This window comes from Neoarius graeffei, chromosome 5, assembly GCF_027579695.1.
Source record: "Neoarius graeffei isolate fNeoGra1 chromosome 5, fNeoGra1.pri, whole genome shotgun sequence".
Taxonomy (NCBI): Eukaryota; Metazoa; Chordata; class Actinopteri; order Siluriformes; family Ariidae; genus Neoarius; species Neoarius graeffei.
Genome location: NC_083573.1, coordinates 18,226,917 through 18,299,005, shown reverse-complemented (window position 1 = coordinate 18,299,005; position 72,089 = coordinate 18,226,917). Strand labels below are relative to the sequence as shown.

At 44.0% G+C, this 72,089-nt stretch overlaps 1 protein-coding gene across 1 annotated transcript; it reads left to right on the top strand.

Annotated features, from left to right (window-relative positions):
- Window positions 1–32,767: 32,767 nt before the first annotated feature.
- On the top strand, window positions 32,768–43,331 carry LOC132886216 (carbonic anhydrase 2-like). Its single transcript, XM_060920786.1, has 4 exons — window positions 32,768–32,782; window positions 42,750–42,842; window positions 42,976–43,038; window positions 43,143–43,331. The coding sequence occupies exons 1-4, from the start codon at window positions 32,768–32,770 to the stop codon at window positions 43,329–43,331; spliced, it is 360 nt and encodes a 119-aa protein (XP_060776769.1).
- Window positions 43,332–72,089: the final 28,758 nt, after the last annotated feature.

Here is a 72,089-nt window from a genome sequence, read left to right as displayed (position 1 = left end):
CATTATCATCATGCACAGCAACAGCAAAACTAGTTTTAAAACCGCTAAGTTCCAACTGTTAACCATAGCGAGAGGCTGGGCTACGTGTGTGTGTGTAAAGTGTAAACCAGTGCATCCTGACTTTCTAACTATGCCTGTGTGTTGCGTGAGTGGCAGTCAGTCAACAACTCTTCGCAAAATTTCCTTATGAAACAATATGCTCGCTGAAATTATGGCAGGGAACGCCAGATTAAACATTAAAACTGCCTTCTGAGCACTGTATCTACAGGCTACCACTGAAAGATGGAGGCTACCAGAAAGGCATCTCTACTCCGTATGATTTAACTTTCATTACGACATTACTTTGAACAGACTATCAAAAAATTGCAAGGTGATATGATAAAGTAAGGCACAGTTTACTTACAGTCGTTTTTTTTTAATTTAAAAAAACGATGCAATCGTTTTCTGCCTTTTGGCACCCTTCATCATGCCGTGTTGGGGTCCTGAACTAGGAGGAGCTGTCCCCGATATGCCTGTCAAACTTGTTGTGGGTAACCATAGCAACCAAGCTCGAGCTCGCAACCTGTGCAGTCTGCGCAGTTGCAACTATGTATGTACTGCTGTGCACCAGGGCCGTGCAAAGACCTTTGGAGGGGCAGGGGCTCAACATTCAAAAAAGGGCACTTGGAACAAATTTTTCACACAAGTTAACTTTATTCAAAACTAAATTTCAATTGCAAATGAACATTCTGTGTGTGTGGCATGGTGGTGTAGTGGTTAGTGCTGTTGCCTCACAGCAAGAAGGTCCTGGGTTCGAGCCCCGGGGCCAGCGAGGGCCTTTCTGTGTGGAGTTTGCATGTTGTCCGCGTGGGTTTCCTCTGGGTGCTCCGGTTTCCCCCAAAGACATGCAGGTTAGGTTAACTGGCGACTCTAAATTGACCGTAGGTGTGAATGGTTGTCTGTGTCAGCCCTGTGATGACCTGGCGACTTGTCCAGGGTGTACCCCGCCTTTTGCCCGTAGTCAGCTGGGATAGGCTCCAGCTTGCCTGCGACCCTGTAGAAGGATAAAGCGGCTAGAGATAATGAGATGAGATGAGACATTCTGTGTGTGTGTGTGTGTGAGAGAGAGAGTGAGATCCATCTAAATGCTGCAGTATTCTTCAAAGCAGCAGTCTTCGGTTTGCCGTGTTCTTGAAAATGTCTATGACAACACTGTATTCAATATGGATATCTTTCTCAATTGCCAGCAGAAGAAGGTCTGACAGCCTTTCTTCATGACAAAGGCTGCGGAGTTTTGTCTTCACTAGCTTTAACTTTGAAAAGGAACGCTCTACCGTTGCAGTTGACACAGGTAGTTTTCTTTCTGACCCAACTGGACAGAGATCCACTGCCTTTTGCTGCCTCCCGCAGCTCCTTCTCTTTCTGCTTCTTTATCCTCTCTTTCCTTGGCATCTTTGCATAATGCAGGCTTTCACTTATTTAAAAAACGTTTCCCTATGTTTTAACTCAACTAACCTAAGCTACTATAACATAATAGTCTTGATAGAATATGTTGTGGACGTCGTCATTCAGCCTTAAGTTTTCGAAGCTGCTAGAATATGTTATTAACGCCGTCGTTCAAACTAAAGTTTCCGAATCTGCCACATTAATGAAATGGATGGAGCAAACGGTTTAAATATAGCCTAGGCGGCTTCATTAAATGATAAACAACCCTATGCATTTACTATTGTGTTCTAAGCTGCACAATATTGCATGTTCAGATAAGAAATGAAAGGAGACTTTCAGTGTGACCCACCATGCCGTTCCTCGCACTGTCTCCCACTGTCAGCCACCTGCATGTGCTTTCTGCACAGAGGTTCACTGAATGCATGACGTCACGGATTGATGCCCGCATTTACATAGAAAAACGTTATTTTATAAATCTATAATTTCATATATTATTGTCAAATTGTAGATAATATTGATGTTGGAGCTAACTTATCTTTTACAAATATTAAAAAAAAACAACAAAACAGTCCCTATGAAAAGGCACTTTGGACAGCAAACAGAAAAGGGGCAGGGGCTAGAGCACCTGTAGCACCGGTTCATTGCACGTGGGTGCTGTGCACCTCAATAAACCGAATGGTAATTAGTCTTTTGATTTTTCCGTGAGGTTTGCCTTATGCAAAGAAAGACAGCATAGATGTTTTTTCCTCCCTATAAGTGGGGGGGACCGAACGAGGTGAATTTAAATCTGGGTGGGACGAATCCCCCCCGTCCCCCCCTCTATCTGCGCCCGTGGTTTGCAGCCCGTCCTCAGCAGTGTATTTGTGTCTCATTTCTTCAGAATAAAAAGACTGGTGAACAACACAACATCTGCTACACGCATAAACCCCTTCTTCTATCCGGCGTGAAGCACTCACAGAAACAAACACACAACAAGAAGAAGATGGCTGCGACTACGCGAGGAAATCGTGCCTTCTGTGTGTACAAATTAGTTTTATTAGTGTGCATAGTTTTATATAACTTAATTTTCTTGTGTGTGAACATTTTGAAAAACATTTTTATATAATTTATATAACTTTTTATATTGTGTATGAACATTTTGAAAAGCAGTCTTATCCAATAAAAAAAAGAAACTCAAGAAATGGTTCAGTTACTTGTTTATTTAAAATAAAAGCTGTATGCAAAAGTGAATGCAATGCAGTGGTTCATACAAAACAGTCTGTTGAAGGGTCTTCTGACCCTTTTCCCCTCTGCCTCCATTATAGTCAGGTAACTGTTGCTTTGTGTGGAAGGCTGTACTTTCTGTTCATCAAAGCAGGTGTAAATTGTCTGTCTGGCAGGTCAGTCAGGTTAATGTGTAAACAATTTCAATTTCTGTTGTTACGAATGATGCGCGCGAGAGTGCTGCTTGTTCTAGTCATGTGGTTGTGATGTCATCGTAAACAAATTCGTTCTACTCATCCAGACGACTTCGCAATGGCGCCGTTGCCAGATTTTTTCACTCTGGAACCCGTTCTCAAAAGATTTCATTTTGGGGCACCCAAAATGCCGGTGCCGTGTGGACGCCAAGCCGAAACGATAAACAATTTTATCAGATTTACCTGAATCCGTTGCCGTGTGGACAGGGCCTCAGTGGACTGATTGTACTGCTCCTCTGTGTAATAGTGGCAATTGTCCTTAATGGTTGAAAAAAAGTTATTGTCCAGGTCTATGTCATATTCTGTATCCAATAGTTTATGATCTGTGAATTCATGTGGTTTCAGTTCCAGGTTATCATAATCAACAAGCATTTGCGTGAGCCGAGTAGTGTTCCGGGTAATGGATGAAAGAGTTATTTCGGTGTGTGTCATGGCTGGGTTTGGTGTAGTGTCACGTGGGTATTGACACAGTCCCGATAGCATCACTGGTATTTGTCCAAGTCCTTGATGTTCCATATGACCAGAACTCTTGCCTCCTCCTGCGTCCCGTTCAGCTTTATGAAAACTTTGCAGTTGATGATCCATGTGGACTGAATTTTGTTTTCCTTCTTCAGATGTCATGCTTTTCTGGTGATGTCAGCATTGCATTTTGTCAGGTGCTCGTTGACGTAGACGTTTGTCCCTTTCAGTTTTCTTCCTTGTTTCAGTAGTGTAGCTTTATGTTTCCGGCTGATGAATCTCATGATGATGGTCTGTTTGTCTCTGGTGTTCCTCCTTGGTAGCGGGTGGCAAGCCTCGATGTTATCGCAGTCCAGGTGAATTCCCCTGGACTGCATGAAAGCAGCTACCTGCTGCTCCGTGGAGCTCGCATCCAGCTCCCCGGGCTCCTCCCTGCTGATAGCGGTCACTGCCTGAGTGTATGACCGAGGTTTTACCTGGAGCCCGGTGACGACAACGTCGTTCATTCTGGAGTATTGCTCCAGGTCGGCCACTCGGCTTTCCAGGTCGGCAATCCACTTATCCTTCTCTGCATTCTGGATCCGCAGCATTTTCACCTCTTCCACCAAGTCCAATATTCTGCTGCAGTTCTGCTGCAGCCTGACGGCAGAAACTTCTTCAGTTATGAAGTCGAGTGACTTTTTTATGTCATCGACTTCCTCAGTAGTGGGGATCTTCTTTGGGCCCATATAGCCCGGTAGCAAGTTGCTGGGACAACCAGCTTTCGCCGTCAGCTGTTAGCACAGCCAGCTGTTTGCCTCACTGCCTTTCTGAATTTTCCCGCCAAAGGAAGAGGAAGACGGAAGTGATGCTCTCTGTTCCATCAGGATTGAATCTCCTTCCTTGGATATATCAGCGCAGAAGGAGTCAGCATGGACTTGTCCAAGGTTTCTGCGGTCACATCCTGGCCAACGCCCATATCCATAAAGGACCTTCAGCGTTTCTTAGGTTTTGCTAACTTTTATCGCTGCTTTATTAGGGGGTTTAGCACGATTGCTGCTCCCTTAACAGCTTTGCTCAAGGAGGGACCAAAGCACCTCCAGTGAAATCCTTTGGCAGAAGAAGCATTCAGTCATCTCAAGCATGCTTTTACATCTGTCCCTGTTTTACACCATCCTGACCCGACCAAACCATTAACTTTGAAGGTAGATGCATCTGACACATGGGTAGAAATGATTCTATCTCAGCGTTTTGGGGAGAAATACAAGTGTCATCCAGTAGCCGCCTTTTCGAAGAAACTCACCTCTCCAGAGAGGAACTATGATGTTGGAAACGGAAAGCTGCTCGCCATTAAACTAGCCCCCGAGGAGTGGCGACACTGGCTGGAGGGAGCTACTCACCCCTTCATAATTCTCACTGATCACAAAAACCTTGAATATCTCAAGAAAGCCAAGAGATTAAACCCACACCAAGCCAGATGGGCACTTTTCTTCATGCGCTTCAATTTCACAATTTCATTTCGCCCTGGCTCCAAGAACACTAAAGCAGACGCCCTGTCTCGAACCTTCAGCCCATCACATCAAGATTCTGTCACCCACCCCATTCTCCCATCCCAATGTTTTGTATTTTCTATTACCTGGGAGCTGGACAAAGAGATAAGAAAATCCCAAACACAGACTAACCTCATTAGTCTCCTGCCAGGCCTTCTTTACATACCTAAGCACCTTTTGAGGCTAACTCATCACTTGGGCCCACACATCTCCTGCCACGGGACATCCTGGCAGTCAACATACACATCAGATGCTGAGAAATAAGTACTGTTGGGAGAACATGCTCACTGAGATTAACCAGTTCATCGCCTCCTGTTCTGAATGTGCCCAAGCGAAAGTTCCCAGAGAACCCCTCCCACCAACAAACTGTGCCCCCTCCAGATTCCTCAAAGACCCTGGTCCCACATATCCATTGACTTCATCACAGACCTCCCTCCCTTACAAGGCAACACCACAATAATGGTAACCATTGACCGATCCTCTAAAGCCCTAAAGCTCATCCCATAATCTGGCATTCCCACGGCTGCCCAGATAGCCAAGCTACTCTTCCAGCAGATATTCAGGTACTATGGTATTCCTGAAGACATAGTCACTGACCGGGGTTCCCAGTTCATTTCATGTTTATGGACTTGCTTCATGGAAAGATTAGGGGTATCAGTGAGCCTCACATCTGGCTATCATCCACAGTCAAATGGTCAAGTAGAATGAATGAACCCTTTATTATCACTGTACCAGTGAAATTGACCATCAACCTGTCCTTACATACATACATACATACACACTGTACTCGAGTTGAGGGGGGATGGGGGGATGCCATCCCCCCTGGAATAAAAAATGGTCAAAATCATCCCCCCTCTAAAATGGGCATCCCCCTCCCTTCCCCTGAGCAATTTTATCAATAAATGTGGACATTACTTCTATTTAACATTTGAATTAGAAATGCCATTCCACGTAGCTTTGCTGACACTGAGCATACAATAAGCTACCGCGAGAGAGGGCACGCGCAAGCGAAGCATTTGAGGAGGTGACATTCAGTTGGGGTTCCGTTATTTTTTATTTCGTTCGGCGTCAGTGACAGCAGCGGATTGCAGCATCATGGCCAAGCGGAGTGGACAGCAAGACCTAAGCAAGTTTGGATTTAAGATTGCAAGAAAAAACATTTCAGGAGGTAAGTCAAGAGTTACGAATATCAGTCACACTTTCTGTGAGCTCACTATCATGCTGTAAAGTTACCGATATGTAGCCTAATTTGTGGGCAGCAGATAACAACACAGCTATCATAATGAATGTTAGTTTGGAGTCTAGCCAGCTATCGATAGCTTACTCAGGTTCATGTTAGCTTTGATTTATTGTATAAGGCCATTAATTTAATCAGCCTGGACGTTCATTTGTTATTCTTCAGGCAACAAAAAGTGTTATTCAAGACAGGAAGGCTAAAATAAACGACACTAGCAGTTTTGAAGGCTTCATTGCCTCATTAGAGAGCCGGTCACAACATGTAAGGCAGAGCAGGATTGGTGTAGGTCTCGACAAAGTGTCTGCTAAAATGCAGCTTTCTTTTTCTTCGTCATAAGCTCTTCTTCTGTCTCCTCAATGGGCCGTTTCCCCTTTCCAAAGAAACTTTCCAAAGATGCCTGCTTTTAACTCATTTTGCTAGCTTGTATCCAGTATGTATCAAAGTGCTGGTATGTATCGAAGCAAAGTATCAAAGTATCCAAGGCAGCTCCTTGGTAACCGTCAACGTTAAGGTGTCACGTGACCTAGATAACAGCGGGAATCAACATTACAGAAAGAATCTGGTTATTTTTCAAAGCTCAAATCCTCGTTCAGATAATAAATAAATCAGAAATAACATTATAATTATATTTAATTAAATTATCTTATCCACTGCTCTTTATTCCAGATGACAGTCAGCAGCAACTGCAACACAGTGCGACAGGAGCTGGAGGGGACTAGAAGTGTGAGACAATACAGGAGCAGGAGCAAGCAGGAGAACAAACAGCTGAAGAGCTGAAGATTTACAATTTACTGTTGCTTGTTTTAGCTTATTGATTACCTACCTACCTCTGTATTTAACTCAATGTTCCCAATGTTCAGCTTTGAATAAAAATTCTATTGACTTGATATGAAAAGATTCAGTTGTTCATTTACATTGCCTGCTGAGGTTTTAATAAATTATTTACCAAACGATTTAAAAGGGGCCTACCATGACTATGAAGTTACACTTCAAATTTGTCATCTGCATTTATGGAGAATGTGGTAAGTATGTCAGCCAGGAGACTGACTAAATATGACACATGACATCCACATTGTGCATGTTTTACAGTAAAATACCAGTGTATTATGTTTTTTACAACAATAAAAAGGGTACACAGTGTGTACTACACACTTTATCAGCACAAAATACTGTATGTCTGGTAAGTGAACAAGGTCCACAGGCCTACGTTGTGCGCAAACCCTCTTAAAAGCAAACCAGTTTCCCATCGACGGACCGACCGATGGGTCGACATGCGACTAAAAATTTCACCATCCCCCCTGGTTTGATTTTACAACTCGACCACTGCATACACATAAGAGGGGGAATGGACAGGACAGGAAGACAGGGAAAAAAAGAAATTACAGAGAACATGAGGAAAGGAGAGGAGAAAAAAGCAACCCCCACCCTATGCTCCTGCGAGGAGTACAGTGTGGGAACATTAAAAAAACCCCTCAGCATATAAGCACAAAAAACACAAGTACACTTTACAACATGAAAACACGGGACTTGAGGGGGGGAAGGGGGGAGATCAGGGGTGGGGGGTAAGGAAGGGGTAGGGAGGAGGGGAGGAGGTAGAGGTAACCCAGCGCAAGCAAGCAGCCGTCCGCTCCTGCAGCCATGAGGGTGCTGATCACTCACCCGCTTGTCACACTGGGGGTGAAAGTGGCGACCGTGGGAAGTGGGGGAAGGAATGCGAGGAATGTGAGAGTGTCTCACAGCAGTGACCTTCAGGGGGAGATATTGTCCCAGTAACGGCCTCGGCCAAGGCCGGTGCTGTCTCAGGGAGCTGAAAGTAGATAAGATTGGGATTGTTTGATCTTGGGGCGAGCAGACGCATTTTTTGCACGTCCACATCCAGAACGAGCCAACCAAGAAATCAGCTGTTTCCTGAGGCTCTTCTGTATGTGTAAACAGGGGGACTGGGCCCGATTCCTCCTGTGGGCCGAGTGTGCACAAAACTCCCTCAAACATTCTGCAACCCAACTAACACCTTTTCAGTGCATAGTCAGCTACCAACCACCCCTGTTCCCCTGGGACGACATGCCAAACCAAGTACAAGCTGTGGATGACTGGTTCTCATGCAATCAAGCAATCTGGGAGGAAGTACACCAACGTCTAGAGAAAGTCAACGCTAAGTATAAGGGATATGTGGACAAACACAGAGGCAACAATCCAGACGTCTCTCTGGGTGACAGAGTATGGGTTGCCACAAGGAACCTCAGAGAACCCAACACCTGTCAAACTTCAGCCACATTACGTTGGGCCATTCAAGGTACTGCGTTGCATCAATGAGGTCTTGTACCATTTAGAACTTCCCCCTCATAGCAGGATATCTCCCACATTCCATGTCTCCAACCTGAAACCTGCCATCCTGGACCCTCTCACCAAGAACACACCAGTCCAGGAGCACCCAACACTCAACATAGAGGGTGAACCCATTTACCAGGCAAATAGAATCCTCAATTCCAGACAAAGAGGTCAAATCAAATACCTGGTAGATTGGGAGTGGTATGGACTTGAAGAACAGAGCAGGGCAGCTGCTAAAGACATTCTAGACCCTCTACTCAAACAAGAATTCCATCCTCAACATCCTGACAAACCAGCACCGAGAGGAAGAGGTCGCCCAAGAAAGAATGTAACTCCCAGAGGGAGCCTCTCAGTGGGGGGGGGATTCTGTCAGTAAACCCGTTGAGAACAACCAAACTACAAACATGGACACTTTGAACTACAATTCCCATGAACCACAGCGCCACTTGTCAGTGACCTATTGATTACAGCTGCCACTCATTCCACTAATTACTTGTCACACTACTTAAGCTCCTCACTCACTCCGCTCCAATGGTAAGTATCATTATGCATTCTCCAGTTCATACCAAGCTTTGCATTCTCTGTCTGCCTCTCGTTATTCTGATCTCTGCTTTCTCTCTACGTTTACATTCTTTGTCTTGCCTCTACTACTCTGTTTGCCGATCGACTGACCCTCATTAATTTCCTGACTACGTTTCCTGTCTTACGATTTGGCTTTGTCTACAGTTTGCATCCCGCTCTCCTCTGCACATACATACGTAAGTGCCTGCAGTCTGACTGATGTCTTTGGACTGTGGGGGAAACTGGAACACCCAGAGGAAACCCATGCAGGGACGAGGAGAACATGCAAACTCCACACAGAAAGGCCCCAATCGACCATGAGGTTAGAACCTGGAACCTTCTTGCTGTGAGGCGGCAGTGCTCCCCAATGCACCACCCTACATTTTCATTTATTTTTCATTTAACTACATTAGATCTGCACATTAGACAGATTTTTATGGCATGTATGCAGCTAATTTTGGCAATGTACTACAATGTAATAAATAAACCATTTTACCAAGTACAGGCCGATTTAACCAAAATTCAGAAATGGGACTGTCATGACTAACAGTATGACCGCTTCATGTCACACCACATCACTTCACTCTGTCATTATTCTCCAATAACAACACACCCCATCGTGTTTACTTTTATTAATATCACCTATAATCATGGTACATCATGATCATCTCTTCGCATAATCTAATATCAAAGAACTTCAGCCATATGGTTATTAGCTTAATTGCAATCTCCCTGCATTGTGTTTGTGTCACAACTAATGACAGAAGAACTATGCAGACTAGATTGCACCGACATCATGAACTTGCTTGTTAGGACTGGGACTGTTTTGGCCTCTAGAGGCCGCTGTTATTTCCATCTTGTCATGTTTGTTTTGGCCTCTAGAGGCCGCCACTGTGTTTTTGTGTTTGTCTTCATTGCCTGTTTCCTGCCCCGCCCTGTTCCTTAATTAGTGTGTGTATAAATACCCCTCTGTTTGTTCCCTTGTCACGGAGTCTTTTTCCTATGTTATGCTGTTAGTGCTAGTTCCCTCTGTCCCATGTACCTTGCCTGTGTCTTTGTATTCTTGGTTTTTGCTTCTTTCTTTTGGACTTTGTGGATTTTGTTTTTGACCTTTTTGATCTTCTGAGCATTTGAGTTTTTGCCTTTTTTCTTATTTGGATTTTGGACTTTGAACCTTGGGATATTTTATTTTTGTTTATCTTCTGAGCTCTGGATTATTCTTTTTGTTTTTTCCCTTGGATTGTACATAGTGTAAATAAACTGTTTTTGATACTTTTCTACTTCCGCCTCACGCTAGAGGTCTGCGCGGGTCGGATTTTTCAGTCCCGCTCCCGCCTGTGCCCGCATTGTGCAGTCCCGCCCTCGCCCGCAAAGAATTATGATTTTCAGTCCCGCTCCCACCTGTGCCTGCCATATTTTGTCCCGCTCCCGCCCGCAAATCCCGCATGATGCAGATGTTCATGTTATTTCTCAGGAAAGTTCTTGTCTTGACACAGCGTGATGGTGCCCCGCCCACTACTTTGAGTGGGTTTGAGCATAAATATCTACAGCTCACGTTCATGTTTATTATTTACCTTGTTTCTGAATTCAGCATGTAGTGTCTCTAATAATAATAATTAGTGCTGTCAAGCAATTAAAATATTTAATCGCAAATCGCACATTTTTATCACATGAGAAACCATTGTAATTCTCTGATCATCATAAAAAAGTGAATGGGCTTGCTTTGTACCAATGGTGTTTTTTTTTTTTTTTTTTTAATTGCAAAGCAGAGCTAGTAAGAGAAGTGAATTGATTTACTGCTTGAGTTAGTCTACAACTCTAATCAGAGAGACAGGTTACACAGTGACGGTAGGCTTGACTCAATGCTATCCCAGAAATCCTTCCTGTAATATGCAAATTTGGCCGCCTCTGATTGGACAGCCAAATTTGCATATTACAGGAAGGATTTCTGGGATAGCATTGAGTCAAGCCTACCGTCACTGTGTAACCTGTCTCTCTGATTAGAGTTGTAGACTAACGCAAGCAGTAAATCACTTCACTCATGGTTTTCTTGCTAGCTGGGTGTGAACTGCGAGTCATTAGAGTGATCAAAGGATTTCCCATTAGGGTGATCAATGGCAAATTTAAGATGCCATTCCTCACTCAATCTGGTAATCTGACTCTCTCTGCAAATTTAGGCATCTTAAAATGTTTTTATTAATGCCAAATAAAATATCCAGCACAAATTATATATGATAGACATAAATTAATAATTTATAAATTTTATTTCAAACACGTTTTTAGTTAGTGGGACTGCAGCTTATCACCGCTCCCGCCCGCGCCACATATGTGCGCTCCCGCCCGCGCCGCATATGTGCACTCCCGCCCGCGCGCGCATATGTGCACTCCCGCTCCCGCCCGCGCGCACATATGTGCACTTCCGGTCCCGCCCGCGCCCGCAATGAGCTTTCAAAATTTGTCCCGCGCCGCACTGCTTTGCGGCGGATCCTGCGAGTCCCGCGGGACTCCCGCAGGAGTGCAGGGCTCTACCTCACGCCTCTGCACTTGAGTCATCCCCCTGGTGGCCTAGTGGGGGTTTGCTGGATTATCACACCAGCGAACCAGGTTCGAATCCCAGTAAAACCCTAACATTGCTAGCAGGAAGCCTGTGTTGATGCAGGCACTGATTGTTCCTCTTCAGTGAAAAGGACAGAAAATATACAGACAAAGTTTCGGCCAGTATACAGCAGAATGTTGGATTAAAGACAACATGACTGTTCAGCCATAATACAAGATGTTTTCCCCTGTAATGAGTATTGCAATGATGTATGCTTTTTGTTCAAGGGGATTTTTCTGATACAATTATATTTGTAATTAGGCAAAATAGTTTATTTTTATAAAGAGTAATTTGTTCATTCTAACACAGTCTGAAATGAGTAATTTATTAAAGGAAGGTGTACTTGAATTGAAGGATAAACCCATTAAGTCTATGGATAAAAGATGCAAAGACTTTGCTATTATTGACTGTAAAACATCATGTAGTGTGATGACACCTTAATTTGGGCGAATAGGGGTGTGTGGCACAGGTTCATTCATCAGTGCAGTCTCCTTTCAGAGCACAGGCATTGGAAGTTGTTTGATTGCTTGTAGCTCCCAGAGTCGGTTTTTTTCTGGTTTTTATTTCTCTGCATGTCGGGTGTTGAGATTGCACCAGTAGTTCATTAAGAGCTTGAAACACGTAAAGTGGTTCTATGGTTTATTTGTCTAGAGCAGGGATGGGCAACTTGCATGATAAAGAGGGCCACAATTTTTCATCACCACCATCAGAGGGCCACATGGCCGCGCACTTCAACTAATCAGATATGAGAGAAGTTACAAAAGAATTTTAAATAAGAACAAAATATTTGTATATTCTTATGTCTGTATGTTTATTGAACAAACATACATTTATTTAATATTTTCCACACTGAAATGCTTTTTTAACATAAATGAGCAATAGATCAATAAGAGCAATAAATGCTCTTGTCTTGTTAAACGACAAACACAAGTTTGTTTTAAAAGAAACAAAGTGCAAAGGGCTCACATTCAATGAGGCACAAAACTAAAAAAACAGCGGCCCAACATTAAGTGCATCTTAATGAGATACTTGTGGTTTTGCCTGCTAGCGCACAATAGACTGGATATCAATGTCAATCTTTGTGCATCCAATCCGCATCAAATGAAAGAGTATCATCCGTGAGTCTGTTCCTCTCTTTTGACTTAATGTGCTTCATTGTTGAAAAGCTGCTCTCACAAATGTAAGTGCTCCCAAACATGCTGGCCATTGACAGAGCAAAATCTCTGAGGGGTGGAAAACGTGCTTCTGGTAGCAGTCTCCAAAATGTAATTCCCCTCTCATTGCGCTTTGCTTGAAAATACGGATCTGACTGCAACTTGCAGAGTTTGAGCTGCAGTTCTGATGGTTGCTCGCTGACAGCAGCAGAGACGGGGTCCATGAATAGCGCAATTCGTGGTTTCATCACATGAAAATCTTGGAAACGATTGTCAAACTGCTCCTGCAATTTTTCGATGTCGGCCCTATACTTCTGAAGTAGTTTCTTGCACCTGGGGTTATCTTTTCGCATCTCCTCACAAGCAGGAAAGTATGCCAACTTTGGACGATGGGAAGAAAATCCTTCTATGAACAGGTCGAGTTTACGCTGGAATGCGGTTATGTGTGCATACAGATCGCAAACAGTTTGGTCTCTCCCCTGCAAGTGTGTGTTAAGGTGGTTGAGATGCGAGGTGATGTCTGTCAGAAAGGCCATGTCGCAAAGAAACTGTGTGTCTTTGAGTTTTCTGCAGTAGGCGCTTGTATCACCACTAACACTGTTCTCCAAGAACACTGGTAGTTCAGAGCGCAGCGCAAAAAAACGCTCCAGACACTTCCCTCGACTCATCCATCTGATCTCAGTGTGCATTTGTAAACCCCCATACGCGGCGTCCACTTCATCCAAAAAGGCAATGAACCTCCTGTGACAAAGGGACCTATTCCCCACTCTGATGAGATTTGTTACTTTGGTCACTAAATCCATAACGTGGCTAAAGTTCAGTGTCTTCGCGCAGAGGGCTTCCTGGAGAGATAAAATGCATGGCATGTTAAAAAATATTTTTGTCCTGCCATGTCAAACTCAGGCCTACATCTCACAGTTAATATGAGGCTACTCACCTGATTTATGATACAGTGCAGTATAGGGCAGTTTACCCCACTCTGTTGAAACCTCTGTGTCTTCCCTGCATCACGGGTGCACCATCTGTAACAACAGTTGACAGCTTTTCAAAGCCACCATATCCACTTGCAACACTGTCAACGGTGTTGAATATATCAGTGCCTTAGTCGTATCATGCAGAGAAACTAATTTTAATAGCTCCTCATGCACTTCAAATGAACTGTCAATAGTTCTTGTAAAAATCAGTAGCTGGCTAACATCCATCACATCTGTACTCTCATCCAAAGCCAAGGAGAAGTACTTGCAGTCATGCATGACTTTTCTCAGCTTAATTTCGACATGATCGTGAATGTCAAAAATTCTGCGTGTCACTATGCATCGGGACAAAGAGACCATTTCAAAGTGTTTAACCATGTTATCGTCACCAAAAGCTTTGGCCATTTCCATGGTGCACACCTTGACAATTTCCCCATCTGACAATGGCTTCTTTGCTTTGGCAAGCTCAAGTGAAACAGCATAAGAGGCTGTTTCCTGTGCATAAGCATAAGAGTGCTGATTCCTGTGTAGTTGTGGCTCTGGTGAAAAGTTGCTGTTGTTGGTTTACTTTTGATTTGAGGTCAGCTACGACAGCGGCCCTTGCAGCTTCAGTGTACTTCTCATATTTAACTTTGTGCAAGGTGTTGTAGTGGCGACTTAAGTTGAAATCTTTCATGACTGCTATGGTTTCTAAGCAAACCAGACACATGGGTTTGCCTTTGAATTCTATGAAGAGATAATCTGCTTCCCATCTTGACTGAAAGGTATGGTTTTCTTGATTGAGTTTTCTTTTTTTTGCACTGCTAGCCATGGCTCTCTTGTCTCTCTTCCTCACTGAAGGGGGTAAGGCCCAGGGCCCCAATATTGTTTGCACAGGAAGCGCCCTCTATCGGTCAACAGTGTAATTACAACAGTAAAAAAAAAAGGCCATGGTTAATTTTTTTTCCTGATAATTAATAATAATTAATAAATTATCTACGGGCTGCACTGAGTAAGGAGGCAGGCCACATGCGGGCCGCCAGTTGCCCATCCTGGGTCTAGAGAGTTTAAGGGCTTCTGACATGAAAAGTGGGCTGGTGATTTGTGCAGTCTGTAACACATTCCTATGCGAGGCAGATCAAGGAAGAGCTGGATGAACCCCAACTTTAGAAGAGATGATAAAAGCCATAGAACAACTGAAGTCAGGAAAGGTAGCAGGAATAGATGGTATCCCACCAGAGATTTGGGTACAAGGTGGGCCAGCACTCCATTCAAGACTCCACAGCTTCACCTGCTGCTGGGAAAGAGGGAGCTCCCCCAAGATCTTCAAGATGCAGTCATCATCACATTGTACAAGAACAAGGGAGAAAAATCAGACTGCTCCAACTACAGGGGAATAACTTTACTATTCATTGCTGGTAAGATTCTTGCAAGAATTATCCTTAACAGACTGGTCTCCACTGTCACAGAAGAACACCTCCCAGAGAGCCACTGCAGATTCAGAGCCAACAGAGAAATGACCGACATGGTTTTGTCCTCAGACAGCTCCAGGAGAAGTGTCGTGAGCAGAAAAAGGGCCTGTACGTGACCTTCATCGATCTGATCAAAGCATTCGATACTGTCAGCAGAAATGGACTCTGGCAGATCTTGGAAAAGCTAGGCTGCCCTTCAAAATTCATGAAAATTATCAAACAGCTTCATGAGGACCAGTCCGGACAAATTAGACTGAATGGAGAACTGTTGGGCCCTTCCCTATCATCAATGGCATCAAGCAGGGCTGCATTCTCACACCAATACTCTTTACTATCTTCAGCATGATGCTGCAGCAGGCCACTCAAGATTTCGACGAAGACGATGGCACCTACATCTGCTATTGCATGGATTGCAACCTATTCAACCTGCAGCGCCTGCTGGCCCACACCAAAATGATGGAGCAGCTGATCCGTGAACTGCTGTTTGCAGATTATGCTGCTCTCGTTGCCCACACCAAGCCAGCCATGCAACACATTGTGACCTGCTTCGCAGAGGCTGCCCAACAATTTGGAAGTCAGCCTCAAGAAGACAGAAGTTCTCCATCAGCCTGCACCCAACGAACTGTACCAACCACCACACATCAGCATCAACCTAACTGAGCTGAAAGCTGTCAATCAATTCACCTATCTTCGGTACACCATCACATCAGATGCCAAAATTGACAAAGAGATTGACAACAGGTTGGCAAAAGCAAACAGTGCCTTCGGCAGGCTCTACAAGAGAGTCAGGTCTAACAAAGACCTGAAAAAGAGACAAAGATATGAGTGTACAAAGCAGCTGTACTGACGACACTCCTGTATGGCTCTGAGACGTGGGTGACCTATCGACGGCATTTACGAGTCCTCGAGCGCTTCCATCAGAGCTGTCTCCACTCCATCCTCAACATCCACTGGAGCAACTTTGTCATGAATGTGGAGGTCCTCCAGCAGGCAGAAATCTCCAGTATCGAGGCCATGACCCTCAAAGCTCAGCTGTGTTGGGCTGGGCATGTGTCCAGGATGGAAGACCACTGCCTGCCTAAGATATCACTTTATGGCAAACTGTCCACTGGGCAATGCAACAGAGGAGCCCCACAGAAGAGGAACAAGGACCTCTTCAAGGTCTCTCTGACCATGTGCCAAATTGACATTCGCACCTGGTCCTCTCTTGCTGCTGACCGGGTGGGCTGGTGCAGTATCACCCATGGGGCAATCGCAGCCTTCGAGTGTGCTTGTACAACCAGCCTGGAAGAGAAGAGAAGCAGGAGGAAAAACAAGGTGCCCTCCACTCCAAACACTGATCAGTCATTCGTCTGCATCTGCTGCAGCCGAGCCTGCCTGTCCCAGACAAGCCTTGTCAGCCATCACTGTGTCTGCAGTTGTCATGGACAGATCTGACCCTGAATCTTCATTTGCGAAGCCAAGCCAAGAAGATGATGTTCGTATGCGAGGCAGGTCAAGACGCAGTGGATGGCTGTACTGTTTCCTGATTTATAAACTCAAAAACGCATCATACTTCTTGTGGTCACCTTTTTGGGTTGCTTTGCCGCCAGCTGCGTGCTTCTAGCTCCTCACTCCTTGTGCTTGGCTAATGCTGTTCATTTAACCATGCCACATCTGTGCCACTGCATGGGACACTTTCCCTTTGCATCATCTGGTGTGCTTGTAGTGTGGTTTGTGTCTGTTGTTGTGCATGTGTGTTGGCGGAGTGTACATCACATTTGTGTGGGTTGAATGGTGTTTAGTGGGTGTGTATGAATGGCATGCTACTAATTGTTTTTGTTTTGTTGTGTTTAATTTTCTATTCATTTAATTTTTTAAATTAAGCTTCTAATAGTACTGTAAACTCTGTATTGGCTTGGGGCAGGGGGCAAATGCAAGGGGTTTACTTTGTGCTCTTACACTTTTCTTTTGGTTTTGTTTGGGTTTGATTTGAGTTGTGATTTGATTGTGTTTGTGTGGTACCACAAAGATTTGAAGATGGTCTGTTTATGATTGAGGAAATTTGTTTTGTTGGTTTTCTGTTCTGGTGGGATGAAAATTGTGTTGAGGCCATTGCTGCATTGTCGCTTCCCAAGGCCTATTTATTAACGCCCTCATACTGGAGTCTTTGCTCTTTTAACTTATTTTTACCTTTTTATGATTACAGTCAAATCAATAAATTGTATGCATTTGAAGAAGCCTGCACCTCTGTCTCATCCATTTGATTGAATGGCCTGAAAAGGGGGGAGAATTCATAGCACTGTTTGAAGTAGGGTTATTCTGAGTTTTTTTTTTTTTGGGATACCACTGGTGGTGGTAGCCACCAACCAGGTCTGCCACAATAAACATGTTGTGTGCCTAAAGACTGTGTAGATGACCAGACAAAGATTTTGGTCTTTACTGCCTATATTAGATTAGATTGTTTGTTTCAAGATTCAAGAAAATTTTATTTTCCTGTGAGGGAACTTCTTTTGTGGTTAGGCAAACATACATACAGACTATCACCCTAATGTCCACAACGAATACTCAATAAAAGGAAAAAAAACTAGTAATGTGTGTGCATGTGGGAGAAGTCTTTTTGTGCATTCAACAGTCCAATGGATGCTGGCACAAAAGTAGATATGGGTTGCATAATTTTTAGGGGCAGGGACCGAAATCTCCTCCCAGAGAGTAAGAGAACAAAGTGGTTGTTCAGATTGTGAGAGGGGTCAGATGCAGCTAATTTACTTTTCCTGATGGTTTTTTTTCTCAAATATGTCTGAAAGGGTGGTCTGAGGTTGTCCAATGACCTTTGCACACATCTTGATTCTATTTAAAGGGCCCTTGTTCAACTCACTCAGGGAGCCAAACCATCCCAAGTCCATTCTACAAGCATTTTACAACTGCTTCATTCAATCCACCCTCACCTATGGCATATAGGTGAGGGTGGATTGAATGAAGCAGTTGTAAAATGCTTGTAGAATGGACTTATTGACCTGCAGCCATTGCAGCTTGCAAAGAAAGTACAGATGTTGATATTTCTTAAAGGTGCGATTGGTGTTGTTTTTAAATGTCAGCTGACGGTCAATGATGGAGCCAAGGTATTTATACTCCTCCGCTCTCAATTGTTTGGCCATCTACTTGAAGAGCAGGGGGGCTGGTGGCAGAGCACCTGAAATCTATGACCACCTCCTTGGTCTTGGAGAGGTTTAGATTCAGGTAATTCTCCTTACACCGGAGTGAGAAGTTATCCATCACAAACTGCAGTCATTGCACTGAGTTGGAGGTGTCCACAATGACTGTGTCATCAGAATACTTCAGATACATCGTATCTGGATTCACACTACTGCAGTCATTGGTGTATAGTGTGAACAGGATAGGGGAGATCACAGAACCTTGGAGGCTTCCTGTTGAGAGAGTTCGGATTGAGCTGCAGTGGCTGCTGTGGGACAATGTATATTTCGATTAGTGGAGAAGCCAACTAGTGTTTTAATATTCTTCCATGTCTCCCTGGTATTACCATTCTAAACGAGTTTCTCCACCTTTTCCTTATATACCCTTTTGGCCACCTGAATTTTTTTAAGTTTCATCTTGATCAGTTTTAATTCTATTTTGTTTCCTGCTTGAAAAGCCATTTTCTTTTAATTATTGCCTTAAGTTCTTTTGTAATCCAAGGTTTATTATTGGAGAATATTTTCACTGTATTTGAGGGTACAACGCTTGCTTCACAGAACTTGATGTATTCTGTGACCATATTTATAGCATCCTCTAGACTGTCAGCATCAGTGAAAGTCTGCCGGTTGGTACACTCAAAACAGTCCTGCAACGCTTCTATGCAAGAACTGTCCCACTGCCTTCCTGTTTTCTTAAACACTCCCTCCCATTGGAGCTGAGTTTTATATACAGGTATAAGGTGTATTACATTATGGTCAGCTGTATTTAGTGGGGGATTTTTCCTTGCTATGTATGCATTTTTCACATTTCCATAACAGAGATCAAGAGTGCTTCCTGAGTTGTTCGCGCCGAGTCCTTTTTTCCCGCAAGTGCCGGTGTTAATTACTAATCCTTTTTTAACTTTTTTTTCTACAAATAAATTTCCAGTATCCTGTTCATTTTTATTGTACTATCGCTTTCATTTTTGTACTTTTCACTTTCGCTTTCCTTTTTCCGTTTTTTTTCCCTTTTTTTCTCTTTCTTTTTTCGAAAGAACGCCGAGACCGGAAGCTTTCTTTTTCTCTCCTCCTGTGTAAAGACCACAAGCGGATGCCATCCACATCTGATCTGCTTTAATATCAACAGATCTTCATTTAAGGTACGTGAATCTTTTCATCATGGCACACCTTCAGCCTGTTCAGTGTGCTGAGTGCAGGATGTTTAGTCATTCTTCCTCCGTCACTAGCGATAGCTTTATTAGCTTTACTTGTGATAAGTGCAGATTAGTTAGCTCTGACAGAGAAGATTACAGTGCTAGAAGCGCGTGTCCAGGCTTTAGAGCAGGTTAATGAGTGTGAGAACAGTGTAGTTTCTGTTAGGGAAAGTCTGGACGCCCTAGGTGGAGTTAGCAATCCCCCAACTCCGGCATTAGAGCCCTTACAGCAGGACGAATGGGTGATGGCTCGGCGGCATAAGCGTAGAGCCAAAGCTACCGCTGAGGCTCGCCCACGGGAGCACCACTCCTCTCCGCGTCACGTGTCGAACAGGTTTGCTCTCCTTAGTGATGCACCCACTGAGAAACCTGAAAGAGCTCTGGTTATAGGGGACTCTATCATACGGCACGTGAAATTAGCTCAGCCTTTAGGGGCACCAGCAGCTTTAGTCAGGTGTATACCGGGAGCCAGGGCGCTGGACATAGCAGGTAATCTTAGGGTCCTAGGCAAGCACAGGTTCTCAAAGATAGTTATCCATGCAGGAGCTAATGATATACGCCTTCGTCAGTCTGAGGTTACTAAGAGTAACTTTGTAGAGGTGTTTAAATTAGCAAAGGCGATGTCCGATGCTGTAGTATGCTCTGGCCCCATCCCAATGCGGAGTGGCGATGTAGCTTACAGCAGGTTATGGTCGCTGAACTGCTGGCTGTCCAGGTGGTGCTCTGAAAACAGTGTGGGCTTTATAGATAATTGGGCTAATTTTGAGGGCACTGCTGGCCTGTTAGGGCAGGACGGTATCCATCCCACTCGGGAAGGTGCTGCTCTCATTTCCTGCAGCATCGGTCATAGTCTCAGAACAGGCCTAGTTAATTTCTGACAATCCAGAGCCAAGGCCAGGGAGCAGACAAACAGGCTAAACCGACTGTCTGCTAGCTGCAGAGTTGTCACTCAGGGCCCACTACATCGAGACTGTGTCTGTTCCCCGAGCTCAACAAAAAGGTAGAAATTTTCAGAGAGTTTGTTCCAGTAACCTAATCAATATAAAATTAGATCATACTGACTGTACAGCTGCTGCCAGCACCTTTGATCTAAAGGTGGGGCTATTAAATATTAGATCTCTTACATCTAAAGCGCTAATGGTTAATGAACTCATTACTGATCAGGAGTTTAATGTACTGTGTTTAACAGAAACATGGATTAAGCCAAATGAATATATAGCATTAAATGAAGCGAGTCCTCCTGGATACAGTTATATACACCAGCCTCGTCTAACTGGCAGAGGAGGAGGCGTCACGGTTATTTATAATGATTATCTAGGTGTAACACAAAAACCTGGTTATAAATTTAATACATTTGAAGTTCTTCATACTCATATAATGTATGTAGCCTCGAAAAATAAGTCTACCCAGTTAATTCCATTGCTTATTATTTACAGGCCCCCGGGGCCATATTCTGAGTTTCTTTCTGAATTTGCAGATTTTATCTCAGATCTGGTTATTTCCTTAGACAAAGCTTTAGTTGTCGGAGATTTTAATATTCACTTCAGTAACCCAGAAGACCCTTTAAAAACAGCATTTGTGTCCATCTTAGACTCAGTCTGGATTAAGCAGAATGTCATAGGACCGACCCATAATGGTAGTCACACCCTTGATCTAATACTAACATTCAGATTAAACGTAGATAATATAGTCATACTTCCACAGTCTGAAGTTATCTCAGATCATTGTCTCATCTCATTCAAGATATGTCTGAGTAATAATATATGCACCTCACCACGCTACTGTATTAAACGTACTTTCATGTCAACTACTGCACAGAGCTTTATAAATGATCTCCCAGAGCTGTCAACTTTGATTGGGTCACTGTCAGCCCCTGCAGAACTTGATCAGGCAACTGAATGCTTAGAGTCAACATTCCGCCATACTTTAGATAATGTAGCTCCTCTAAAAAGGAAAATGGTCAGAGACAAAAAATTAGCACCCTGGTATAATGATGACACTTGCACATTAAAACAGACCACTCGAAAATTGGAACGTAAATGGCGTCAAACAAAATTGGTAGTGTTCAAATTAGCTTGGAAGGAGAGCTTCCTGAAGTATAGAAAAGCTCTTAGTGCTGCGAGATCAACATATTTCTCCTCCCTAATAGAAGATAACAAATAATCCTAGATTCCTATTTAATACTGTAGCAAAATTAACCAGGAATAAGTCCACTATCAACACATGCACACCTGCAGTATGTAGTAGCAACGACTTCATGAATTTTTTTTAATGACAAAATTGAGAATATCCGACAAAAAATTCAAACTACTAATTTAAGGTTAGACAATGAAAGTGACCTTGTAGTTAACAATATAACTGTATCAGATCATCAGTTAGAATGTTTTACTCCCCTAAAAGAAACTGAATTACTTTCATTAATCTCTACATCAAAAGCCTCAGCTTGCGTACTAGATCCTTTACCGACACATCTATTCAAACAGATAATGCCTGGAGTAATTGAACCGCTTCTAAAAATAATAAATTCTTCTCTTATGATTGGCTATGTACCCAAATCCTTTAAACTAGCAGTTATCAAACCCCTGATTAAAAAACCTGACCTTGATCCCTGTCAGCTGTCCAATTATTGGCCAATATCAAACCTCCCCTTTATCTCCAAGATCCTTGAAAAAGCTGTGGCACAGAAGTTATGCTCATATTTACATAGGAATAACATCCATGAAATGTATCAGTCAGGATTTAGACCTCATCATAGCACAGAGACAGCACTGATTAAAGTAGTAAACGACCTACTGTTGGCATCTGATCAGGGCTGTGTCTCGCTACTTGTGTTGCTTGACCTTAGTGCAGCATTTGATACCATTGATCATTCCATTCTTCTGGATAGACTAGAAAATGTTGTGGGAGTTAAGGGAATGGCCCTCTCCTGGCTCAGGTCTTATCTAACTGATCGTTATCAGTATGTTGATATAAATGGTGATATTTCTAGACGTACCAAGGTAAAGTTTGGTGTTCCACAAGGTTCTGTCTTGGGTCCACTGCTTTTTTCTCTATATCTGTTACCTCTGGGCGATATTATTCGTAAACATTGTATTAGTTTCCACTGTTATGCTGATGACACACAGTTGTATGTCTCTGCAAAACCTGATGAGAGACACCAGCTTAATAGAATTGAGGAATGTGTTAAGGACATTAGACACTGGATGCCTATTAATTTCCTTCTGCTTAACTCTGACAAGACTGAAGTACTTGTGCTAGGACCACATACAGCTAGAAGTAAGTTTTCTGATTACACAGTGACTCTGGATGGCCTTTCTGTTTCTTCACGTGCAGCAGTAAAAGACCTCGGAGTGATTATTGACCCCAGTCTTTCATTCGAAACTCACATTGATAACATCACCCGGATAGCTTTCTTTCATCTCAGAAATATTGCAAAGATAAGAAATTTAATGTCATTGCATGATGCAGAAAAACTAGTCCATGCTTTTGTTACCTCGAGGTTGGATTATTGTAATGCCTTACTGTCTGGATGTTCCAATAAGTGCATAAACAAGCTCCAGTTAGTTCAAAATGCAGCAGCAAGAGTCCTTACTAGAACTAGAAAATATGACCACATCACGCCTGTCTTATCCACACTGCATTGGCTCCCAATCAAATTTCGTATTGATTATAAAATACTACTATTGACCTTTAAAGCACTAAATGGTCTCGCACCACAGTACCTGAGTGAACTTCTGCTCCTCTATGACCCGCCATGCCTACTTAGATCAAAAGGTGCAGGCTATCTGCTGGTACCTCGTATAGTGAAGGCTACATCAGGGGGCAGAGCCTTTTCTTACAAAGCCCCACAGTTATGGAACAGCCTTCCAAGTAATGTTCGGGAATCAGACACAGTCTCAGCATTTAAGTCTAGGCTGAAAACATATCTGTTTAGTCAAGCCTTTTGTTAATGGTGTTTATGAGGTAAAGGAGTAGATCTGGAGGGTCCTCAGACATAGTGTTTTGGTAAACTGGGATGTATGGATGCTGTCAGTCCCCACTTGCTTGCTCACTCGAGTTTGTTGACGGTGTAGTGGCTGGCTGCTTTATGTCCCGGGGCTCCCTCATGCCTGTGTTACCTTCTGGCTCTCTCCTTTTAGTTATGCTGTCATAGTTAGTTGCCGGAGTCCCTGCTTGTACTCGGTGCAATATGTATACTGCTCCTACTTATTCAGGTGACATTGGGCATGCCTAACAACCTGTGTTTTCTTTCCCTCCCCCCACCCCAAATCTGTCCCTCTGAGTTACATGGAGTCAACAGGAAATCTTTTGGTGGAGAGGGTGGAGACCTCGACTGGCTATCGTAGCCTGCAGGGAATCGGCCGTCAGACATTCTGTCGCATGTCCCAGACCCGGTGAAATGTAACTGAATTGTCTTGGCCAGCCCTAAGGGTCCCATCTGCATCTCATCATTGCTGAGGAGTGTGCTCCCATCACCCAATCAAGCATCCAGCCAGAGCAGGTCATGATATTTTTTTACCATATTAACATGCCATTGTGTGTTATGCCTGATGTAAAGACTCTCGTCTCTGCGAGCCTACCACACAGATTTAATACTTGTCATTTTTAGGGCATACCTAACAACCTGTGTTTTCTTTCTCCCCCCCCCCCCCCCCCAATCTGTCCCTCTGAGTTACATGTTGATCCTGGGATTGAGATGCTGGCCTCTTCTGCCCCTCGGACCTGCTTGATCCATCCTGGTGCCCTGTGTCTGGTCGGAGTTTTATCGCACCGCTCCTGTGAAGGACGGCCCCATGAGGACAGTTGAGGGTTATACCTGTTAAAACTGTTAATATTATAGTCAGGCTGTCTGTTGTTGCCCAAATGAGGATGGGTTCCCTTTTGAGTCTGGTTCCTCTCAAGGTTTCTTCCTCGGGTCATCTGAGGGAGTTTTTCCTTGCCACCGTCGCCACAGGCTTGCTCATTGGGGATAGATTAGGGATAAAATTAGCTCATGTTTTAAGTCATTCAAATTCTGTAAAGCTGCTTTGTGACAATGTTTATTGTTAAAAGCGCTATACAAATAAACTTGATTTGATTTGAAGAGTGTTTTCCCCCTGGTGACACAGTTCACATACTGTTGGAATGTAGGTAGTGAATACTCTCTCTCTCTCTCTCTCTCTCTCTCTCTCCGGATGGCATTACTGACTATACGGATGGACCACACAGTGTAAGCGCATTAAAGGTCAGAGATAGCCAATACCATATGTAGAGAGAGAGAGTGAGAGATGTGTCATCATTGATTGTGCTAATTCCTCCTACTACTGACTCTGTGTGTGTTCACCACTCCAGTGAGAGGAACAGTGTTTTGGGATCACTATGAGGAAAAGGGATACTAAGGCAGACTATAAGAGGAGGATGGTGAACTATCTCTTAGACAACAATCCACGCCAAGTACGGCAGAGCATCACCAACTACAGAGGCCATGTAGTGACACCCAGATGTATCGCTGGCAGAGGAGCTGAACTGCTTTTTTACATGCTTTGAGATATGCCTGCACCAGCCCCTAGCCCCCCCTCACTGACTGTCGAGGAGCATGACATGAGGCGGGTGCTCAAGGTAGTGAACCCCAGGAAAGCTGCTGGTCCAGACAGAGTGCCAGGGAAGGTACTCAAGGCATGTGCTGACCAGCTCTCAAGAATTTTCACTTCCATCTTTAACCCTGTCACAAGCTGTCAGCCCATCCTGCCTGAAATCATCCACAATCATCCCTGCTCCAAAGAAACCTACCATGACAGCCTCAAGGACTATTGCCCAGTCGCTCTCACACCTGTCATCACAAAGTGCTTTGAGAGGCTGGTTCAACATCATATCAAAGCATGTCTCCCTCCCAGCTTTGACCTACACCAGTATGCCTACTGTGCAAACAGATCTACTGATGATGCCATAGTCACAGTTCTACACACTGCCCTATGCCATCTGGAGCAGCAGGGGAGCTATGTGAGAATGCTCTTTGTAGACCAAAGCTTGTCTTTTAACACCATCATGCCAGACATACTAGTTGTCAAGCTGCTGGACTTAGGCATTCCCTCACTCACCTGCTCCTGGATAAAGGACTTTCTGACAAATCACCCCCAGACAGTGAAACTCGGCCTTCACTTTTCCTCCTCCCGCACACTGAGCACCAGCTCTCCCCAGGGCTGTGTGTTGAGCCCCCATCTCTATTCTCTTTCCACACATGACTGCACCCCTGCCTACCCTGGAAACACCATCATTAAATTTGCCGACGACACCATTGTGGTGTCACTCCTGATCTCCGGAGGTGATGAGGTGAACTACAAGAATGAGGTCCTGAAGTTGACAGAGTGGTGTTCAGCAAATACCCTTCTACTGAATACCTCAAAAACTCAAGAAATCATTGTTGACTTCAGGAAGAAGAGGGCTAACCTCACCCCCCTCAGATTTTTTATGGTGACTGTGTAGAGAGGGTCAACACCTTCAGGTATCTCGGCACCCTCATCTCTGCAGACCTCTCCTGGTCTGCAAACACCACGGCAGTTATCAAGAAGGCCCAGCAGCGACTACACTTCCTGAGGGTGCTCAGGAAGAACAACCTGGATAGTAAGCTGCTGGAGACCTTCTACAGATCCTGCATTGAGAGCCTGCTGATGTACTGCATCTCTGCATGCTATGCCAGCTGCACTGAAGCAGACAGGAAGAGGCTGCAGAGAGTGGTTAAGACAGTACAGAAAATCGTCAGCCACCCTCTCTCCACCTTGGACGACATCTGCAATGCTCACTGCCTTACCAGAGCGAGGAATATTTGTTTGACCTGCTGCCCTCTGGGAGGCGCAACAGGTGCATCAGGTCCAGGACTAACAGATTCAAGAACAGTTTTATCCCTAGAGCCATAACCCTGCTGACTGCAAATATGCACTAACCCCGCTCCTTATCGATTGTTCCATATTGTTTATTAGTTATCCACCTCAATAGTGCAATAATACCAAAAGCAATATGCACTTTTTTAATGTATGTTGTATGTGTTGTATGTTTTGAATACTGTTCTATTTTATTTATATAGCCTGGTATATTTGTAGATATTCAGGACCTCAAGTAGAATTCCCGTATGGGTTCCGGGTGAGAATAGGCCCAACGTATCCTCTGCGTGTCGTAAAAGGTGACTAAAAGGGGTTGGCGTCAGGAAGGACATCCAGCCGCAAAACTCTAGCTTCAAGTTCATGCTATGATCTGGAAAAGAATTGGGCAGGGTACAGCCCGAAGTACCCTGTGGGCGCCCCCACCTGCTTACGACAAAAAGAATGCTGGGGACACCGATGGAAGAGTAGTGGGATATAACGACTCCCAAAGGCCCAATGTGCTACCTGGAAGTCGGAAAGGAAAGGAGGGATGGAGATACGCTACATGGAATGTAGGATCTATGACAGGTAGAGGAAGAGAGCTGGCAGATGAGATGGAGAAAAGGAACATTGATGTAATGTGTGTCCAGGAAACCAAGTGGGGAGGAAATGCTGTTAGAGAAATAGGAGGAGGATATAAACTGTACTACAGTGGAAAATCCAATAAAAGAAATGGAGTGGGGATTATACTGTCACAAAAGTGGAAAGAAAATGTACTGGAAGTGAAGAGGGTCAATGACAGACTGATGGCAATCAGACTGAAAGGTGGACTGGAGATGGTCACAGTAATATCAGCATACGGTCCACAGGCCGGACGTGAAGAGGAGGAGAAAGAAGCTTTCTTGATGGATCTGGAAGGTCTGATAGAGGAAGTGGCGGAAAATGAAAAGCTCGTAATTGGAGGTGATTTAAATGGACACGTGGGTAGCAATGGTTATGACGGAGTGCATGGTGGTCACGGCTATGGAGTGAGAAATGAAGGGGAGAAAATCCTATACTTGGCACAGAGGCAGGAGTTGTTAGTGTATAACACAAGGTATAGAAAAAAAGATGACCACCTCATTACATATAGTAGTGGAGGAAGATGTAGCCAGCTGGGCTATATCATGGTCAAGCAGAGTGAAGCAAAGAACTTGAAGGACTGTAAAGTTATCCCAGGGAGTGACATTGTGAGCCAATACAGACTAGTGGTGCTTGACATGAGAAGCAAAGTAGAACAAAAGTGAAAAGTCCGGAAGATAGGAAGATTCAGAACATGGAAACTGAAGAATGTGGAAACAGAGTGTGAGTTTAATAAAGCAGTGGAAAAGTTGAGTGCAGGGAGGGAAAGAGAAGGTGATGCTGAGGGTATGTGGCAAAAGTTAAAGGAGACCTTGAGAAAAGCAAGTGAAGAGACATTAGGAAGAACAAAGCCCGGAAGAAAGAAACAGAGAGACTCATGGTGGTGGAATGAAGATGTGAGACAAGTTCTCAAAGAGACGAAACTGGCTTTCAAAAAATGGCAGAAGTCAATGTTGGAGATTGATAGGATGGAGTACAGGTTGAAAAGGAGAGAAGCCAAGAAGATTATCGCTATCGCAAGAAAGCAGTGCACGCAGGAGCTGTATGATGAACTAGAGACCAAGGAAGGGGAGAATCGAATCTACAGGATCGCAAGAGCAAGATACAGAGAGTGTGAGGATATGGGAAACATTGATATCATCAAAGATAAAGAAGGAAAAATCTTATTCAAGGAGGAAAAGATTGGTGCCAGGTGGGCCGACTATTTTGAAGAACTCTTTAACGTAGAAAATGAGAGGGAAGAGACAGGAGAATCGCTCAAAATGGAAGGACCAGTAAAAGGGATAGAAGTGGAAGAGGTGAGAGGGGCATTAAAAGAAATGAAGAACAACAAAGCACCAGGAAACAGCGAAGTGAATGCTGACATGTTGAAAGCAGGAGGTGAACAATGCCTGATATGGTTGACAGACATACTGGGAAGAGAACATCCCGGAGGATTGGAGGAAGAGTTTGATAGTGCCCATCTTCAAGAAGAAGGGTGACATTATGGAATGTGGTAATTATCGTGGAATTAAGTTATTGGAACATGGACTGAAACTATTGGAGAAAATATTAGACAAGCGAATCCATGCAGTGGTAGAAATTGACCCTAAGCAGTTTGGCTTCATGCCAGGAAAGAGTACAATAGACACGATCTTTATTGTCAGACAATTATTAAAAAATTGAAGGTAACCTGTCGGTATTCTGTGGTTCTGTGGATCTTGAGAAATCATACGACCATGTTCCTAGGGAAGTAATGTATTGGTGCTTGCGAAGAAAAGGAATACCAGAGAAACTGGTTAGACTGGTCATGGAAACATATAAGGAGTCAAAGACAGCGGTGAGAACAGCAGAGGGGATGTCAAGAGAGTTCGTGATCAGGGTAGGACTACACCAAGGCTCAGCATTAAGTCCCCTTTTGTTCGCGATCATCATTGATGTACTGTCAGAGCATCTAAGAGCTGAAAATCTGTGGGAGCTGCTTTTTGCAGACGATCTGGTGATTATAGCAGACAGCGCAGGTCAACTGCAGGACAGACTTGTGAGATGGCAGGAGAGTCTGGAAAGATACGGGTTGAAGGTGAATGCTAAAAAGACAGAGGTGTTAGTGTGCAGTAAGAAAGGAGATGAGAATGTTACCATCAGAGACAGACATGGAGAGGAATTGAAGCAGGTAAATTGTTTCAAATACCTGGGATCGCTAATCGCTGATAGAGGAGGGTGTGAAAAGGAAGTACAAGCAAGGGTGAGTGCCAGCTGGATGAAATGGAAGGAGGTTAAGCCAGTTATAACTGACAAAAGGATGCCAATGAAACTGAAAGCAAAGGTCTATACAACTGTAGTCAGGCCAGTGTTGACTTATGGGTCAGAATGCTGGGGCTTAAAGAAGAAAGATCAAAGAAAACTACTAACAACAGAGATGAGCATGCTCCGAAAGATGCTGGGAGTGACACTGCATGATAGGATAAGAAACGAGGAAGTGAGAAGAAGAACAACAGTGATGGCAAGTGTAGTAACAGTAATAGAACAAAATAAACTCCGCTGGTACGGTCATATTTTAAGGAAAAAGAAGGAGGAGGTGGTGAAACAGGCATGGGAAGAGCCAGTGAGGGGAAAGAGGAGCAGAGGGCGCCAGTTGAAGAGATGGAAAGATGGACTGAGTGAGAGACTGGAAGAACTAGGGTTGAACGAACAGGATGCCGAGGACAGGAAGAAATGGAGGAGGGGGATCATGGCCACCGACCCCCAACCAGGGGAATAATAAGGTGTTGGCAAAGAAGGAGTACTGTTCTATTTTATGTGGTCTCTTATGGGGGGTGGGGTGTTTATTTATTTATTTTTTGTCTGTTCTATTCCTATGTGGTCTTGTTCTATTTTTATATGGTCTTGCACTTTAAGGTTGGCTTTTAATTTCGTTGTACTTATGACAAAGTATGATTCTGATACTGCAGCCCGTCACGTCTCTTCTTGGTCACTGGCACTTTTACACACTAAAGCAATCACCTCTTCACACCGATCCAGTTGTGATGATAATGTCTCACAAATGGCGATATGGAGCACATAACGGTAAGTCCTGATCATCTCTTCATACCACCGAGTTGTACTTCATGGATGAGTGTGTGGGATGAAGGAAAAATTCTCATGCACTGACTGTGCATTGTGGTTCCGTGACCTTGTTCATGCAACACACAGCTCAGCACAAGCCCTCCACATTGCTTTCACTCCGACAGTGCTGAATTCACTCATACAGTTCTGAATTCATTCATAGTGCTGAATTTATTCCTGTATTGCTGAATTCTCTCCTGCAATGCTGAGTTCATTCATACAGTGCTAAATTAACTCGTACTGCTGAATTCATTCATACAGTGCTGAACTCTCTCTCCTGCAGTACTGAATTCACTCATACAGTTCTGAATTCATTCATAGTGCTGAATTTATTTCTGTATTGCTGAATTCTCTCCTGCAATGCTGAGTTCATTTATACAGTGCTGAATTAACTCGTACTGCAGAATTCATTCATACAGTTCTGAATGTATTCCTGCAGTTCTGAATTCATTCATCATGCTGAATTGTCTCTTGTATTGCTGAATTCATTAATCAGAATCAGAATTACTTTATTAATCCCTGGAGGGAAATTCAAAATTGCAACCAAGCTCCTGAATCAAGGAAGAAGTAAATATGTCTAAAAATAGAAGATAAAATAGTCCTTAAAAAGAATAAATAAAAATAAAATAAATTTTAAATAAGTTCAATAACTTAAGTAAAAGCAAAATGAAGTGATTTTATATACAATGATTCCTATATACAGTGGGGCAAAAAAAGTATTTAGTCAGCCACCAATTGTGCAAGTTCTCCCACTTAAAAAGATGAGAGAGGCCTGTAATTTTCGTCATAGGTACACTTCAACTATGAGAGACAGAATGGGGGGAAAGAATCCAGGAAATCACATTGTAGGATTTTTAATGAATTAATTGGTCAATTCCTCGGTAAAATAAGTATTTGGTCACCTACAAACAAGCAAGATTTCTGGCTCTCACAGACCTGTAACAACTTCTTTAAGAGGCTCCTCTGTCCTCCACTCGTTACCTGTATTAATGGCACCTGTTTGAACTCATTATCAGTATAAAAGACACCTGTCCACAACCTCAAACAGTCACACTCAGGCTTGGACTGGTAATCTGTGATTTTGGGCATTATCCCGGTGGGCCGCTGTACCTCAGACCTCCTTTGGGCCGGCCCTCACAAGTTAACACCGGCCCTGTTCTCTACATAGCAATTACAAGTGATTACTAAGCAATAGAAAATCCGCTATTACGTTTTCGACTAAGCACATCATGATTTATGGGGGGAGCGTGCAGTTTATATACCCCTTACTTTTGATACACATCTTTGTCATGGTGGGCATGTGGCATAATTTTATTTTTCTTCTTTTAACTGTAAAATCCTTACAACAAACTAAAACAAACTAAACTAAAAACTTTGAAGCCAAACTACGATGTTCCTTTTGTATTTGGTGGATTTCTGTTAGAAGATTTTGCAAAAATGTGTAGCGGTGCATGATGGGGTAGGAATCTAACGGCTGTCGTCTACCGTTTGATGTTATGAGTTGCGCAGGTTCATGGGAACACGGATGTGTGTCGTGCATATATTCACTGAATAAATAATGGAAAGAGGTGGTAAAAAGAGAAAAGGGGGAGCGGAGAAGATTCGCGACAAAAAGCAGAAAGCTCTTCAAGCTGACATTTCCAAGTGTTTTAAAATAGATCATTTGTTTGCTGTGGCCAGTAGTGCTACTACTAGCGTTGCTGCTAGTGTTCCCGACGTCCCTACTACAAGTTCAATGGGCGAAAATGAGGACAATGTTACTGGAGAGGTCAGTACAGGCTCAAAGCCAGTTGATGTGTATGTTGGATCGGACTCAGAGGATTCCGTGGCCAGTGAGCAGGTCGAGGGAAAGGACGCACAGGAGATTACAGAACCCGAAGTTGTTCATCATGCTCAAATTCATGCTAGCACTTCCGGTTATGGAGCACTACAGCCCAGGAGCACCTGGAGGCATTCATGCTCATGTCAAGTGAAAAAGACATTTTGATGTCCTTGGACACAGACACAATTGTTGACATGGTGGCAGAAAAGAGTAGCCTAATGAGACACCTTCTCATCACCTAACATGTGCATGGCCATCCCCAAGACTGTCTCCTGTAAGGTAAGGTAAAGTAAACAGACCACACACACACACACACACACACACATAAATTCTCCCGATGAGAATTTATCACGTCGACGGGACGACGTTAATTTTAATCCCACACACACACATTTTGGAGACACAAAAGCTTGTGTGCTTGTGCTTCTGTTTTGTAATATGTTCAAGGTGAAATTGAAATGACAGTGAAAGTGTGTTTTCATGGTGTTTAGGTGTCTGGTATTTGTTCATTGGGGGTTCGGTGTGGACGGGTGGGTGGATGTGTGAGTGCGTGTTTGGGGGTGGTTTCGTCAGGCCAATAGTGGGCTGGTCCAGAGGAAAAATGCCAGGGCCGAAATTTGTTCCCAGTCCGACCCTGGTCACACTCCAAACTCCACTATGGCCAAGACCAAAGAGCTGTCAAAGGACACCAGAAACAAAATTGTAGACCTGCACCAGGCTGGGAAGACTGAATCTGTAATAGGTAAGCAGCTTGGTGTGAAGAAATCAACTGTGGGAGCAATTATTAGAAAATGGAAGACATACAAGACCACTGATAATCTCCCTCAATCTGGGGCTCCACGCAAGATCTCACCCCGTGGGGTCAAAATGATCACAAGAATGGTGAGCAAAAATTCCAGAACCACACAGGGGGACCTAGTGAATGACCTGCAGAGAGCTGGGACCAAAGTAACAAAGGCTACCATCAGTAACACACTACGCCGCCAGGGACTCAAATCCTGCAGTGCCAGACGTGTCCCCCTGCTTAAGCCAGTACATGTCCAGGCCCGTCTGAAGTTTGCTAGAAAGCATTTGGATGATCCAGAAGAGGATTGGGAGAATGTCATATGGTCAGATGAAACCAAAATAGAACTTTTTGGTAAAAACTCAACTTGTCATGTTTGGAGGAGAAAGAATGCTGAGTTGCATCCAAAGAACACCATACCTACTGTGAAGCATGGGGTGGAAACATCATGCTTTGGGGCTATTTTTCTGCAAAGGGACCAGGACGACTGATCCGTGTAAAGGAAAGAATGAATGGGGCCATGTATCGTGAGATTTTGAGTGAAAACCTCCTTCCATCAGCAAGGGCATTGAAGATGAAACGTGGCTGGGTCTTTCAGCATGACAATGATACCAAACACCACCCAGGCAACGAAGGAGTGGTTTTGTAAGGAGCATTTCAAGGTCCTGGAGTGGCCTAACCAGTCTCCAGATCTCAACCCCATAGAAAATCTTTGGAGGGAGTTGAAAGTCCGTGTTGCCCAGCGACAGCCCCAAAACATCACTGCTCTAGAGGAGATCTGCATGGAGGAATGGGCCAAAATACCAGCAACAGTGTGTGAAAACCTTGTGAAGACTTACAGAAAACGTTTGACCTCTGTCATTGCCAATAAAGGGTATATAACAAAGTATTGAGATGAACTTTTGTTATTGACCAAATACTTATTTTCCACCATAATTTGCAAATAAATTCTTTAAAAATCAGACAATGTGATTTTCTGGATTTTTTTTTCTCATTTTGTCTCTCATAGTTGAGATATACCCATGATGAAAATTACAGGCCTCTCTCATCTTTTTAAGTGGGAGAACTTGCATTATTGGTGACTGACTACATACTTTTTTGCCCCACTGTACATATATTACACCTGAGTTAAGACAGTGCCGAATTGTGTCCTGTATTGCTGAACTTCTGCAGTACTGAATTCACTCATACAGTGCTGAATTCTCTCATGCATTTCTGGGTGTCTCCCATAACCCAGTACAGAAGGAATGAACTGGAACGGACCATTAAAATAATGTTACGTTTTCTAAATATTTGTTAGGGTTTTGCTGGGATTCGAACCTGGTTCGCTGGTGTGATAAGCCAGCAGACCCCCACTAGGCCACCAGGGGGATGACTCAAATGCAGAGGCGTGAGGCAGAAGTAGAAAAAGTATCAAAAAGTTTATTTACAATATTTACACTATTAACAATACAAGGCAAAAACAAAAGTATAATCCAAATGCTCAGAAGATAACCAGGAAAAAACAAAATTTCAAAGAAACAAAGAGCCAAAAAACCAGAAAAGAAGAGGCAAAAATACAAATGCTCAGAGGATCCAAAATGGTAAACACAAAGTCCAAAAAGTCAAAAAGAAAGCAAAGTACAAAAACCACAAAGCCACGGGCGAGGAAATCGGAACAGAGGTTACTGGAGCTAAACATAACAGCACAAAGACTCCAAGAGGACTGAACTCAGGGGTATAAATACACAAACTAATTAAGGACAGGGCGGGGCAGGAAACAGGCAATAAGACAAAAACAAAACACAGAACACAGTGGTGACCTCTAGAGGCCCAAAACAAACATGGCCAGAAAAGGAAATAACAGTGGCCTCTAGAGGCCAAAACAGTCCCAGTCCTAACAATATTCAGGTGTTTCATACTTAACATCTTGTACTCACACGTATCACTGTCATGTATTCTTTGATTATCCAGTATTATATCCTGTCACATTGTATTAACATTACATTCACAATATTTTCAATCGAAATCGATCTAAAAGCCTGGAACTCTAAAAGCCCGGAACTCCAATTACGGAATATACCTCGGCGTGATGTCACAAAGAAATCCCGTGTGGCGGAACGAGCACCATCTCGAGTAAAATGTGGTTTCACATTGATTGTGAAAACTTGGGTCATAAAACAGAAGCACAGATCAAAAAAGATAAGAACTTGAAATGTATACAATGTCAGCTGAAGAAACGAAAAGGTAGAGGTACAGTGGTATGCAAAAGTTTGGGCATCCTTACTGAAAATGTCTGTTACTGTGAATAGTTAAGTGAGCAGAAGATGAACTGATCACCAAAAGGCATAAAGGTAAAGACGACATTTCAGCGTTTTCTGCAAGATTTGTGTATTATTTTTGTTTTGTACAGTTGGAGAGTGCAAAAAGAAAAGGAACAGCATGCGAAAGTTTGGACACCCCAATACATTTGAGTTCTAGGGTAACTTTTACCAAGGTTCCAGACCTTAATTAGCTTATTGAGCTGTAGCTTATTCAAATTCTTTGTTAGGAAAAGTCAGATGATGCAGATTTCAAAGCTGTATAAATTCTCTGACTCCTCAAACTTGTCCCTAAAATCAACAGCCATGAGCTCCTCTAAGCAACTCCCTTGCATTCTGAATAATAAAATAATTGATGCTCACAAAGCAGAAGAACACTACAAGAACATAGCAAAGTGTTTTCAGGTAGCTGTTTCCTCAGATTGTAATGTTATTAAGAAATGGCAGTTAACAGAAACAGTGGAGATCAAGGTGAGGTCTGGAAGATGAAGAAAACTTTCTGAAAGAACTGCTCGTTGGCTTGCTAGAAAGGCAAATAAAAAACCCTGTTTGACTGCAAAAGACCTTCAGAAAGATTTAGCAGACCCTGGAGTGGTGGTGCATTGTTCTACTATGCAGCGACCCCTGAATAAATATGACCTTCATGGAAGAATCATCAGAAGAAAACCATTCCTGTGTCCTAGCCACAAAATTCAGCGTCTGAAGTTTGAAAATGAACATCTAAATAAGCCTGATGCATTTTGGAAACAAGTCCTGTAGACTGATCAAATCAAACTAGAACTTTTTGGCCACAATGTGCAAAGGTATGTTTGGAGAAAAAAAGGGTGCCAAATTCCAGGAAAAGAACACCTCTCCAACTCTGAAGCATGGGTGTGGATCAATCATGCTTTGGGGTTGTGTTGCAGCCAGTGGCACAGGGCACATTTCACTGGTCGAGCGAAGCATGGATTAGAATAAATGCCAGCAAATTCTGGAAGCAAACATCACACCATCTGTAAAAAAAAGTTTTAGTTAAAGGATATGGGACATGGATTTTTACCTGGGCATAATTATGTATAAAGGACATAAGAAATGCCATCTAAATCACTGCAGGGCGTCAAAAATGTGAAAATCATCACATTATTCAAGTTTTTTTATACATCAGCGTAAAACAAGGATTTGTTAATGAGCTAGGTGGTCACGTGATCCGTGATGTCACAAAAACTTTCCAAGTAGCCAGCGCTTGGGAATCTAATGTAAACAGGTTACCGAAATGGACACCATCGACAGTGATATTCCTGATGTTTCACAGAGATGTGAAGTTAGACCCTATCAATTCGAACCGATAGCTGGAAATTCACGTGAACATAGATCTTGTCTTTACTCTGACGGGTCAGATGATTCTGAGAGTGAGAGTTCATTCAGCCCTCATGAAACTGAAAGCGGTCGGCTCAATAACACTTCCTGGTAAGTTAAAAACAATTCTGCTCAAAGGCTAATGATCTGTTGAAAGAAGTATTATTTTTGTATCATACATTGAAAGTTCATCATAGATCTAGCTAAAGTCCGTTGCAAGCTAGTTTTTTTTTTTTTGCTGATATTTTTCGAGATTGATTGAGATACAATGCTTCCAGAGTCCGAGATGAAAACATTCAAAATGGCGAAACGAGTCAGAATTATGATAATCAATAATTGATACACCCAAAATTATAATACTAATCCTTACCTCGGCTTTCAGTCGCTTAGCGCACAGGTCTTCAACAGGGGGGTCACGAAATCGCACCGGATCACTCATATCAACAAAAATATTCCTGCCCTGTCCCCTGGCCTCCGTCAGCAGGGATGCAAACAGCGCGCCTTTCGGCGGATGCCGCCTTTTTCATGGCTGAATCGCGCAGATCCGATTTAAAAAAAAAAATAGCGATGTTGGTTCATGGAGCATGAGGCATGAAGTGTAAGGATGAGAGAGAGGCGGTTTGGGTCGGGAAGCTGCGCGCATTTGTGCAGCCTGGCGCAGGTGTGCGCGGCTTCCCGATTTGAACTGTTTTTTTTTTTCTCATCCTTATGCTTCCTGTTTCATGAATTAATATCGCTCAGGACCTGAGTATTAATGTTGAAAGAATCCTCAGTGAAATGGTCCGAATACAGTTTGTGGGAAACAGTAGGTGCAAAGTTTTTTTCAACAGGTGCTCTGTAAAGTTGTCCTACCAAGCTTACTGCGCATGCGCAGGTGAGCCCACACTTTCCTCAGCTTCGGGTCCTTGGGGAATGCAAAAAAACTTACTCCAGGGCATTTCCCATTGGAATTATTGCAACCATAAGCAGCACAATACACCATGATGTCCAATGTACTTTAAAGACTATAAAAACAATTTTCTTGTCATCCACTTCTCCATTCATCTACCCGTTTGTGCTGTGCCCGAAAGTTTTTGTGACGTATGATCACGTGACAGCGGCTCTTCCGGTTGCAAAAAATTCATATCGGAAGTCGAGCAGAAATGCCATATAATCATCACGAATATAACGATTTTGCTGAATTTAATAGATGATTTTGTATTTGTTGATGCAATTAATTCATATTTTTAATGGAAAGAAACTGATATAGCGTGCTTTTATGTTTCATGTCCCATATCCTTTAAAAAGAGGATGGGTCCTACAACCCTGATTCCAAAAAAGTTGGGACAAAGTATAAATTGTAAATAAAAAAGGAATGCAATGATGTGGAAGTTTCAAAATTCCATATTTTATTCAGAATAGAACATAGATGACACATCAAATGTTTAAACTGAGAAAATTTATCATTTAAAGAGAAACATTAGGTGATTTTAAATTTCATGACAACAACACATCTCAAAAAAGTTGGGACAAGGCCATGTTTACCACTGTGAGACATCCCCTTTTCTCTTTACAACAGTCTGTAAATGTCTGGGGACTGAGGAGACAAGTTGCTCAAGTTTAGGGATAGGAATGTTAACCCATTCTTGTCTAATGTAGGATTCTAGTTGCTCAACTGTCTCAGGTCTTTTTTGTCGTATCTTCCGTTTTATGATGTGCCAAATGTTTTCTATGGGTGAAAGATCTGGACTGCAGGCTGGCCAGTTCAGTACCCGGACCCTTCTACGCAGCCATGATGCTGTAATTGATGCAGTATGTGGTTTGGCATTGTCATGTTGGAAAATGCAAGGTCTTCCCTGAAAGAGACGTCGTCTGGATGGGAGCATATGTTGCTCTAGAACCTGGATCTACCTTTCAGCATTGATGGTGTCTTTCCAGATGTGTAAGCTGCCCATGCCACATGCACTAATGCAACCCCATACCATCAGAGATGCAGGCTTCTGAACTGAGAGCTGATAACTTGGGTCGTCCTTCTCCTCTTTAGTCCGGCACGGTGAATTGTGTTCACAGATAATGTTCTCTGGAAATTATTCCTGAGCCCATTTTGTGATTTCCAATACAGAAGCATGCCTGTATGTGATGCAGTGCCATCTAATGGCCCGAAGATCATGGGCACCCAGTATGGTTTTCTGGCCTTGACCCTTACGCACGGAGATTCTTCCAGATTCTCTGAATCTTTTGATGATATTATGCACTGTAGATGATGATGTTCAAACTCTTTGCAATTTTACACTGTCAAACTCCTTTCTGATATTGCTCCACTATTTGTCGGCGCAGAATTGGGGGATTGGTGATCCTCTTCCCATCTTTACTTCTGAGAGCCGCTGCCACTCCAAGATGCTCTTTTTATACCCGGTCATATTAATGACCTATTGCCAATTGACCTAATAAGTTGCAATTTGGTCCTCCAGCTGTTCCTTTTTTGTACCTTTAACTCCAGCCTCTTATTGCCCCATCCCAACTTTTTTGAGATATGTTGCTGTCATGAAATTTCAAATGAGCCAATATTTGGCATGAAATTTCAAAATGTCTCACTTTTGACATTTGATATGTTGTCTATGTTCTATTGTGAATACAATATCAGTTTTTGAGATTTGTAAATTTTTGCATTCCGCTTTTATTTACAATTTGTACTTTGTCCCAACTTTTTTTGAATCAGGGTTGTATAATAAGACGATGATCCAAAGCACACCTCAAAATTTACAATGGAATACCTCAAGAGGCATGAGCTGAAGGTTTTGCCATGGCCCTCACAGTCCCCTGACCTAAACATCATTGAAAATCTGTGGCTAGATCTCAAAAGAGCAGTGCATGCAAGACAGCCCAAGAAACTTGTAGAACTGGAAGCCTTTTGCAAGGACAAATGTGTGAAAATCCCCCAGGTAAGAACTGAAAGATTATTAGCTGGCTACAAAAAGTGTTTACAAGCTGTGATACTTGCCAAAGGGGGTGTTACTAGGTACTAACCATGCAGGATGCCTAAACTTTTGCTTCAGGCCCTTTTCCTTTTTTTTTGTCATTTTGAAAATGTAAAAGATGAAAATAAATTGTTTTTGCTTAAAATATAAAGGGAATGAGTCATCTTTAACTTTATGCCTTTTGGAGATCATTTCATCTTCAACTTGCTTAACTGTTCACAGTAACAGCAATTTTGATCAGGGGTGCCCAAACTGTTGCATACCACTGTAGAGGTGGTGTAAGAGGCAAGAAATTGTAAAATAGATGAATAAATAGTAGTTAAGTTATATGTTTTGGCAATAAAACAACTAAACAATATATTTTGTTTTTCTTCTATCTTTATCATACGTGATGGGACGGGTTCCCCTGTAAAGGCGGGATGACTAATGTAAGTACTGATTAATAAAATGGTGGATGTGACGGATGTCTCTGTGAAACTGGAATAAAAAAGGTAAGATTATGTAAATAAAAGTCACAAAAATGGTATTGCTGGACAGAACACTTGTTATACATGGGACGGAACAGCATATAAAAACCCGGAAGGCAAATATAAGAAAATGTGTGATGGTACTGTTCTGTCCTGTTCTGTTCCGTACCAGGTTATGGGAGATGCGTATTTCTGAATTCACTCCTGCAGTGCTGAATTCACTCCTGTATTTTTAAATCCTGTCCTGTATTGCTGAATTCATTCATACAGTGCCGAATTCTCTCATGTATTGTTACTGAATTCATTCTTACAGTGCTGAATTCCCTCCTATAGTCCTGAAATATCTTCTCAGACCTCACTTTATATGGATGGATGTTATTTTATAACACTATATTCAACACGAGGAATACTGCTGGGTGTGTTATGCTGGGATCAGACGATATGATATTTTTGTCTTTCCTGATGGTCACCATGTCAGATGAGGCAATCATAATGCCGTAAATTCTTGCCATGTCTTGGTTGGTAGACTGGCAACACTACAAGTTTGACCCCAACCAATCATCATTAACATCCTTGCATGTTGTCTGGGAGGAGGGTCAAGAAATTGTTAGTCATGACTATCAAGGAACAGCGAGGACTGTAGGACTTGTCAAATTAGGTGGGAAAATAAAAAAAGATTCTGACAGGCTAGACTTTTTATCAGGGTGTCATAGAGCATCCCAGACATGACATTGCTGTTCTTTGATTATTTTGCACAAGGCATGTTCTTTATTCCTGATATTCATATTCAGGCCTGATTCTGATCCCAGCATTAGTGATTTCATTAGTCATGCTGTACTGAGCTGACTCTTAATATTCCCTCATTTGTAACTTCAGGACCACACACATGGCATGAGAAGTTTCCGATAGCTAATGGACCCCGCCAGTCTCCCATTGACATTGTGACTGGTGAGGCTCAGTAGGACCCTGAGCTCAAGCCACTCACGCTGCATTATGATCCATCAGTATCACTGGACATCAACAATGCCCACTCCTTCCAGGTCACTTTTGCAGATGATGAGGACACAACAAGTGAATGCATAATGTCTCTTAGATTACTAACATTACAAATGGCACCAAACTACAGTGTTCATTTGACCCTTACTGTTTAAACACCACCTGTAGTATTGTCACTTACACTCACTGGCCACTTTAATAGGAACTTGATCTTGATTTGAAGATTCCTGTTCTTGGCTGCAGGAGTGGAACCCAATGTGGTCTTCTGCTGTTGCATACTGAGATGCTTTTCTGCTCACCACGGTTGTAAAGAGTGATTTATATGAGTTACTATATCCTTCCTGGCAGCTCAAACCAATCTGGCCATTTTCCTCTGACCTCTCTTATCAATAAGATGTTTCCACACACAGAACTGTCGCTCACTCAGTGTTTTTTGGTTTTCGCATCATTCTATGTAAACTCTAATGACTGTTGTGTGTGAAAACTCCAGCAGATCAGCAGTTTCTGAAATACTCAAACCAGTCCATCTGGCCCCAACACCCATGCCACAGTGGAAGTCACAATTTGAGATCACAATTTTTCCCATTCTGATGTTTAAAGTAAGCATTAACTGAAGCTCTTGAATTGTAGCTGCATGATTTTATGCATTGTGCTGCAGTAACGGTATTGGCTGATAAGATAACTGCATAAAACAGTAGGTGTATGGGTGTTCCTAATAAAGTGGCTGGTGAGTGTACCTTGTTGAACTAAGACTTTTGAGTGATTGATTTTAGACCTGTAACTGTTGTACTGTTTGACTCCTGCACCTATTAACCTGATATGTATAGTATTTGTGGGTGTTAATTTGGCACAGTGAGAGTTAACTCAGTACTGTAGGTGTTAATTTGGCACTAGGAATTTTGCTGTGTGCCTTGATGTGATAATGTATGTGATGGACCTTATCAGCTACTGTATGTATAATAGTCTAGAGTGAATTCATTTGTATATTGTCTGTTGAGATGTCAGACCTAAAAAGGTCAAGATCTGTACGTAATTTAAGCCAACTAAAAAGAAAACAAAACAAAAAAACAGGATCCTGGAGATGATGTGCAGTTACCGTATTTCTGTGTGTCTGCTGGCATTGTTTAGTCATATTTTCCCAGCACTCAAATGTCCTAATGAGGAAGTGTGAGTAGGAAGACTACACACAAAAATGTCCTGGTGAACTTTTGACTCATACTCAAACATTAAACACTACACTACATGCAAATGTGTCAGTCTGTGGTGGAAGGAATTTCCTGAGCACAAAAGCAGACTGTTGCACAAAAACGTGTTGTGAAGACAGTATAATTTTATTGGACTATTGTGTCTTCATGTTGCGCGCACACACACACAGTTATCTGGGTAAACAAATCACAACATTGTACATGCAAGAATGTGTGTCTCTTAGGGGATGGTAGTGGTTGTTATAACATCTCTCCATTCTCATGAATTTGTGGTTTTCCCGAAGTGTGGCTGATTGTAATTATGACAGAAAGAACTTTATTTAATTAATTATGTCAAATGTCTTATCAAATGATACATCATGATAGTTTTTTTAAGATATTTTTCGGGCTTTTTGCACCTTTATTGGATAGGACAGTGTAGAGACAGGAAATGAGCGGGAGAGAGACGGGGAGGGATCGGGAAATGACCTCGGGCCGGAATCGAACCTGGGTCGCCCGGATTTATGGTATGGCGCCTTATCCACCTGAGCCATGTTATTGACCTAATGAGTTGCAATTTGGTCCTCCAGCTGTTCCTTTTTTTGTACCTTTAACTTTTCCAGCCTCTTATTGCCCCTGTCCCAACTTTTTTGAGATGTGTTGCTGTCATGAAATTTCAAATGAGCCAATATTTGGCATGAAATTTCAAAATGTCTCACTTTCGACATTTGATATGTTGTCTGTGTTCTATTGTGAATACAATATCAGTTTTTGAGATTTGTAAATTATTGCAAGTAAAGAAGTGGCTTCTTTTCATCTTCCCTAGCTTCATCTAGTTCACTGGAACAGTACATATCCCAACTTTGGAGAAGCTGCGAGCATGTCTAATGGCCTTGCTGTAGTTGGAGTCTTCTTAGAGGTCTAAACACATGAAAAAAATATTCCTTTATTCTATTTTGTGATAAAACAGAACTTGTGATAAAATAATGTGGCATGAAGGACATCTCTTATGTGTTTCAAGTGTGTTCTTTGCTCTATTTTATATTCAACAGATTGGTGATGAAAACCCTCGACTCCAGAAAGTCTTTGATGCACTGGATGCCATTAAAGCAAAAGCAAGTTCTCTTAAAATTTCAAGGGACTTTTATGTTAAGGACTAATTTCATAAATTAATTCTGAGATAAGTTGGCTAATCATGACATTCTTGCTTTCCCGCCAGGGAGCACAGACTTTATTTCCAGACTTTGACCCCACTATCCTGCTGCCTAGCACTCTGGAGTACTGGACATATGATGGCTCTTTGACCACGCCCCCTCTACTCGAGAGTGTTACATGGATTGTTTGCAAGAAGTCAATCGGTGTTAGCTCCACACAGGTCCTGTCGATTTCATTAACATATTATTCATAGGACCTATGACCTCATACTGGAACAGTTCTAGGTGCTCAGCATATACTGTACATATCGATATACACTCACCAGCCACTTTAATAGGAACTTGTTCTTGATTCTATGATCCCTGTTCTTGGCTGGCAGGAGTGGAACCCAATGTGGTCTTCTGCTGTTGCATGCTGAGATGCTTTTCTGCTCACCATGATTGTAAAGAGTGATTATATGAGTGACTGTATCCTTCCTGGCAGCTTGAACCAATCTGGCTATTTTCCTCTGACCTCTCTTATTAACAAGGCTTTTCTACCCACTGAACTTTTGCTCACTCAGTGTTTTTTGTTTTCTTTGCACCATTCTGTGTAAACTCTGACTATTGTGTGTGAAAACTCCAGGAGATCAGCAGTTTCTGAAATACTCAAACCAGTCCATCAGTCTGAAACAAACACCCATGCTCCAGTGAAAGTCATACTTTGAGATCACAGTTTTTTTCCATTCTAATGTTTGAAGTGAACATTAACTGAGGCGCTTGATTTGTATCTGCATGATTTTATGCATTGTGTTGCTGTCAAGGGATTGGCTGATTAGATAACTGCATAAAACAGTATGTGTGTGGCCAGTGAGCATAAATAAAGCAGCATGTTCCAAAATGTTAATGTTCCATAGCAATCTGAAGAAAGTTTAGTTCCTGGAAATAATCTTTGGATATACAGTATTTTTATGCTCAGTGGATTTTAACCAGACTGAGCACTGGTTTCATTTCAGAGATTAATTAGAGAAATGGCATGATGATATGAGGACATTTGCATCCTCATAAGTTTGCTGCTGATGGATTTTTTTTGGGAATGGGGTTAGTTGCATTGCAGAGTGCTTCAAAGAGTTCTGTGCATACTCGGCCCATGGGATGAAACATGCCCAGTCCCCCAGGTTCCTCATGCAAAAGATTTGCAGGAAGCATCCGATCTCTTGATTTGCTCTCTCCACTTGTCCATTCTATTGAGGATGATAACCTGACGTGACAGACTGACTGACACTCCAAGTCGTTCCATGAAGCATGACCATAGCCGTGAAATGAATGGGGACCTCTGTCTCTGACTATGTCCTTGGGGATGCCAAAGTATCTTAATACGTGCTGGAACAATAACTCTGCGGTCTGGAGTGTAGTCGGGATGCCTGGTAACAGAAAGAGTTTAAGTGCTTTAGAGAATCTGTCAACAATAAATATGATGGTAGTGTTTCCCATGGAAGGTGGTAGGTCCATGATAAAATCAAGGGCTATGTGTGACCAGGGTCTCTATGGTACTGGGAGAGGACAAAGCTTACCCACTGGTGGGATATGAGGAACTTTTTCCTGGGCACACTCAGAGCAAGATGCATTGAACTGATTGATTTCTGTGAGTATGTTTTCCCACCAGTATTTGTTGCTTAACATTTGGTGAGTTTGTTGGCTACCAGGATGTCCTGTGGTTGGAGATGTGTGGGCCCAGGTGATAAGTCACCCTCGGAACTGCTTTGCGACGTAGAGTAGACTAGGTGGAAGCCTCACGGGAACTGTTCTGGGCTGAGAGTTTCTTATCTGCTGGTCCAAGTCCCAAGTAATGGATTGCATGAAGCAGTTGGGTGGAAGAATTGCATGGGTAGTAGAATCCTGCTGTAAAGAGACGAAGGTGCGTGACAGAGCGTCTGCCTTAGTGTTCCGTGATCCTGGGCAGAACAAGATCGTGAAATTGAAACCGGTAAAGAAGATAGTCCATGTGGCCTGGCGTGGATTGAGACGCTTAGCCTCCTTAGGTATTCTAGGTTTTTGTGGTCAGTGAGTATTGTGAAGGGATGGGTGGCTCCTTCCAGCCAGTGTCTCCGCTCCTCAAGAGAGTTTGATGGCTAAGAGTTCACGATTACCTACATCATAGTTGCTTTCAGCAGACGTGAGCTTCTTGGAGAAGAAAGCCACCAAATGAAGTTTGTGCTTCTCACCACAACATTGGGATAAGATCCCTCCAACCCCTGTGTCAGATGTGTCGACCTCTATGACAAAAGGCTTAGTTGGGTCAGGATGCTGCAGAACCAGGGCTGAGGTGAACATTCCCTTAAGTTGATTGAAGGCTTCTTCAGCAGAAGTATTCCATTGCTGTCGCTTGGGTCCCCTAATTAAGCAAGGCCATTAGGGGGGCTGCAATTGTGCTGAAACCTCGAATGAAACCACAATAGAACTTTGCAAAACCCAAGAATTGTTGAAGTTCCTTGATTAGAGGTGGGTACAGACCAGGATGTGACTGCAGAAACCTTGGAGGAATCCATGCTTACTCCTTCTGAGCTTATGATAAAGCCTAAGAAGAAGTTTTGTTTCCTGTGGAATTTGCATTTTTCAGCTTTGACATAGAGGTGATTCTCCAGTAAGTATTGGAGAACTGCTCTGACATGTTCTCTATGACTCCTTTCATCGGGGGAATATATCAAAATGTCATCAATATATGCTATGATGTAGCATCCCAACATGTCTCGTAGTATGTCATTGATCAAACACTGAAAAACACTGGGAGCCGAAGAAAGGTCATATGGCATTACCCGGTATTCAAAGTGACCAGTGGTTGTACTGAATGCAGTCTTCCATTCATCAACCTTCCTGATTCTTACCAAGTTATAGGTGCTGCGCATGTCGAGTTTTGAAAATATCTTGGCTGAACGAAGCTTCTCTAGAGCAGATGGAAAAAGAGGAAGGGGATAAGGGTATTTAACAGTGACCTGATTAAACCCTCTATAGTCTATACAAAGCAGAAGGCCGCCACCTTGCTTTTCAACAAAGAAGCAGCCTGCTGAGGCTGGTGACTTGGGGGGATGGATTGAGGGCTTCCTGAATGTACTCTCCCGTGGCAGCATGCTTTTTCTGGGAAAGGGGATAAATTTGACCACGGGGAGGTGACATACCTGGTAGAAGGTCAATGGCACAGTCATATGGTCTATGAAGAGGTAGTCCACAAGGTTTCCCTTTACTAATGACTTCCTGCAGGTCAAGGCAACACTCCAGGACATTCTCATTGGAGTCTGGCTGAGGGCTTTCCACCGATGTGGAAGGCAATACCTTTTTGGGGACATGCAAGACAATGTTGGAAACAAATGGGTGACCATTGCAGAATTTCTTTATTATGCCAAGAGATCAATGGCTCATGAAGTTGTAGCCAAGGATACCCCAGAATGATGTCGTGATGTTCAGTGGTGGTTATGTAAAGAGATATTTGCTCAGAATGGAGTGCTCCCACCTGAATAAGAATGGGAGCAGTTCTAGTGGTGACCCGGCTGTCACCTATGGGTCCTCCGTCAATAGTTCGGATACTGAGTGGACTCTGCAGAGGGATTGTGGGCAGGTCGTACTTCTGGACGATTGCGCTGTTGATGAAATTCCCCTCTGCCCCTGAGTCTATGAAGGCAGATGTGTGTGGAGGATACCAGTTTTAACAAGGCAGGCATTTTGAATGACTGTGCATTAAATTTTCGATCTGGACTCACCGCCTGAGTAGCGGGTTCCACGGGCTTGGAGTGTGAAGGATGGATGGGACACTTCCATGGGTGCACTTTCTTCAGTGCAATGAGCAGACTCTGAGGTTTCCTTGAGAAAGGGCTGGCTGGTGAGCAAATCATCCAGTTGGATCGCTAGGTCAATGAGGGAGTGTAGTGTCATGTTTTCATCCCTACAAGCCAGTTCGCTGAGGATCTCCGGACAGAGGCCCTGACGGCGCGCCTCCTCCCCCTGCTAACGGGAGAGGCGCAGCTGGCCGCGCTACAGCTCCCCGCCGACCGCTGGCTGGCCTACGTGGACCTCCACCGGGCCGTCCTCCAGCGTGTGGGGCACACACTGGAGCAGCAGCGCCAGCGCTTCCGCGCTTTGCGCTTGGAGGAAGTTGGCCGGCCGTTCGCGTTTGGCCAGCAACTCCGGGACGCCTGCTAGCAGTGGTTGAGGGCCGACAACCGCGACGCTGAGGGGATCATCGACCAGGTGGTGCTGGAGCAATTCATCGCTCGCTTGCCAGCAGGAACCGCGGAGTGGGTCCAGTGCCACCGCCCGGCGTCGCTGGATCAGGCAGTCTAGCTGGCGGAGGACCATTTGGCGGCTGTTCTGGTGGCAGGACAGCAGAAAGCCTCTTCTCTGTCTCTCTCTCTCCCTCCTCCTGTGTCCCGTCCACGCCCCATTCCCCCACCGCGGAGGCAGGGGCCAGCACCACCCCACCCAGCCCGCCGCACCCGCGGTGCCCTTCCGTTTCTGTCTCTCACCCCCCTCAGGTGAGTGAGCCCCAGAACACCGGTACAGAGAGGAAGCCCAGGCCAGTTTGCTGGCACTGCGGGGAGCTGGGCCACCTTCAACAGCAGTGCATGGTGATGGAGGTGGGCGCGGTGGTTCAGATCCCCGATGTGCCAGAGGCCACCCTTGATCGGGCCGGAGCATATCGCATACCGGTGAGTATTCAAGGGGATACATATCAGGTGTTGGTGGATTCCGGTTGTAATCAAACCTCAATTCACCAAAGCCTGGTGCAAAACGAGGCACTGGGGGGAGCACAGGGGGTGAAGGTGTTGTGTGTGCACGGGGATGTTCACAGCTACCCGTTGGTGTCGGTCCACATTTTTTTCCGAGGGGAAAAATGCATAGTAAAGGCGGCGGTTAATCCTCGCCTCACCCACTCAATAATCTTGGGGACTGATTGGCCGGGATTCGGGGAGTTGATGAGCCATTTAGTGGAGAGTGGGTCCTACCATACTTCAGCAGGGGGAGGTCCCGGTGTTGCCTTGGCGGGAGCAGCTGTCACAGAGCCGTCTACGTCATCTCTGCGTCAGAGTGAGGAGCCACCGGCTCCTCCTCTCTCTCTCGGGGAATCCCTCGCGGATTTCCCATTAGAACAGTCGCGAGACGAGACTCTGCGGCATGCGTTTGACCAAGTGAGAGCAATCGATGGTCAAACGCTCCCGCCGAACGCCACCCCGTCCTTCCCCTATTTTTCTATTATGAAAGATAGATTATACCGAGTGACGCAGGACACTCAGACGAAAGAGCAAGTCACGCAGCTTTTAATTCCCAAGAGTCGCCGGGAATTGGTATTCCAGGCGGCTCACTTTAATCCCATGGCTGGACACTTAGGGCAGGATAAGACACTAGCCCAAATAATGGCCCGATTCTATTGGCCGGGGATTCGCGGCGATGTTCGTAGGTGGTGCACGGCATGCCGCAAATGCCAGTTAGTAAATCCAGCGGCCATTCCAAAAGCGCCTTTGCGGCCTCTACCATTAATCAAGACCCCATTCGAAAGAATTGGGATGGATCTCGTCGGGCCATTAGATCGGTCAGCACGAGGGTACCGCTTTATATTAGTTCTGGTGGACTATGCAATGCGACACCCGGAAGCAGTGCCCCTGCGCAATATCTCAGCATGCAGTATTGTGGAGGCACTCTTCCGTGTTATCTCCCGAGTTGGAATCCCGAAAGAGATTCTGACTGATCAAGGCACCATGTTTATGTCACGGACACTGTGCAAACTGTATGGGCTATTGGGGATTAAGCCGATCTGCACCAGCATGTATCACCCACAAACGGACGGTTTAGTGGAACGGTTCAATCGCACCCTCAAGAATATAATTAAAAAATTCATAAGTGAGGACGCACGTAATGGGGATAAGTGGCTCGAGCCCTTGTTGTTTTCAGTGGGAGAGGTCCCCCAAGCCTCCACGGGGTTCTCCCCGTTCGAATTATTATATGGGCGTAAGCTGCGTGGCATTCTAGACATGCTGCAGGAAAATTGGGAGGAGGGACCTTCCCAAAATAAAAACAAAATTCAATACGTTATGGACCTGCGCGCAAAACTCCACACGCACACCCACCTAACCCAGGAGAATTTGCAGCAGGCCCAAGAACGGCAAGCCCGCCTGTACAACAAGGGTACGCGCCTTAGGGAGTTCGCACCAGGAGAGAAGGTACTCGTACTGTTGCCCACATCGAGCTCCAAATTGATCGCCAAGTGGTAAGGACCCTTTGAGGTCACACGGCGAGTCGGGGACATCAACTACAAGGTGAGGCGAACGGACAGGGGTGGGGCACTACAGATTTACCACCTCAATCTGCTTAAACTCTGGAATGAGGAGGTCCCTGTGGCATTGGTGTTGGTGGTTCCGGAGAAGGCGGAGCTGGGGCCGGAGGTTCAAAAAGGGGCATTGGCATCAAGTACCTCTCCGGTCCCCTGTGGAGACCACCTCTCCCCGACCCAACTCACGGAGGTTGCCCAGTTGCAGACAGTTTTCGGACGTGTTCTCGCCCCTGCCCGGTCGCACCGACCTCATAGAGCACCACATTGAGACGCCCCCAGGGGTGGTAGTGCGTAGCCGCCCTTACAGGCTACCTGAACACAAAAAAAAAAGGTGGTTCGGGAAGAACTCGAGGCCTTGCTCGAAATGGGCATCATCGAGGAGTCCCACAGTGACTGGAGCAGCCCAGTGGTCTTGATACCCAAGGCCGACGGGTCGGTCTGGTTCTGTGTGGACTATAGAAAAGTCAACCCGGTGTCTAAATTCGACGCGTACCCAATGCCTCATATTGATGAGTTGCTCGATCGACTCGGCACTGCTCCCTTTTATTCGACACTGGATTTGACGAAGGGATATTGGCAGATCCCCTTGACTCCACTATCCCGAGAAAAAAACGGCCTTTTCCACACCGTTTGGTTTACACCAGTTCATCACACTTCCGTTTGGGCTGTTTGGGGCGCCTGCTACGTTTCAGCGGCTGATGGACAGGGTCCTCCGCCCCCACGCCACCTATGCGGCCGCCTATCTCGACGACAACATCGTCTATAGTAATGACTGGCCGAAGCACCTCGAACATCTAAGGGCCGTCCTTAGGTCGCTGAGGTGAGCGGGTCTCACAGCCAACCCGAAGAAGTGTGCAATTGGGCGGGTGGAAGTACGGTATCTGGGCTTCCACTTGGGCAACGGGCAGGTGCGTCCCAAAATTAACAAGACCGCAGCAATTGTGGCCTGCCCGAGGCCCAAGACCAAAAAGGGGGTGAGACAGTTCCTGGGGCTGGCTGGCTATTATTGTAGGTTTATTCCTAATTATTCGGACGTCACCAGCCCACTGACTGATCTCACTAAAAAGGGGGCACCAGATCCGGTCCAGTGGACGGAGCAATGTCAGCGGGCTTTTTCTAAGGTAAAGGCTGCACTGTGTGGGGGGCCACTTTTACACTCCCCTGACTTTTCTCTCCCCTTTGTGTTACAGACCGATGCATCGGACAGAGGGCTGGGGGCGAGTTTGTCCCAGGAGGTGGAGGGGGAGGACCGCCCCATCCTGTACATCAGTAGGAAGCTGTCGGTGCATGAGGGGCGCTAAAGCACCATAGAAAAAGAGTGTCTGGTGATCAAGTGGGCGGTCCTCGCCCTCCGTTACTACCTGCTGGGGTGCCCTTTCACCCTCTGTTCGGACCACGTGCCCCTCCAGTGGCTCCACCACATGAAAGATGCCAACGCGCGGATCACCCGTTGGTATCTGGCACTCCAACCCTTCAATTTCAAGGTGGTCCACAGGCCGGGGGCGCAGATGGTCGTGGCGTACTTCCTCTCCCGTCAAGGGGGGGGGGGAGTCGGCTGCAGGCCGGACAGCTGCCCGGCCTGAGTCAGGCGGTGGGAGTATGTGGCAGTGGGGGTGTGGTCAAGCGCCGGTCTGTGACAGGAGGGCGGAGTCAGGGAAGGTAAGTGGAAGAATCACTACACTTGACATCAATTAACCTGCGTTTGTGTGTGTCTTCCCAGTGACCGCGCCCTACTTAAGGAGGGAGAGTGACAGCAGAGGAGCTCATCCCCGAACTAGACGCTGGTTGTGTGTGTGTGTGTGTCAGTTCGATTAAAAGATTGTTCACTGAAAAGTGTGGCAATAAAGCCCGATTGCGAACCTGATCTCTGTCCTGCCGTCCTCTGTGCTCCACCCACGCATAGTGAACCGTTACAATGACATTCTCCCAGTCCTCTTCTGGATCATCCAAATGCTCTCTAGCAAACTTCAGATGGGCCTGGACATGTACTGGCTTAAGCAGGGGGACACGTCTGGCACTGCAGGATTTGAGTCCCTGGTGGCGTAGTGTATTACTGATGGCAGCCTTTGTTACTTTGGTCCCAGCTCTCTGCAGGTCGTTCACTAGGTCCCCCCGTGTGGTTCTGGGATTTTTGCTCACCGTTCTTATGATCATTTTGACCCCACGGGGTGAGATCTTGCATGGAGCCCCAGATCGAGGGAGATTATCATTGGTCTCGTATGTCTTCCGTTTTCTAATAATTGCTCCCACAGTTGATTTCTTCACACCAAGCTGCTTACCTATTGCAGCCTTCCCAGCCTGGTGCAGGTCTACAATTTTGTTTCTGGTGTCCTTTGACAGCTCTTTGGTCTTGGCCATAGTGGAGTTTGGAGTGTGACTGTTTGAGGTTGTGGACAGGTGTCTTTTATACTGATAACGAGTTCAAACAGGTTCCATTAATACAGGTAATGAGCGGAGGACAGAGGAGCCTCTTAAAGAAGTTGTTACAGGTCTGTGAGAGCCAGAAATCTTGCTTGTTTGTAGGTGACCAAATACTTATTCTACCGAGGAATTTACCAATTAATTCATTAAAAATCCTACAATGTGATTTCCTGGATTCTTCCCCCCATTCTGTCTCTCATAGTTGAAATGTACCTATGATGAAAATTACAGGCCTCTCTCATCTTTTTAAGTGGGAGAACTTGCACAATTGGTGGCTGACTAAATACTTTTTTGCCCCACTGTACCTTGCTCTGCTCAACCAAGAGTGCAAACCATTACATGTTAGCCAAACATGCCCCATTAGTCTCTGAGTTCAAAGTCTGGGACTAAGCCACAGATCAACCAATGCACCAAACACAAACAAAACACAATAAACAGCGTGCACACAAACTTTACACTGTGCATGAATGATGTATCAGGATAACAGCAAAGCTTTATAACCTACTGTGCTAAACCTCTGATGGAGGCACATGGTGAATATAAACAGCAGCAAACATCTGTGGCATAACAGATACAGATTCCTGGGCTGACAGATCTGCCTGGAACATGAATAATTAGTGACCGCTGTGGCTACAGCTTACAAACACATTTTATACTCATTGGGAGCTCTGCTTTTACGCAGTGCCTGTGTGTGTGTGCCCCCAAACTTTTGCATACCACCGTGTGTGTGTGTGTGTGTGTGTGTGTGTGTGTATATAATATATATATATATATATATATATATATATATATATATATATATATACACACACACACACACACACACACGGTGGTATGCAAAAGTTTGGGCACCCCTGGTCAAAATTGCTGTTACTGTGAACAGTTAAGCAAGTTGAAGATGAAATGATCTCCAAAAAGAATAAAGATGACTCATTCCCTTTTATACAGTATTTTAAGCAAAAATAATTTTTTTTTAATTTTCATCCTTTACATTTTCAAAATGACAAAAAAAGGAAAAGGGCCCGAAGCAAAAGTTTGGGCATCCTGCATGGTTAGTACCTAGTAACACCCCCTTTGGCAAGTATCACAGCTTGTAAACACTTTTTGTAGCCAGCTAATAATCTTTCAGTTCTTACCTGGGGGATTTTCACACATTTGTCCTTGCAAAAGGCTTCCAGTTCTACAAGTTTCTTGGGCTGTCTTGCATGCACTGCTCTTTTGAGGTCTAGCCACAGATTTTCAATGATGTTTAGGTCAGGGGACTGTGAGGGCCATGGCAAAACCTTCAGCTTATGCCTCTTGAGGTATTCCATTGTAGATTTTGAGGTGTGTTTTGGATCATCGTCTTATTGTTGGACCCATCCTCTTTTTAACTTCAAATTTTTTTTTTACAGATGGTGTGATGTTTGCTTCCAGAATTTGCTGGTATTTATTCTAATCCATGCTTCCCTCGACCAGTGAAATGTGCCCTGTGCCACTGGCTGCAACACAACCCCAAAGCATGATCGATCCACACCCATGCTTCAAATTTGGAGAGGTATTCTTTTCCTGGAATTTGGCACCCTTTTTTCTCCAAACATACCTTTGCACATCGTGGCCAAAAAGTTCTATTTTGATTCCATCAGTCCACAGGACTTGTTTCTTAAATGCATCAGGCTTATTTAGATGTTCGTTTGCAAACTTCAGACGCTGAATTTTGTGGCTAGGACGCAGGAGTGGTTTTCTTCTGATGACTCTTCCATGAAGGTCATATTTGTTCAGGGGTCACTGCATAGTAGAACAGTGCACTACCACTCCAGGGTCTGCTAAATCTTTCTGAAGGTCTTTTGCAGTCAAACAGGGTTTTTTATTTGCCTTTCTAGCAATCCAACAAGCAGTTCTTTCAGAAAGTTTTCTTCATCTTCCAGACCTCACCTTGATCTCCACTGTTTCTGTTAACTGCCATTTCTTAATAACATTACAATCTGAGGAAACAGCTACCTGAAAACATTTTGCTACATTCTTGTAGCCTTCTCCTGCTTTGTGAGCATCAATTATTTTATTATTCAGAATGCAAGGGAGTTGTTTAGAGGAGCCCATGGCTGTTGATTTTAGGGACAAGTTTGAGGAGTCAGAGAATTTATACAGCTTTGAAATCTGCATCATCTGACCTTTCCTAACGAAGAATTTGAACAAGCCACAGCTCAATAAGCTAATTAAGGTCTGGAACCTTGGTAAAAGTTACCTGAGAACTCAAATGCATTGGGGTGTCCAAACTTTCGCATGGTGTTTCCTTTCTTTTTTCACTCTCCAATTGTACAAAACAAAAATAATACACAAATCTTGCAGAAAATGCTGAAAAGGAATGTGTTGTCTTTATGCCTTTTGGTGATCAGTTCATCTTCTGCTCACTTAACTATTCACGGTAACAGACATTTTCAGTAAGGGTGCCCAAACTTTTGCATGCCACTCTGTGTGTGTGTATATATATATATATATATATATATATATATATATATATATATATATATATATATAAAAAGAGAGTAAGTCAAAAAGTTCTAAGATATAGATGTTATAATTTCAAAATGTGTGAAAGACTTCGCCCAGAATTCTACAAAGAAGGAATCTTCCGATAGAAACACCACTTGCAAAATTGTTGAGACTTAAATGGAGCATATGTAGAGAAATAGCTTTGTTATTTTCATAAATAAAGATTTTTTCAATTTGTCTTAGAACTTTCTGACTTGCCCTTGTGTGTGTATATATATATATATATATATATATATATATATATATATATATATATAATCTTGATATGGCCATCAAGGTTGATGATGCCGACTCCGTCTGGCATGCTGTCTTGTCCTAGCTGCCTGAGCCAGGGTGATCGCTGTGATCGTTTTTCCATTACGGAGGAGGGCCCTCCAACCACTTCTCTCCTGGGAGGATTTATACCAATCTTCTCCCATGTTGAACAGCTTTAGGTCCTCCTTGATACAATCCTTCCACCGTTTGTGAGGCCTGCCTCTCTTCCCTTTTCCCGTGCTCAATTCACTGAACAGCACCTGCTTGGGAAGCCTGTCCTCAGACATTCTACAAACATGGCCAAGCCAGCGCAGCCTGTTGCCTCAAATAAGGACCTCAGTAGGTTCAGACTTTGCCCTCATGTGCACGTCAACATTTGGGACTTTATCCCACCAGTGGATTCCCAACAGCTAGCGTAGTCAGCGCTGGTTGAAGTTCTCGATCCTGCGGAGGTGCCTTACAAGGGTGGTCCATGTTTCGCTGCCATAAAGTAGAGTTGGAAGGATAACAGCGTTATACACAAGGAGCTTTGTCTTGAGGGAAATTCCTCTGTGGTCCCAGATCTTAGATTTAATGGAGTAAAAAGTACGGCTGGCTTTGGCGATCCTTTCCTCGATTTCCTTATCTAACTGGCAGTCGTTGGACACAGTGTCACCGAGGTAGCAGAACTTTGAAGAGATGGTGAGTGTTTTATCCTCTAGCAAGGTAGAGGGTGGATCTCGTAACTGTTGATGGAAAACCTCAGTTTTGTCCTTGCTGATGGTCAGGCCCCACTGTCTGCAAGCGCTGTCCAGGTGGTTGATGAGGAGTTGGAGTGCTTTGTGCTCATGTCTGCAGAAGCCCGCATCGTCAGCGTACAGGAGTTCGCTGACTTTAGTTGTTTTTGCCAGCTTGGTACGTAGACGTCTTAGGTTAAATAGATCGCCATTTGTGTGGTGCCTGATGTTTACACCATCGTCAGGTGGCAGGGTCTCAGTAGTGTGAGGTACAACGAAGGCAAAGAACAGGACAAACAAGGATGGTGCCAGGATGCAACCTTGGCATAGGCCTGTTGTGACTTGAAACTCATCGGTGGATTCACCACCAACTGACACGGTCACCTTCATGCCTTTGTGTAGTCTCTGTATGATATTGACCACTTTGGGAGGTATTCTGATCTTGACAAGGAGTCTCCACATGAGAGGTCTACTGCCAGTGTCGAAGGCTTTGACAAGGTCAATGAACACAAGGTGCAGCTCTTGATTTTGCTCTCTGCATTTCTCCTGTAGTTGTCTGAGCAGAAACATCATATCCACTGTTGATCTGCCTGCACGGAAACTACATTGTGCTTCTGGTAAATAAGCTTCAATTGTAGGCCAGATGCGATTGAGGACCACCTTGGCAAATAGCTTTCCCACGATTGAGAGCAGTATGATGCCGCGATAGTTTCCGCAGTTGAACTTGTTCTTCTTTTTGTACAACTTCACTAAGGTACCATCCTTAAAATCTTGTGGAACTGTCTCAGAATCCCAGATTGTCAAGAAAATTTTGTGGAGATTCAACAGGAGGGATGAACTGCCATGCTTCAGTACTTCAGCTGGGATGGCATCAGGCCCAGGGGCTTTACCTGAGGATAGCTGTTTCAGGGCCTGGGAGATCTCTTTTGATGGTTGGATCTGCTTCGAGATCCTCTACTATGTCAGCTTGTGGAATGCTGTCAAGCACATTAAGATCGGCATTACTGAGCTGATTGAGGAGGGTGGAAAAGTGCTCCTTCCACCTATTTAAGATATCCTCCATTTGTGTTAATCGAACACCGTCAGCGGAATCAATGGGGTCTAGGCCAGTTGACCTACGGCCAGAGACTAGTTTGATGCCATCAAATGCCTTCCTGGTATTGTGTTGTTTGGCAGCTTCTTCAATTTCCAGGGCTCTGTCAGTCCACGAAGCGTTTTTCAGCTCAAAGGTGAGTTGGCACTGGGTAAGGAACTCCCGGCACTCACCGTGCTTGCCGTCATACCTCTGTGGTGCAGGAAGGCTGGGTTCACGAGGTGAAGGAGACAGCGTGGCAGGAGGCACTGGAGCGGGTGCAGAAGGAGCCAGATCAGGAGATGCGGGCAGAGGAGTCAGCTGTGCCAGGGTTTTCCCAATTTGCTGAAGCAGTACCTCGTGGCGAGCAAGGGCCTCACGTTGGCTTGCGAGCGTTCGTCCATGAGCGTCCATGGTCGCTCCGAAGCGTGTCAAAGCTGCCATAATTCCCTGAAGGTTGGCCGGGTAAACAGTTGAAGCAGCCTCTGTTGAGTCGGTCATGACGGAGTCTTTCTGTTAGGGTTTTGCTGGGATTCAAACCCGGGTCGCTGGTGTGATAATCCAGCAAACCCCCACTAGGCCACCAGGGGGATGACTCAAGTGCAGAGGCGTGAGGCGAAAGTAGAGTATCAAAAAACAGTTTATTTACACTATATACAATCCAATGGAAAAAACAAAAAGAAAATCCAAAAGCTCAGAAGATAAACCAAAATAAAAATATCCAAAGGTTAAATGTCCAAAAACAAAAGGAAAGGCAAAATGCTGAACGCTCAGAAGATCAAAAAGGTACAAAGTCCAAAGAAAGCAAAAAATATCAAAACACAAGGGCACAGGCAAGCTACGTGAGACAAAGGAAACTAGCACAAGACAGCATAGCATAAAGACTCCGTGACAAGGGAACGGACAGAGGGGTATTTATACACAAAACAATTAAGGAAATGGGCGGGGCAGGAAACAGGCAATCAAGACAAACACAAAACACAGTGGCGGCCTCTAGAGGCCAAAACAAACATGACAAGATAAACATAACAGCGGCCTCTAGAGGCCAAAACAGCCCCAGTCCTAACAGCTTTTGACGGGAGGTATGTATTCTCAGATTCAGACAGGCGCACATCAGCTTATGGTCTGTCCAACAGTCGGCACTTCTGCATACTCGCGAGTCGAGGACATCCGAGATGTGATGTTGGTTCACAATTATGTGGTTGATCATGTGCCACTGCTTCGAACGAGGGTGCGGCCACGTGCCTTTGTGGATGTCTTTGTGTTGAAACAGGGTATTGGTGATGGTCAACCCAAATCTTGCACACAGCTGTAAGAGCAATAGGCCCTGCTCATTCTTTTTTTTCTCTTTTTTTATTTATTGAACATAGACAGAATTACATGTTATGGCAATTGGCATCAAACAAAGGCACAATAAGAATTCAGTACAATAAGAATAAGGAGTGTACAGGCATAATCATATGGACATCACAATCTATTCTCTCCAAGCCAACCCACATACCCCTTTTGTCAGTGTCTCTAAACAGTCAGGGCCCAGGTAAGTCATAAATGGCCCCCAAATTTTGTCAAACTTGTAAGGTTCCTCTTTTAAGTAAAAGCTGAGGACCTCAAGTGGCATGAGTTCCAATACCCCATTTATCCACTGTGTTACATTGGGGGGCTTTTCTGACACCCACTTTAACAGAATACATCTTCTGGCACAGAAAAGCAAAATTTTTACAAGTATCAACTTGTTAACAGAGATATCTGGGGGGTAGTCCATACCCAGGATACAAAATAAAGGAGAGATGTGAATTGTTTTACCCACAATGACATTGATTTCCTTGAGTACATCTCCCCAAAATTTATTAATGTGTACACAATCCCACAGGTAGTGGATGTATGAACCTTCCTCAATCTTGCACTTATTACTGAACTTTGATAGATCCAGGTTCATTTTATTACGTCGCAATGGGGTGATATGTAGTCTGTGTGTAATTCTAAATTGTAACTCCTTTGCTTTATTAGTGGTAAAACACCCATTTAGATTAATCCACAAGTCGTCCCAATCTTCTGTTTGTATTTGAACACCAAAGTCAGCCTCCCATTTTGAATGAACTTTCGTTGTGTTCTCTTTCATCATCTTGCAGAACTCTGAATAAATTCTTGTAACTAATTTTGAGTCATTTTCGCCAATGAATATAATCTCCAGAGAGGAAGTTGTACAACTAGTCTGACACTGAGAGTGTTGACAACATAGTTACGCAGTTGGAAATATCTAAAAAGTTGTGTGGCTGGTATTTCTTTTCCAGTTGTTAGCTGATTAAAGCTTAATGCTGAGCCATTTACCCATATATCCCCTAATGTCCTAATGCCTTTGTCATACCACACACTGAAAGAACCTTTCTCAAGACTGGGAGGGAAATCTGGATTGAAATGTAGTGGGGTCAATAGAGATGTGACTTTATCCTGGCCTTCTATTTTCCTTATCAACCTCCAAACTTTAAGAGTGTTTTGTAAAAGAAAATCTCCCTTGACAGCTCAGCTTTCCCATTTCTTTGATGTGTATAGAATGTTCTTTCAAGGTATAGGGGATATTTTCTCAGACTCGATATCCAGCCATGTGGATTCTGGATCTTCCTGAAACTAGTCTCGAATATATCTGCATTGGCATGCCAATTGGTATAACTTAATGTCGGGAACAGCTAGTCCACCCTTCTCTACTGGGGAGTTGTAATCTTGCCAATTTCAATCTTGAGCCTTTGTTGCGCCATAGAAAAGATATGAGTGCACTATTTAACTCTTTAGAGGATGCGCGTGTCCATAGTATTGGAACCATTTGAAAGGGGTATAATAGACATGGGAGTATGTTCATTTTGAATAGGTGCACCCTACCCAAAAGTGAAAGTGGTAGACCAGACCAGCGAGCAAGGGCTTGTTTAATACGGTGAATAAGGGGAACAAAATTAGCCTTATACAGATCAGGTAAGAAAGGGGTGATATGAATGCCTAGATACAGTATGTAAACCCTGGGGGGGACCATTTAAATGGGGAGGCATCAGCAGAGACACAGGGATTCTGCTTGGAGAGAGACATTGCCTTTGATTTTAGGTAATTGATCTTGTATCCAGAAAATGTAGAAAACATATCGATGAGTTCAATAATGCGACGGATAGAGTCCATGGGTTAATAGGATGTCATCAGCATAAAGTGAAATTTTATGCTGCTTCATTTGTGTCTGGATACCTTTAATGCAAGAATCTGTGCGAACAGCCTCTGCTAATGGCTCTATGGCCAGTGCAAAGAGGAGGGGTGACAATGGATATCCCTGAGCAGTACCCTGCCCAAGTGGAAAGACATTAGAACGTTTGCCATTAGTTACAGTGGTGCTTGAAAGTTTGTGAACCTTTTAGAATTTTCTATATTTCTGCATAAATATGACCTAAAACATCATCAGATTTTCACACAAGTCCTAAAAGTAGATAAAGAGAACCCAGTTAAACAAATGAGACAAAAATATTATACTTGGTCATTTATTTATTGAGGAAAATTATCCAATATTACATATCTGTGAGTGGCAAAAGTATGTGAACCTCTAGGATTAGCAGTTAATTTGAAGGTGAAATTAGAGTCAGGTGTTTTCAATCAATGGGATGACACTCAGGTGTGAGTGGGCATCCTGTTTTATTTAAAGAACAGGGATCTATCAAAGTCTGATCTTCACAACACATGTTTGTGGAAGTGTATCATGGCAGGAACAAAGGAGATTTCTGAGGACCTCAGAAAAAGCGTTGTTGATGCTCATCAGGCTGGAAAAGGTTATAAAACCATCTCTAAAAAGTTTGGACTCCATCAATCCACAGTCAGACAGGTTGTGTACAAATGGAGGAAATTCAAGACTATTGTTACCCTCCCCAGGAGTGGTCAACCAACAAAGATCACTCCAAGAGCAAGGCGTGTAATAGTTAGCGAGGTCACAAAGGACCCCAGGGTAACTTCTAAGTAACTGAAGGCCTCTCTCACATTGGCTAATGTTAATGTTCATGAGTCCACCATCAGGAGAACACTGAACAACAATGGTGTGCATGGCAGGGTTGCAAGGAGAAAGCCACTGCTCTCCAAAAAGAACATTGCTGCTCATCTGCAGTTTGCTAAAGATCACGTGGACAAGCCAGAAGACTATTGGAAAAATGTTTTGTGGACAGATGAGACCAAAATAGAACTTTTTGGTTTAAATGAGAAGTGTTATGTTTGGAGAAAGGAAAACACTGCATTCCAGCATAAGAACCTTATCCCATCTGTGAAACACGGTGGTGGTAATATCATGGTTTGGGCCTGTTTTGCTGCATCTGGGCCAGGACGGCTTGCCGTTATTGATGGAACAATGAATGCTGAATTATACCAGCAAATTCTAAAGGAAAATGTCAGGACATCTGTCCATGAACTGAATCTCAAGAGAAGGTGGGTCATGCAGCAAGACAACGACCCTAAGCACACAAGTCGTTCTACCAAAAATGGTTAAAGAAGAATAAAGTTAATGTTTTGGAATGGCCAAGTCAAAGTCCTGACCTTAATCCAATCGAAATGTTGTGGAAGGACCTGAAGCAAGCAGTTCATGTGAGGAAGCCCACCGACATCCCAGAGTTGAAGCTGTTCTGTACGGAGGAACGGGCTAAAATTCCTCCAAGCCGGTGTGCAGGACTGATCAACAGTTACTGGAAATGTTTAGTTGCAGTTATTGCTGCACAAAGGGGTCACACCAGATACTGAAAACAAAGGTTCACATACTTTTGCCACTCACAGATATGTAATATTGGATCATTTTCCTCAATAAATAAATGACCAAGTATAATATTTTTGTCTCATTTATTTAACTGGGTTCTCTTTATCTACTTTTAGGACTTGTGTGAAAATCTGATGATGTTTTAGGTCATATTTATGCAGAAATACAGAAAATTCTAAAGGGTTCACAAACTTTCAAGCACCACTGTAGCACACATGCTTTTGGCGCAGCATATAACACTTTTACCCATTTTATAAAATTATCCCCAAGCCCAAAACATTCTAGAACAGTGGTTCTCAAACTTTTTATACTCTGTACCACCTGAGAAAATATTGAGCTCTCTGAGTACCACCATGATGACCAACATTATAATATAGCAGCATAGGCCTTCCCTATTAGCTTCAGCCACACAGGAGAGATGTTTATTCCTTATTATGGTTATTTATTGATAGCTGTTAACACCGAATCAGACATTCACAACTCTGTCCAACAATTCTCACATACTCCTACATACACAGCCAGTGCCGTATTAAGCCAATGCGGTGCCCCTGGGCACTATACCTCAAGTGCCCCCCCTGCGCGCACGCGTTCAGTAACCTCCTGCGCACACTCACAAACCTTGCCCTTTGCTGTCAAAAATAGTAGCATATACATAAACAATAGTACACATAAACAAGGTCATTCTTCCTCATTGAAAATTTATTAAGTAGGCTACATCAGCCCATCAAATTCACTGAAAACAACCAATGATATGCATGTAGGCATATTGAAATGTCTTATTCAAAAATGAGCAGCATATATTTGTATGTCTCAAGGGGATCCTCGTCGTCGCCGACCCCTCGGCTAACACTGGCTGTGGTTGTAGCATCTCCCTGGCTAGTGCTCGCAGGGCCATCTCCCTCACTAGCATCGCTGATTTCACTAGCTTCGGCTTCAGCGCTGGTAGTGACAGCAGTTGTCGATGTTTTTATAAAAAAAACGATCTAACCCTGGAACATTTTTAATTGCAGCTACACGCCTGGAGTCTCTTTTTAATTTTCTCTTCGCACAACCACTCAATTGATGTCTGTCCATTTTTCATACCGCGGTTTTTAAAAAATTGATACATTTCACCGTAGGTGGACTGGCTCAACTGACAGGTTGAGGAAAGGGGGGTTAATGGTCACATAGGCCACTCTTGCTCAGAATTATGATTATTGTTGTTGTTCTTATGAAATTAGTGTTCATAATGAATTATATATAACTATTTAACAATGTCAAGCGTATAACCATTTTAAGTGTACAAACATTCACGAAAAATATTTTTAAAGTTTCTGTCATGTGGTGCCCCCCCACTGGCTGTGAGTGGTTAGTGCCCCTGGGCACTGTGCCGCAGGCCCATATAGTTAATCCGGCCTTGTACACAGCGCAATACACACTCAAATTGCAACTGAATGAAAATGGCACAGAACCATACAGTACATATTCGACCTCTACAAAATTATGCTCCTAATCTGGCCCACAAATAACACAAACATCAAGTCTTTTTTTCTCAGCAGAAGATATGTGAAACATCAAACATCTCAGCACAAAAAAAGGAAAAAAAAAAGAATCCAATGTCAAGACACTTGCACACACGAGATCAAAAGCAACCTGTTTAGAGTTTTTTGAGTAATAGTCCTCCTTAAACCAGGTTTATTGTTAACACCCTCCAACATCTATATCAGAATAACAAACAATGAACCACTCAGGAATAACCAGCATGTCGCTGAATGAAGAACTTACATAGCCTACCTAATGAGAGGGATGCGCCTGTCTCTCTGTGCACAGTCCTTTGATGTCTGGCTCAATCGAGCACAGCTTCAGTTTTAGGTCTGGCTCAGCATCCAACCTGGACCTGTATTTTGTTTTTATGGCAGCCAGTGAAGAGAAACCTTTCTCACAAAGATAGGTCGTTGCGAAAGGCATGAGAACGCGCACGGCCTTGTCCGACAGCGCTGGATATTCCCTGTGTTGCTGTATCCAAAAGTCCAGCAGCGACTGTTTTTTGAAATTACATCTCAGTGTTTCATCACAAGACAGTTCTCAACACTTTTCAACACTGCTCGAAACATCCTCTGCGTCCTGATCGACAATCTTCCTTTTCTCCGTCTTTTTAAATGTTCCACTTTGTAGCCACGCTCGTTTTGAAGTTATATGATACTACATTACATCTACCCCTTCATATTTACATTTCCCCTGCTCGCGCCACGTTCAAGTGATCCCATGATTCTGTGTAGCCTGTGCTTACGTAACCTGAAGACTTGCATTGCCACAAAAATGTAAAAGCCAGACATAATTTTTCACATTCTCACACGTAGCTACACATTTCTTTTTAAACGTTGTATTTATTATGCACTGTATGTTTCAGGTTTTTTTTTTAGCTGAAAATGTTAATGCGAAAATATGACTTTCCCCCGCGTACCACCAGAGAGCGCTCGTGTACCACCGGTGGTACGCGTACCACAGTTTGAGAACTACTGTTCTAGAATATGAAATAAATAAGGCCATTCTATTCTGTCAAAGGCTTTTTCTGCGTCTAGTGACACTACCAATGCCTCGTCTGTCATCCTGGTGCCATACTGTATTAAATTTAAAAGCCTCCTTACATTATTACAAGAGTTGCGACCCTTTATAAACCCTGTCTGGTCAGCAGACACTAGCTGTGGCATCACAGTCTCAAGTCGCATTGCTAATATTTTAGCTAGCAGTTTTCTGTCTAAATTTAACAGGGAGATTGGGCGGAATGATGCACACTCATCTGCTGGTCTACCCTTCTTGTGAATTAGAGATATACAAGCTTCAGTTGCAGAGCTTGACAGAGTACCATCTTCAAAAGACTGTTCCAGTGCAGAAAGTAGTGGCTCTACTAAGCAGTCTTTAAATTCTTTATAAAATTCTGCTGTGAGGCCATCAGGCCCAGGAGCCTTATTATTACTGAGTTGACCTATTGCAGTAAGTAGTTCTTCCCTAGTAATGGGGTCGTTGAGTTATTTCCTCTGATCTGAAGAGAGACAGGGCAACTCAATGTTAGACAGAAAACTCAGCATATTTTGTTTGGACTCCTGTGTTGTCTCAGATTTGTATAAATTCTTTTAAAAGGACTGGAAGATGGCATTAATGTCCTTATTATGATATTGTCTATTGCCGTGTTTGTCTTTTATAGCTGGTATAGCCTGTGATTGTGTTTTTTCGTGTACCAAGTTTGCAAGGTATCCACTAGGCTTATTCCCATACTCATACATCCTCTGTTTACAAAAAAGTAAAGATTTCTCAGCCTCTGAAGTAAGAATGGTCTCAAGGGCTGTTTTAGTTGCATCAAGTTGTAACCGTATTTCAGGTGATGGACTGACATTAAACTTCCTCGGTAAATCTGATAACTGATTTTCCAACTCCAGGCGCTTATTGGCTTGAGTTTTTTTTTTGGTGTGCCATGTATGAGATAATGCCCCCTCGTATGAATGCTTTAGATGTGTCCCATAAGAGTTGAGGTCTTACCTCGGGCGTTTTATTGACTGCCATAAAATATTGGAACTGTGCCCTGACAAATATTTTGAAATAGGGGTCTTTAAACAGGTAATTTTTCAATCTCCACCCGCCATGTTGTCTCTCAGCCGAACATGAAATTTCAAGAAACACTGGTGCATGGTCAGATATCAAAATATTTCCAATTGAACATGAAATAATTTTCCCCATTGACACTTTAGGTGTAAAAAAATAATCAATTCTAGAGGTCTTGTGTACATTTGAATAAAATGTGTACTCTTTAGCATTGGGGTGCAATGTTCTCCAGGTGTCAAACAGGCCTAACTCAGAAAGGCATTGCAAGAGAGACTGACTGAGGTTAGAACTAAGTTGCAGCTTATGGGACTTATCAAGACGATGTAGACAACAATTGAAATCCCCACCCACCACTGAAGAGGGAAACAACCAGTCTGAAAAAATAGAAAATACATACGTGTGGAATGTTATTGGGTGGTTTGGAGGGGCATAAATATTCAAAAAAGATGTACATTCTCCATATAAAAGGCCTTTGATTAAAACGTATCGACCTAATTTATCTGTCCTAACCTCCACTTCAGTCAGTGGAAGGGACTTGTGTATCAGAATGGCAACGCCTCTACTCCTACTGTTAAAAGAGGCGTGATATACTTGACCTACCCAGTCTTTTTTTAATTTGAGGTGTTCTGAATCAGTTAAATGTGTTTCCTGTAACATAGCTATCTAATCTTCTCCTTTTTGAGATAACATAAGATTTTTTTTCTATTTAATTGGGTTATGAATGCCATGTACATTCCATGAGCACACCTTAAGGGCTGCTATTGAGGTATTTCACCTGACGTCACAGGGTCACGTGACGCCCCGGTGTCCGCCATTTTGAACGTCAAGCTAGCTAATGTCAACAACAGTAGCTGGTATGTTACTGTAGCAATGTTTACGTTCAGTCATTTGGATGACTGTTAAAACCTTTCAGTCTCAAGTTTTTCCTTTACTGGATTTACTAGTTTACTGAGCTAGCGCGCTCGGGCAAGCCGGCGGCCGGCTAGCGCGCTCGGGCAAGCCGGCGGCCGGCTAGCGCGCTCGGGCAAGCCGGCGGCCGGCTAGCGCGCTCGGGCAAGCCGGCGGCCGGCTAGCGCGCTCGGGCAAGCCAGCGGCCGGCTAGCGCACGCTAGCTCCCAGCTTGCCCGAGCGCGCTAGCTCAGTAAACTAGTAAATCCAGTAAAGGAAAAACTTGAGACTGAAAGGTTTTAACAGTCATCCAAATGACTGAACGTAAACATTGCTACAGTAACATACCAGCTATGATGTTGTTGACATTAGCTAGTGCTAACAGCTAGTTGCTAATACACTACTACAACTACACCAACCCTAATAATACAGTTCTTGGTCATTGTCTGGTAACAGCAAATTTATAACGGGCCATGTCTCAACAGACTAAGTTATTATTTCAATGACATTTAATAACATTTTGTTTATCCTGAGGACCGAAAGTAAATGAAAATATGAACAAACCTTAGCTGTAATAAGATGGCGACCACCGGCTCCAGGGACGACCCGCTGATGTAGGCATGTTACCCAGCCTGACACAAAATATTTGGAGGTATCCAAACTCTTATACGCTTTCAGATCAATACCTGTGTATGGCGATGGGTTTTTAACAACATAGGTATACAGATCATGTGGGCCGAAGTCAGGTAAAGACGAGGGCTTCGTGTACTTCCGTACGTCAGTGAACAATCCTGGTGGAAGCAGGTAAACGTCGTTCTCTAAGCCTGCTAACCTCAATTTTTGCAAATACCTCTCCTTCTGCTCGCCCTGTAAATGCCCTACGTCGCTGGATAGTGAAGGTGTTTTCTGCATCTCGCTCCTTTTTCTTTTATGTTTTTCGTTTGTCGCCTTCCTCACATTCAAACTGATTCGAGCCGTGCCATCCAAAATGGCAGCATCACATGACTTGGTCACGTGGGTGAAATACCTCAATAGCAATACTGACGTATTGAAATATAAGAAGTAAATAATTGTGGTGCACTTAAAAGAATCACTTGTACCCTGCAATCTGCCATTTCTACTGTAGACAAGATAAAAATGTTCTGTCCAAACAAGAAGAGAAAAAAAAATATACCAAAAGAAGTAACACACAAACAAACCCCCCAGAAACAAAACCCACCTCCCCCCTGACACTTCCATTCTTCCTGTCGAAGTGCACAAGTTGGTGCATTTAGTACTAGAACCAGCGCTCCTTAACATAATATACATTATCAATCTGCAAACATCAATCATTACTCACTATGGAGTTTAACAGACTAGAGCCCTATCAAACAACAGTAACAACGTGACATCTGGTGTCCGAATGTGGTATTTTCCATCCCCCCTTCATTGTGGAATTGTGGACGCATCTTAGACAGCAGTTAACAGGACGTGCGTAACGTTATTGTAAATTGTATTAATTATGCATCAGTCAGCAATTTCACTGTCATGTTCGACCCCAACAGCTTCATCCGGAGTTGTCTCTAGTGCAGGGACGATAGTGTTGGCAAAGAAAATCCCCGCGTCCTCTGGTTTGTCAAAAACTTGTCGCTTACCTCGGAAGGTGATCTGCAGCTTTGCTGGGGGCAACGCTCGAAACTAACGGTGTCCCGATGTCCCGGGGACCATAAAAAATGTAATCGGGACACAAAATTATCATATCTGGGACAATCCCGGGACAATGGAAAAAAATAGATCTAGAAAAAAGTTCTACATTAATATTATTTACAAAGCCGTAACACATACGTAGACATTCACCTAATTTGTCAATTTTAATTTTAAAACGTTAACAGCGAAAAATACATTAGTAGCTACACTTTTGATGCACCTGCATCAGTAGGCTACAGAGCAGCGCATTCTGTTCTAGAATCTTCGGCCGGAGTCCGCATTATATGGACTTGGAATGGAATTGCTACCGCACACGCTGCGCCGACTCTTGCCAGAACAAAAATGCTTAAGTGGTTGAAGCGGACTGACCGCGGGGAAGAAACTGAAAGCCCAGACATAATGTCTCCGGGACCTTCAGGATCCAAAGTGTCATCGCCTGGTCTGCAGGCAACGCTAGCAACTGAATGAACTTAATGAACACTGTTAGACACGTTATAAAATACAACAGGAATGATGTGGATGATATTGACGGAAGATACCGTTCAACAGAATAAGTGAGTTTTCTTGGTGTCTTTCTAGTTCAGAAAGTTTAGTCAGTCAGCAGCACAACTAGGCTAGGACCTGGCACTATGTTGATGTTGCTAACATTTGCACCCGGCAGCGAAAGTTCATAAAATGGATAACGGAAAGTTCATAAAAATGGATAACGGAAAGTTCATAAAAATGGATAACGGTAATGGATAACGGAAAGTTCATAAAAATGGATAACGGTAATGGTGAAAATTATAAGTTGGCCTTATAAGTGCCAACAGATATTCAAGGTATAAGTAGATGAATTGAACATAAAAGGGGTCTTATTTTCAACTAAAGTGTACTGCAGATGTAGGGAGTTGAAACATTTTCTGAATGAGCTAGTTGGCCCCTTTAAATAAACAGGTATCTATTCATACAGTGAGATCGCCAAAGTTTAATAAACTGAAAATGCAATAACTGTAATTTTGAAGTAGATGATGTATAGGACATGTGTCGCTTGTGTCTTGTGACTTATTGTAAAAATGATATAAAGGGTTCAAAATCGCATAGCTACAAATATAATAGTAACTTCATATGATGGGCGGCACGGTGGTGTAGTGGTTAGCGCTGTCGCCTCACAGCAAGAAGGTCCTGGGTTCGAGCCCTGGGGCCGGCGAGGGCCTTTCTGTGTGGAGTTTGCATGTTCTCCCCGTGTCCGCGTGGGTTTCCTCCGGGTGCTCCGGTTTCCCCCACAGTCCAAAGACATGCAGGTTAGGTTAACTGGTGACTCTAAATTGACCGTAGGTGTGAGTGTGAATGGTTGTCTGTGTCTATGTGTCAGCCCTGTGATGACCTGGCGACTTGTCCAGGGTGTACCCCGCCTTTCGCCCGTGGTCAGCTGGGATGGGCTCCGGCTTGCCTGCGACCCTGTAGGGCAGGATAAAGCGGCTAGAGATAATGAGATGAGATGAGACTTCATATGATAATATTAACCACTGGTTATTTCAGAGAGGAAAAAAATGGGGACACTATTGCTTCCATTCAGGACAATACAACACAGAATTCGGGACCACTGGGGGACACAAAGAAAAAAAGTTAATTTCGAAATTTCGAGCCCTGGCTGGGGGAATCAGGCCATACCGTACATCAGGGAGATCTTTTATCTTGGCTTTTACATCCTTGAATGCAGCTCTCTTTTTCGCAGCGTCTGGGGGCCAATCCTGGAAAATGTGAACCCTGTTGTTTCGGAAAGTCAGCGCACCCTTCTCCCTTGATCGCCATAGTATTTCTTGTCTCCCCGAGGGGGGCGCCTGGGGTTTTTAGCAGCGAGACTTCGGTGAGCCCTGTCACAGATAGGCAGCTGATTCGGTTGGTTGGGCATGTCTAAAGTCTCGCTGAAAAATTCCTCCATAAACTCTGTAATCCTTGGTCCCTCTGTATCCTCCGGGATGCCTATCACTCTTAAGTTTTGATGGCGACTGCGAGCTTCCAGGTCCTCTAGTCTCTCACTTAGGGTAGCATTTTCTTTAGCTAGCTTGGCACACAGGCTCTCCAATTGTAATGTTCTGGAGTCTATATCTCCCAGCGAGTTTTCAACATCTGTCAAGTGCCCCCCAAAAGACATTACAGTTGACTGTACAGCTGCAATCGAGGTATGAGTCTCTTCCCTGAACTTTTCTATGAGACTCATCATGTTAGCCAAGGTATGTTAGGGTTTTGCTGGGATTCGAACCTGGTTCGTTGGTGTGATGATCCAGCAAACCCCCACTAGGCCACCAGGGGGATGACTCAAATGCAGAGGTGTGAGGCGGAAGTAGAAAAAGTATCAAAAGGTTTATTTATACTATGTACACTATATACAATCCAGGGCAAAACAAAAAAAACAAAGAGTATAATTCAAAAGTTCAAAAAGAAAAAGGCAAAAATGCAAAAGCTCAGAAGATCCACAAAACACAGTCACTACTAAATCCAAAAGAAAAGCAAAGTGCAAAACAAAGAACACAGTATAGAGGAAACTGGAGATAAACATAACAGCACAAAGACTCCGTGACAAGAGGACTGAACTCAGGGGTATAAATACACAAACTAATTAAGGACACAGGTGAAGATAATCAGGACAAACAGGCAATTAACAAAAACACAAAACACAGGAACAGTGGTGGCCTCTAGAGGCCAAAATAAACATGACACGAAAAGGAAATAACAGCGGCCTCTAGAGGCCAAAGCAGTCCAAGTCCTAACAGGACCCCCCCCCCTCTAGGAGCGTCTCCTGACGTTCCCAGGGCGATCCGGATGGGCCGAATGGAAGTCCCGACACAGTTCTTTATCTAGGACATCCCGAGCAGGAACCCAGCAGCACTCCTCAGGACCATAGCCCTCCCAGTCCACCAGGTATTGCAACCCGCCGCGGACCCGGCGGGAGTCAAGCAGGCGATGCACAGTGAACACAGTCTGCCCCTGGAAGATGCGGGGGGGGTGGGGGGTTCCTAGGGGCAGGGGCATACGTAGACGTAAGTATGGGCCGCAACAGGGAAACATGGAAAGTGGGGTTGATCCTCAGAGTCCGGGGCAACTGGAGCCGGTAGGAGACAGGGTTCACCCTGCGCACCACCTTGAAGGGGCCAATGTAGCGAGGAGCAAGCTTGCGGTTCTCCACCCGCAGCGGAAGGTCCTTAGTGGACAGCCAAACCCGCTGCCCAGGGCGGAAAGCGTGTGCAGGTCTTCTATGGCGGTTGGCCTGAGTCTGGTTGGTTCTGGAGGTCTGGATGAGGGTCTTCCTGACCTTGCTCCAGGTCTTGCGTTCTGGCTGAGAGAGGGAAAACAGTCTGCCACGAGGAGGGGTAGTCCCAGGGAGCAAGTCGATGGCACAGTCGTAGGCCCGGTGCGGAGGAAGAACGGCGGCCCTGCTCTTGCTGAATACCTCCTTGAGATCCCAGTACTCTGTGGGAACTTGAGATAACTCGGTGAGATCAGGGGGCTCGGCAGGAGACACAGGAGAGCTAGAGAGAAGACAAGAGGCATGGCATGCAGGGCCCCATTCCACAACCTGGCTTGTTACCCAGTCTATGCGAGGGTTGTGGCGAGTAAGCCAAGGAAGGCCTAGAATAACTGGGAACTCAGGTGAAGGAATCAGGTGCAGGGATATTTCTTCCTTGTGACCTTGAGACTGAAGGAAGACTGGAGAAGTAACGGGTGACTCTTCCATCACCTAACGCTTGGCCATCGAGGGCAGACACAGACAGTGGGACTTCAAGAGGCGCAGTCGGAATATTAATGCTTTGGGTGAAGTGAATATCCATAAAGTTCCCAGCCGCCCCTGAGTCTATCAAAGCTTGACAAGAGTGGACAGACTCACCCCAGGAGATGGAGACCGGGATGTAGATTCCTTGGCCAGGGAGTCTGGGAGAGAGGGTAGGCCCCGTCACAACCCTCCCTCGGCTGGACGGGGTGGTCCTTTTCCCAAGAGTTCGGGACATGATGCTCGGAAGTGACCAGGCTTGCCACAGTAGATGCAGCACTTATCCCTCCTTCTGCGCTCCCTCTCAGATGCGGAGAGGCGAGTACGACCCACTTGCATGGGTTCTGGACAGTCACTGAAGGAGGTAGATGGTTTCCAGGTAGAGGTAGGGAGGCTGGGGGGGCTCAAGGCTTGGTGGCGTTCTCTCATCCTGTTGTCCAGACGAATAGCATGTGAGATGAGGGTTTCGAGGTCACTTGGGCATCCAATAGAGGCCAGACCGTCCTTGATAGGGTCAGACAGACCATGGTGGAAGGCTGACACCAGGGCAGTCTCGTTCCATCCACTTACTGCTGCGAGCGTTCGGAACGAGATTGCGTAATCTGCGACGCTTCCTCCTTGCCGGATGGACATGAGCTTTCGGGCTGCGTCGGTACTGATGTCTGTCTGATCGAAGACCCGAAGCATCTCTTCAGAAAACAGCTGGAAGTCAAAGCACTCAGGTCCCGGTCTCTGCCAGATAGCAGTAGCCCAGGCTCGCGCCTTACCAGCTAATAAGGTTATCACAAAGGCAATCTTGCGGTGATCCGTAGTGTAGGTGGTAGGCTGAAGCTCAAAGGTGAGTTGACACTGGGTAAGGAACTCTCGGCACTCACTGTGCTTGCCGTCATACCTCTGTGGTGCAGGAAGGCTGGGTTCGCGAGGTGAAGAAGGCAGCATGGCAGGAGGCACTGGAGCAGGAGCTGGATCAGGAGCAGGATCAGGATGAGGAGATGCAGGCAGAGATGTCAGCTGTGCCAGGGTTTTCCCAATTTGCTGAAGCAGTTCCTCGT

Bases quoted from the DNA above. Each gene is read 5' to 3' on its own strand.
- LOC132886216 (XM_060920786.1), top strand. The intron at 42,843-42,975 runs GTCTAAACACAT...TATATTCAACAG, and splicing joins TAGTTGGAGTCTTCTTAGAG to ATTGGTGATGAAAACCCTCG. The intron at 43,039-43,142 runs GCAAGTTCTCTT...CTTTCCCGCCAG, and splicing joins TGGATGCCATTAAAGCAAAA to GGAGCACAGACTTTATTTCC.